Raw genomic sequence first — 71789 nt, forward strand, 5'->3', positions numbered from 1 at the left:
TGGTTATGTACCGTACCTGTCAAAATAAAAGCCTCCTGTGGCCTGGTAGGTGTCAGATTTGAGTTGTTTCATCGTGTATTTTTCCTATTCTGTAGATAATTAGTCAAATACACAATGTAACATTATCTCAAGGTTTCCAGAACAGCTAAAACTAAGTTTGATAGCACAAAAATCTGATATCTTACACATGTTATAGTGCCCCGTGATTAAGGTTTTAACACCAAAGAAATAGCATAAATATTGGAGAGGCAGAGAAAACAATTTCACCATCAGCATCTTTAACCATTCTTAATACCATGCACAGTACCAGTCAAAGGTTTGAACACACCTAATCATTCAAGGGCTTTCTACACTGTAGAACAACACTGAAGACATCAAAACTATGAAATAACATTTACGGAATTATATAGTAAACAGGATAAGCTGGTTGAGAGAATGCAGACTGTGCAAAGCTTTCATCAAGGCAAACAGTGGTTACGCTGAGGAATCTAAAATATGAAACATATGTTGGTTTGTTTAACACTTTTTTGTTTACTATGTAATTCCATATGTTATTTCGTGGCTTTGATGTCTGTATTGATCTACAATGTAGAAGAGAGTAAAAATGTAGAAAATCCCTTGAATGAGTAGCTTTTTCCAAACTTTTGACTGTTACTGTCACTTTAACATAAGTATGTTGCATGTTGAAAATTGGTGTGAATCACTCTTTTTTTCACTGAAAAAACCCTCACTCATGTTTTCCAATAAAACTGCTGATAATAAGGATGCTGGAAAATTAAAACTCTTTAGGAAAGCTGTTTTGAAGAGTAAAAAAAAATGGGCCACTCTCTACTTAGAATCAATTAATCAAACCTGTGGGGAATAAATCATAAATTATGCCAAGGTAATGTTCAGAGACAGAATGGAATTTGATAAAACACGTCATGCAAAAATGCAGCTCATAGCACTTTTCACAAAAAAACAGGAAGCAAATATCTGTCCGACAAGTCTTCATCTGAAATATTCCTGACCTTTGACAGTTTTTTGACCTTTGACAGTTTTCTTTGTTTTGCTGATATGTGTCTGATGTATAAATTAATTCATTATCTTGCAACACCACCACTTAAACAATGTGTCATTCTGCAGGAACAATGCTAGGGAGACCAGGGCATCAGGTGACTGATCAGAGGTGACTACTCAGCTAAATTTCGGAGAACTGCTTTTGGACAATCAGCATTTTCAGTCAGAGCAGCAGATAAGTGGAACTCAATTTCCTCCCATATCAGAGAATGCACAAGCTTCCATATTTTTAAAACAACACTTAAAAATTGGCTCAAGACGAACCAATCATGTGATCACTGATAAAAACCCTTGTATGGAACCAACTGTTTTCCAACATGGTGTGTATGTAAGGTATATTTTGTATGATGTTGTTTTATGTGTGATGTACTATTTGTGCATTTTGCTAATTGTATTGTTTTTAATTGTTGGTATAATTCTTTATATCTTTATATCAATATTTGTCCAGGGAGCACAGATGTAAATTAGCTATATAGCTAACTCTGGCCCAACAGTTGTGTTGTACATGGCCCCTGTTAAATAAACTAATAAACTAAACTAAACACAGATCAAGTTTTTTATAGCTAATCATTCATCCAGAAAAAAATCACCAGAAATTAAGGACATTTTACTAAATAGTGTAGCCCTTAAATCATCATATAATGAACTTTGTCTTCAGTCTCTCCAAAATCACACAGCAAACAGTCTTTTCTCCTCTGGGAAACATTAAAATTGCCTGTTTCTATAGCCAATGATAATATACCTTAACGTAACTGAGCACATAGAGATCTTTGACTTTTAGATAAGTTCTGCTTCACATAAGGCACAACACTGAAATTCACTGACCACCATATCATACCACTTTTGTTCCAAACCTACAGTCTTACATCAAGGACACTGCCCAAGTCTTAAACAGAAATAATGAAATAAAAAACATCAGGGATGCATACATGATTGCAATGGATGTGATCATGAATAAGGTTTACTACAACTGAGAGATGAGCCAGTTCCCCCAAGAGGTTTGATTGTTGAATTCACAGGATGGACATTTTTATTTATCTTATAGAAACAGCTGTACAGATAGTCATGGGGCACAGCAATGGGCATGAACTATCCACCCTCCTATGCCAACCTGTTTCTAGGAGCGCAGGAGTAGAAATTCATTTGAAGTTCATTCAACCCCTACTTGGACAAAATAAAATGGTTTGGACGCTACATGGACTATCTAATATTCTTTATGCAATGTGAATGACATGTAGTACTTGAATTTAATAAATATTGGAACAACACCAGTGAGAGCCTGAAACTATCTTTGGAATACAGCAAAAAGGAAATCAATTTCCCAGATGTGAAAATCACAAAAGCAGATGATGGAGATTTACATACTACTATCCATCAAAAAGCCACTGATCAAAATGCAATCTAAGGGCCGATAGTTTCCATCCAAAGACTATTACAGACAGCATTCCATTTGGCCAGTTCCAACGACGAAGACGAGTATGTGACACAGAAGAGGAGTTTGATGACAAGGTGGTGAACTGCTTCACTGAACAAGGATACAAAAGAAATACAGTGGATAAAATACTTTAAAGAGCCATGTCCTTGAATAGAAAACAGTTACTCCAAGCCAAAAAGAAACCACACCAGTTTCCAACAACATATTTTGTGACGCAATACAACAAACAAGCATCTCAAATCAGAAACATCATTAAATATAATTGGAGAATTCTTCAGAGCAACGTATCTCTCCAACCACTGTTCACAGAACCAGTGTTCCCATTCAGACGTGCACCGACCCTGAGAGGCAAGGTGGTACAGAGTCATCTTCCCCCTCCCACACCAAAAACCTTAGTTTAAAAAACCTAGTCATTTTCAAGATCAAATTAGACACTTTGCCAATTGCAAAAACACACATTGTTGATAGACTGGAGTGCCCCTGTGGTTGTTTCTGCGTAGGATAATCAAAAAGAAGACTAAAAGATCCAGTTATAGAACAAAAAAATGCCATCCACACAAACAATGTTGATTATGGTATGGCATCACATGTGTGAACAGAACATGGCAACCATAATACACTGAAAGTTATTTAGTGCACTGCCTGTTGGCATCTGCATCCTATCGGACTCTATCTTAAGCTTTATGGCACATACTGGTGTTGTTGTCTCCTGACTAGATCCCTGCTTGTGTTGTATCAGTTTCAGATGTACGTCGCTTTGGATAAAAGCGTCTGCTAAATGCAAAATATAAATGTCTTTTTTTTTTTTAATTGGTGATACAGTTAACGAGACATAGTGGAAAGAGAGAAAAAAACAACAAATAAATAAAAAACCAATCAAGCAAATAAACAAACAAACACAAATAATCACAAACAACAACAATGACAACATCATATTACAATGAAAAAGACAATAAACGTAAAGAGCAACTAAGCAATATGGATTGATTATGGGTGATAGGGAGAAGGGAAGGGGGGGAGTGAATGAAAGTGAGAAAGGGAGAGAGAGATAGAGAGAGAGGGGGAGAGAGGGTGAAAGGGAGGGGGGGTGAGAAAGAACAGCAACCCCCCAGCAACACAGCCACAGCCCAGGAACCAGACCAGCTGAGACCAGCTAAGGGGTATTCCTCCTATATTGTTTGTTGGTGGTTTGTTTTCCTTCTTTCCCCCTTCTCTGTCTTTTTTTCTTCTTCTTCTTTTGTTTGTTTGTTTTAGACATTGTCCAAATTAGGTCTACTCCGTAGTTGGACCTCTCTCAGACCATTTTGTAGAAAGTCTGTCCCGTGGGAAGTGACTATTTTTGTTGCCCAAATTTAGTCTACTTCCATAGTTGGACCACTCTCAGACCATTGTGGAGAGAGTCTGTCCAGTGGGAAGTGACCAAATTATTATTATTATTATTTTTTTCTATAAGAGAGGTAGGGGTGGAGGTATTTGCCCTCACCAGAGACCGCGGCCACACCACAAAATGTAAATGTCTGCTAAATGAAATGAAAAATGAAAAGGACATTAGAGGAGGTGACCGTCTAAAAAGACTACTCCAATACCCCAGTCTCAATGACGAAATAGAATGTTCTCCTTTTCTGTGAAATATGACTTCAGATATAACGAAAAGATTGTATTGATCATGTGTACATATGGAAAGGATCAGGTCCACCTTGACTTGGTAGCCACATTATCTATCTTTTTAACATTTAAGTTCACCCCTTCCCTCCCCTTTCTCTTCCCTCCCCCCTCCCTCTCCCTTCTATTGATGATGCATCACTTCCTTGTTTTGGACCAACAGGCTTGCTCATTGGAGGAGAATCATCCTCTCCCTCAACTCATTAGTGTGAAATATCGGTGTTTAAGCTACTGCTGAGCTCCTGTGTTTGACATTTTAAATACATATTTCAATGTAAAATAAAGGCATTTTAATTATGTACAAACCTTTGGATCGTTTTTTAAGGAGACTTGTATTTTACATTTTTTGACTGAAACCATATTCCATCTATGCAATGAGCCCTTCACAAGATGGCGTAAAATATTGTTTCGTAACATGGATGTGTTTTAAGAGCTCTTGAAATATATCCATGTTTCGTAATCATTAAAATATGTGGCACGGGCGTAACTACAGAAAATAAAAGATAAAACTACGCTGCCGGAAAGGCCTGAGGGACAATCGTGTGTGCGGAAGTGCGACTGGAAAAAGGCGAAAGGAGAAATAGGCGATAAACATTTCCTGACACAACTGTAAAGTGGCCAGTTGGGAGTAAACAGAGTTTAACAGGGTTTAACAGAGACAGTGTAACTACGATACAGGCAGTAAATACACACGTTGTACTTTAGGGTGTAAACTTTGCTGTCAATACTTCAGAATGCCGAGTGCGACGGATGGGGTCGTTGTAAGTGAAAGTTTGTCAGAAGACATGGTTCATGCAGAACCTCCGTCTGTGAGATTTGGAGAGAGGCTCATGTCAGCAGAGAGACCCGGTGGGAATGGAAGGCGGCCGTTAACCCACCGGAACGGCCCCAGACCCTGGCCCGCGGTCGCGCTGTCAATCCTGATGTCCTCCGCTGCTGTGGCCGCGGTCGGTAGTTTCTCTGCCCTCCTCTACCCGATCCTCACAGGTACCTCCATACACATCCATGACAGCGAGAGCGGGGTCAGGGGTGTGTCATGCATGCAGTGCTGTTGACAATGACATGGAACTATTTTCTAAACACATATCTGGTTTCAAGTTTTTTTTCAATTTGGTTCACTACATTTCAGAGGGAAATACTGTACTTTCTACTCCACTACATTTATTTGACAGCTTTAGTTACTTTTCAGATGAAGATTTGACACAATGGATAATATAACAAGCTTTTAAAATACAACACATTGTTAAAGATGAAACCAGTGGTTTCCAACCTTTTTGGCTTTTGACGTCTTACAAAAAACAGTGTGTAGTCGGGGTCACATTTCACATGTCTATGAGTTGTTAACAGCTCCACCAAATAGTGATTTTTCCCTCTAAACTTCTCACATGCTTTCATTTCAATAAATGTTCAAATGATCCAATATTTCACCAAAAATCAAAGATTAGAGAAAAAGTCCAAAAACTGAAAACAGATTTGTGTATCAGAACTTTGTTTTTTCTTCTTTCCTCTCCCATTAATCATCTCACCACCCCTCAGATTTATCTGCTGACCCTTTGGAGGGGCCCGACCCCTAGGTTGGGAACCACTGGATTAAACTAGCTAACTGTATATAAAGTAGTGTAAACTAGCTCCACCTCCAGCAGCTACAACAGTAACATGCTGCTCTAACACTGATGCTTCACTATTAATAATCTAATGATGTCATATATAATAATATATCAGTCAGAGGGACCAAACCACTACTTTTACTGCAATACTTTAACTACATCAAGCTCATAATACTTATGTACTTTTACTGCAATACTTTAACTACATCAAGCTCATAATACCTATGTACTTACGGAGTATTTTTTATAGTACTTATTTTTATTTTGCCTCATTAAGTAAAAGGATGTGAATACTTGTTCCACCACTGGCTGCTACACACTGTACTGGAACCAAATTCCACCAGTTTAGCTGTGTGGTCATTAAAGTGAATTGAACTGAATGGAACACTGATATTCATTGATAGTGATTGTTTCAGAGCTGCGGGCAGAGAGAGTGAGGGGAGAGGATGGGACTGAAGAGAGGATGTTGGGTGAGTATCATTATGCGTGTAAAACATGTAATTGTTCATCATCTTCATGTAAAGTGTTGACTTAACATTAACAATTGTAGAGGTACCGTATTAAATATTACCTCCCATAGCCCTGCTCTACTTTAAGGCTGGCTTGTGTGTCACTACACTTGACTTTGCGCCATAATTTGATTCAGTGACACAAATATTGAGTTTAGCAGTGCTAATGGCAGCTTTAGTTATTGAAAACTTACAAAAGAAATAATGTGTGTGTGTATGTGTTTGTGTGCAGGTTTCTGGAGTATCCTGGTGCTGTCAGTATTAGTAGGATGTATCTGCTGTATCGTCTCATGGACTCTGACCTACCTGGACTCCTACCAACCTGGCATGATGTTCCCAACACCGCTGACACTGTCATACTTAAGGTAACACACCGCCTTTACTACTTTCCTGCATCTATGAGACATCAACAAGTCAATGTGGTCAACCACACGAACCCTTAACATGACTAACATGCAGCAGCTGTGTGTTGACATTAGCATGATAACAGAAATCAAAACCTCTGTCTGTCTGTGTGTTTTCTCTAGAGATTCATCGGCCCATGGTTACCACATGGGTTATGGTATTGCTGTCCTGAATGGCATCATGGCCATGCTCACTGTCATCTGGAGCCTCACCTGACCCTCCACACACACACACATATATATATATAAACATGTACACACTCCCAGCAGAAATGCTCAGGTAAACTGGTGTCTGATACTGATTTCTTCAATATTAAAATACAAGTTTGAAAGGAAAGTTTAATTATTATGTGTATATAAGACCAGCTGGCAGAGCATAAATATAAAATTTCTCCAAAACATTTGTTCAGTACTCAAAAGGACAGAATTAGCAGCATCAAGCTACCTCACAAACATGTTTGATACACAGTATTTACATGCTTTGTTAATGTGATGATGGACTGGCCATAAATCAGTGGTGTCAATTTTTATGTTCAAGTACTGATCTAAGAAGACAGAAATAAAACATGCAATGTCAGGATCAGGTGAATCTTTTTTTTTTCCAGAAACTTTGAGTCATTGAACACTGACTACACTGTTGTGTATTCCAGACTGTATGTGATGTCAAAAGGAAATGTTTGATAAACTGTTATGTATTGGAAAAGTCTTTAATACTCTTCAGTTATGTTTAAATGATCATTAATTAACATCCTGCTAGTTGTTGGGAGATATCTGTCATTAAAAGGGAACATTTGTAATTGTTAAAGGTACTTTTTTTTTGTGGATCTAAAGTCATATTACTATATGTCTATATTGATTATGTGCTCTGTCTCTTGATGTCAAGTGTCATTTAAGTCCTCTTCCACTCAAATATATGTTTTTCTTCTTGTTTCTTCTTCTTCTTCTTTCTTCTTGTTCCTACAGTTGGATGTTTGAGCTTCACTGTGCAGAATGATGTATGTGCAGAGTTTGTTTTCACATTCATCTGCTGAAAGTGGAAAGTTTCTCTTTGCTCATTGAAAATCTGTTTTTTTTAAGGGGCAGGGCTTATGATGCATGATCTGTGACATCACAACTAGTTTGGAGCCTATTCTGGTCCAATATTCAACAAGTGTGATGTGGAAACTTGAAGCCTCCAGTGCACAAACACTGAGAATGGACTTTACAGTGAAGTAGGAGACATCTTGTGTGCATATCAGACACACATTATTGTTCCAAGTAGAGTATTTATATATAGCTTAATACATGTCTGGGGGGGTCTTTAACTGTAACAATTCAGCAAAATGGTGCTCAGTACTGCAGTGATAACAGCTTTTATTCAGCTGTACTGTCTGCATCTGTATATGTGCCATAGAACAACAAGAATTAAATATAGCAAATCCTATACTTACTTTACACATTTAAATGGCACTACCTAAGAACCTACAAAATGCTAAAACATGAAGTTGTGTTCAATGGGGAAATAAGTTTTAAAGTTTTAGCATTTGTTGACAATTCATCTCATCTCTCATCTGCTACAGTTCATTATACAGTAAGGTATTTCTCTTAAATTGAAGCTTTAAAATTCAGTTGGTTGCTATAGGACCACCATCAGGAAATGCTTTTCCACAATTTAGTTTGCATAATTTTTTATTGAAGACTGCATTCACACATGGAAAGGCCTTTCCCCCCCCAAAAAAAACATAAGTGGAAGGAAAAAAAAGCCAGGTGGTCATATCAGTAAATATTGAATCTGTGAAATGAAATTATTGCAAAATTCTAAATATCATGATAAATGGATAGATGTGTTCACAAGTCATGTCCTCTGAAATCAATTTCAAATAGAGACCTTTTACAGACTCAACATGTCACTAGTCTTCAAACCACATAGCAGGATTTTGTGTTCAGGTCTAAAAATGAAAATATGTGTATGATGGTCTTTCCACCAGGCTGCCTGAATGAACGATCAACTCAGCTGGCTGACTTTCAAGCTGCAGCTACAGTATGTGTAGTTGGTGTATTTGATGATACTGCACATTGTTGGATGAAGTTGTAACAACTCATAGACATGTGAAATGTGACCCCGACTACACACTGCTTTTTGTAAGACGTTGGAAACCACTGGTTGCATCTTTAACAATGTGTTGTATTTTAAAAGCTTGTTATATTATCCATTGTGTCAAATCTTCATCTAAAAAGTAACTAAAGCTGTCAAATAAATGTAGCGGAGTAGAAAGTACAATATTTCCCTCTGAAATGTAGTGGATTGGAAGTATAACGTAGCATCAAATGGAGCAGAATGGAGTACCTCTAAACTGCATAAGTAAAGTACTTGAGTAAATGTACTTAGTTACTTTCCACCACTGTTTTTTTCAAAAAACTAAATAAATAAATGACTTGTATACATCAGTATGCAGCTGTTATTCTCCTGTGATGGCAGGAAAAAGCATGACAAGACATTTTACCCTTATCTTTACCTTCAGAGAGCATGACTCAGAATGAGGAACATGATCAGAATCTCTGAATGCTGGAATGCACTTTCAGAACAACAGTAGCAGCATAGACGATATTGAGTAGCCTAAGATTTGTAAGATTAATATCAGGTGTTTCTGAACTCAAAAAACAATCCATATAGTTAGCATACATGAGATATTAATAAAAAAAACAAACAAACCTGGAAATCGAGAAGTTGCACCTGCATCAAGGTATGGTGGATTCATGATGGGTAACTCAAACCTGGACCAGATTAACACAGAGACTGTAAAATTATTTAGAACCAAGATGCAGACAGATACTGTAGTTCACTGACCTGAGAAAAACAGCTTTTTGTGTTTTTTGTTTTCCAAGTGTAAGCATCAAATTATATTTAACTATTAAGTATATGATTGAATAGATAAGAGTGCAGTGAATTTCAAGCATATTGTAGTTTGACCTTCAGACTGACCTTGGCAGTTTTACAGCTAATACTGTACTTTGCCCTTGTTTTACTGCAGTATAATTATATGGCCAAACAGTGATAAGCTGCTGTAAGTAAGAATTGTCTTTTAATGTCTTTTAATGTTATGAACAAACTCTTACAGTTACAGGCCTGTATGTTTGGGTATGTGAACAACAATTACTATGAACTGAACAATTAACTGATATCAATTCATCAATTAATTATACTGAATGCTTTGACGGGAGATAGGCCTACACATGTAATTCTGTAACAGTTTCATCGGCCAGGGAATCCTCAACAGCCGTCTCAGAGACTTTCAATTCCTGCCAGAAGCGTCTGCTGGTCTCTGGCATAAGAGGGATGAGCTTGTTGATGATGTCTGTCTTCTTGCTGAGAGGTACTCCTCTGTTCTCCTCACAGAGGTGACGTGGTGGCCCTGACTGCTTCCTCTACAAATTCTTCTTCATGAAGTCGAGCTCCCAGTGTTCTTCCTGGTTATGAGCGGTCTTGTAGAAGAGATTCTTGGAGCTTTTCCTTGCCCGAATCTCTATCATGCTAGCCAGCTTCACCCCAGTCTTCTTGAGCTTTGCCAGACTTCCAAGCCAGGACATCCTTGTTGTTGAGTTGGATGACTTCAATGTTGGGACTGGAACTGCTGACGACGTCGACAAAGTCATCAAAGTCGTACAGTTTTCCACCAGGGTGCTTCTTCATTGCCAGCTCCACACCATGGTGGATAGAATCTGCACTCATGAAACTGTGCCCAGGTTCGAAAAATTTGAGTGTAATGTCCTCCACTGCTGTCTGGTCAATACACGGGAAAGTGCCATCTTTAAGAATTTCTTCCTTCTGTCAAAGATTTCACATTTCACTTTGTTCAGGATGTCACCTATAAAGAAGCAGTAACTATCAGCCTCATTTTCAAAGTTGGTCCTAAAACAAAGATAAACTGCAGTATGTGACATTCTTCATGGTGAAATCAAGTTAAACTGCAGTAAGTACAGTTACTGCACTCTGTCTTGGCTTCACAGTACATTTTTGCAGATACTGCAAAACTAATAAAAAAAACAATATCTCTGGGAAATGAAACAGTAGAACAATGGAACTCTAACAGATTGAAGAACAGATACTGCACTTAAGATTGGTGCAAAAAAATGAATTACACAAAAAGTGCAGATACTGCACTTTGCCTTTGTAGGGCAGTTTAGATAGAGATCTGATACCTTACCAAAGGACACTGAGAGAAAGTTGCCTCTTCTGGCCAGAAGATGGCAGCATTCTCTCATGTTCAGCCTGCAGAGTCCTCAGCCTGCTAACACTGCAGCAGACTGAACAAGGAGTGTGTAAAAAGGATCCCACTTTCTTCACAACTGTTATTGATACATTTTTAGTGACTTCATTTATTACATATTTCTTTCTCAGTTACCCTAATGGGTCAGTGTGATCTTCATGGTTTATGATCACATACAGAAGCGCAATTGCATTCAAAAAAGAAAAAACTAATGGATAGCCTACCTTATCTCATTATTATCACTTCAGTGTCATAATTATGTCTTACTATCTTATAATTACGAGACAAAATCGCATAATTATGAAAAAATGTATTCTGTGACTTATCCATTTTGTTACCTCAATGTTTTTTTATTATACTTTATTGCATACTTTATTATGATAGCTGTTACCACACTGTACCATAGTATTTAGGTAGGGTCACAAATTTTGATGGCTTGGATGCATTTCAGTTTCATGACTTTGTATTCATTTTGCATCTTGTACGCTCTGCTCCTGAACAAACTGACCTCCAGTCATGGATAAGAACTTTTCATTCAGCAGATGGAATATTATTTCATCCAGGTTAGAAGCGTCTTTGGGGATTCAGAACAACTTAAGTGTTTTTAAACGACCCTCTGAGTTTTCAATCATCGCCAGTTAATAATCTTTTAGATAAAACTTTGAGTTACTTAATGTAGTCCTCGGTTCTTTGATAACAGAATGAGGTGTTTCACAATGGGAATCACCTTGGCATGATCAACGACAGAAGCTCCAATGACACCACGTCTGTCAGTAACAGAGAATGGTTGAACCATGCTCAGGGCCCCGCTGACCTACCACATTATTCTAGACCAGTTTCTTTCCGTGTCTATGCAAGGTGAAACACCTCACTCTGTTATTAAAGAACCGGGGATAATATTAAGTAACCCAAAGTTCTAAACTCAGATAAAACTGAAGTTATTGTGCTTGGCCCTAAACACCTTAGAAACACATTATCTGATGATATAGCTACTCTGGATGGCATTACCCTGGCCTCCAGCACCACCGTAAGGAATCTGGGAGTTATCTTTGATCAGGATATGTCCTTTAACTGACTGCCTTTTTTCACTTAAGTAATATCGCAAAAATCAGGCACATCCTGTCCCAAAAAGATGCAGAAAAACTAGTCCACGCATTTGTTACTTCTAGGTTTGATTAATGCAATTCCTTTTTATCAGGCTGCCCTAACAAGTCTCTAAAGACTCTCCAGCTGGTCCAGAATGCAGACACCCTCTCTATGTTTAAGAGTAGACTTAAAACTTTCCTTTTTGATAAAGCTTATAGTTAGGGCCGACCAGGCTCTCCGTCTGTATGCATTCATGTAACATCAATGCATGTCAATAACTTTGCTTCTTCTCAAGAGTTTTTTGTGCTTTCTCATCTCGCAGGAAACCCTGAGTTGCAGGCCGAGCCTTCACGGTCCCTCGCAGTCCTGTTGGCATCCTTCCCTGGCTATTGCTGCTTATTCAATCAATCAATCAATCAATCAATCAATTTTTATTTATATAGCGCCAAATCACAACAAGTCATCTCAGGGCACTTTTCACATAGAGCAGGTCAAGACCGTACTCTTTGATTTACAGAGACCCAACAATTCCCCCATGAGCAGGCACTTGGTGACAGCGGTAAGGAAAAACTCCCCTTTATTGTTATTGTTATGATTGTCGTTATTCTGCCCCCCCCCCCCCCCCCCCCCCCCCCCTTTCCCTCTTTCTTTCTCTTTCTCAACCCAACCGGTCAAAGCAGATGGCCGCCCACTAAGACCTTGGTTCTGCTTGAGGTTTCTACCCGTTAAAGGGGAGTTTTTCCTTACCGCTGTCGCTCATGGGGGAATTGTTGGGTCTCTGTAAATCAAAGAGTACGGTCTTGACCTGCTCTATGTGAAAAGTGCCCTGAGATGACTTTTGTTGTGATTTGGCGCTATATAAATAAAAATTGATTGATTGATTAATTGATTGAGCTCTTTTTCTAACTTTGTTTGGTGTTTCACTATGGGAGATATAGACCACTCCTGGATTGCATAAATTCTCCCAAAACCTTAAACCACACTGAGTAGAGTAAGGATTGTCACACAGACCCTGGCATGTCTGCCTCTAGTACTGCTTGTGCCAAGGATGGCCCTGAGACATCCAGCCTGTAAAACGGCAGTAAATTCTTTAAGTCATTTGGGTTGAGAGAGAAGGGGGCAGTTTTTTCCCAGAAAGAACTCCAGGGAATATGAGGGAGGCTGGGTGGACGTGGTGTTTTGGAGCTTCCATAGTCATTAGTCATGCCAAGATGATTCCCATAGTGAAACACAGAATGAAGTTAGAAAAAGAACCGATTGTTACCTTTGTGACCCAAGTGTATGCTAATACATGAGGAGGCATAAGCTGGTGCTATGTTGAGCCTAACCCTCCATGTGTTGGTGTCGAGGAGAGTCTTCAGATGATCAGCAGGCTGATGGGCAGCAGGACTGATCAAAAGCAGCAGCTTACAAAGAAGCTGTTTGATGGAGGGTAGGTGGACTTGTGAGAGTTTAGTGCTGGTGCAGGTGGGGCCGGTTGCACAAAACACTTTAAGATTTTCCTTTAAGTCTAAGTTAAGCTTTCCTTAAAATAAAATTGGTTGTACACAACACCCTTAAGTATTCTTAAGGTTTTCTCCTTATCTTGGTCTTATACTTAAGGAATCCCTTAGAGTTCGTTAAACCGTTAGTGTTCAAAATCAACACACATAACAGAATCAGAAATGAAAAGTCCAGCTGTCAATCCATGGAACAAATGTAAACAAAAGGGCTTATTTTCTGATAAAAGAAAAAAAAACACTGGATAGTAAATGTTTCTTTAAGAAAAAGTTTATTTAAAGAAATATAGTATGGTTATAAAATAACAATTAACAATTAAGTAACAATTCACAACACAAAAAAACATGATTATCAGGCAGAAATATTTATTTTTTTTGATAGTCATTGCATAGACGGCAGCTTTTTCATTTCAAGTGCTAAACAAGTTTGTGGGGGGAACACTTACATGATTATTTATTTAAACCATGTGATTAAAGTATCAGCACAACACACCTTCAGTATTAGCAAGTAACAAACTGCACACACAGGCTTTCATGTATGACCAAGTCTTAGAAGAGTGCAAATAATTCAACTGAAATCCACAGAATAAACACATTCACATACATCCTGCAAAGCAAAAGCCTAGTTCTCATACAACACACTATATGAATTAAGTGTCAGGTGGTTTCCTGAGGTAGCCCATCTCTGCTAAATAGATGACAACTTTCATAAATGTCACATGAAATGAATACACTTTGTTGTAATACAACCATAGAAACCCTCTGGGAGAGGAGGAGAGGCACCGTTTCACACAGTGAAGGACAAATGTAAAAAAAAAAAAAAAAAGTCTTAATAGCAGTGCAAATGCATGTTTCATGATCCACAAAACATGATTTAAAGATATGCGACAATCCATCCAACTTGAATAACTGTAAAATTATTTTACAAATAACTGCAACCCATCTGCAAAATGCTTTTGTGGGCTGAAGGAGACACACATACACACACACACACACACACACACACACACACACACACACACACACACACACACACACACACACACACACACACACACACACACACACACACACCAGGTGATCCATGCACACAGATTCAACAATCTATTCATGAACTTTATGTTGGAATTCTCTATGTAGAATACTGACCTTTATTCAAGTTAGTTTGTAAGATTGTTTTACATGTATTCAGGCTGGGTGGTAAAAATGGAAAATGCTTACTTTATTCACCTTCTGTAAACTTCCATCAAACTTTTTTTTTTTAAATAAAAAGGCTGAGATTGTATGTATTTCATCTCATGTTTGCACAGCAGAACAAATACAGTCTTATTTATATAAGAACTACATTTACAACACTTGATAATCCAACACTGTCATCAGTGGTTTGAGACATACACTTATGTTTATGACACTAATAAAAAAGAGAGGGCTGGCACAGTGCCTAACTGCCTACACAAACTATATCTATTGATCGGAATGGTCTAGGTAGTTTTCAAATTAAAATATACTGTAACATATCAGTCTATTTGGCCAGTGGAAAAAAAAACAGGCATTATTTGAAGTCTTCCATACTTTTCCACACACACCATTATACTCAACAAAAACAAAAGTTACAATTACATAACATATCTTGTATGAAAAGTTTTCCATTGCATGGTATTTTATATTTCAGCCGTATTTTTGCACTTCATTCAAAATGAATTTGGTTGATTTAAGTCAATAATTTGGTTATCTCTTTCACACTTAAAGGATAAGTCTGGACATATTCTATATTTGTCAACAAACTCCATGAGATCCTTCCAACAAGTACTGTCTGTGTGTCCACAGCCTGATATATCTTATTCCTCTGTGCTGTAGAGCTCCATGTTCAAGTACTCACTACAGCACCAAATGTGTATTAATCCACCACTTCAAAAAGTCAAATACACAATATTTCCTCCTATTTGACAAAAAGTACAGTGACCAGCTGTTTTGGGAGTTAATTGAGCTTTTTAAAAATGAATTTATGAAGATGAACATCTTCAGTGGGAACCAATGTGTCTGGAGCTGAGAGCTACGGACAGAGTTGAGAAGTCAGAAAGCATTAAGACAGACTTGCACATTGTTAGTTTTGGTCTTTTCATTAGATTTGTTGACAAGAAAAAAAATATGTAACATTCAGCAGTAATGAACATGAGAGTATATGATTATCAATATTAAAATGAATGCAGGTCAACAATGTAACAGCTTTAACGGCACTGTGTTCATTAAGAATAGATACTGATAATGATACTCACCCATGTTATTAAGGTTTTTGATGGTACAATACACAATCTATGCAGTTACAGGAAGAAATAATACATAGAAAAATATAAACATATCTTTTTGGCTGGTGGCATATGTAACACAAAAGGTACTTATGCTAATAATGCACCCATCCCTAGTGTTTTACACATCAAGTCTAAGGCATCAACTCCAATAAGCTAGGAAACGTACACAAATTGTTGTGCATCGAGAAAAAGTTGTGCGACGTACATGTTAGATGAAGCCATCTATCTGTGATCAGTAGTGTGGTCTTTTAATGCTGCATTTATCAAATCATTTTTATTTACACTGAAACACTTATTTATGTGAAAGGGGTCGCACATACCTGCGAGGAATTGTGAGCCAACTCTGCAGCTCTGTGGAGCTTTTTCGGCCTTGTTCACATTATTGTTTGGGATTTACTGTGCGTTTAAAAAAGTTTCAGCAGCAGGCAGCTGATAAGTGCTGATAAACCCACTGTACACTACCTGAGCAGCAACAGTAATTACATGCCAGTGCACATTACTAGCATTTAGTCTTTGCTACACCTCTGCATTGTCATGTTGGCCATAACAATGATATAACGATATGTGTACATGGCTGTGTGTTTGTTGGCTTGCTCTGGAGTTCTTTTGCCACCCACTGGGGAAAATTGATTAATGCAGCTTGGAGTGCTTTACTAAGCAAAAGGCAAAGACACAGTGACCTACAGTCATTATATAGATAGTAGTTTTTGCCTCTACCTTCTACTTTGACACAATGAAGAAACTCCATGGCTTAACGGACTACAGAAGCTCACCTTGTGGAGTCACTGTGCTCAATGAGCTTTAGTGTGTGAGATGCTAACAGCTGTCATGACGTGCTATCTGCAAGAGCTTGTGTCACTAATCGGAGGAGAGTCTGACTCTGTCTCTGCTGGGCTGTTGGCCTTCTGCTCAGAACGCCTCCTGGAGACCACTTTGCAAAGCCCAGCGATGAGGAAGACCACAGAGATGACAGCGAAGTAGCCGCCATAGATGAGGAACTGAGAGAGGAAAGAAGACAAGACGACATATTTTCAGATCTACGCTGCAGGAGGAGGTGCCACCACGGATGCTGTGTATGTATAATACATTGACAGGATTGGACATTTTCTCACCTGAGTGAAAACATCGAGGCCGAGGCCGGCCGAGTCCACCACCACCACAGTGAGCAGAGTCTGCAGCAGCAGAGCCATGAAGGTGTTCACTCCAAACACCAAGGCATAGCGCTGCATGTTGAGACTGGCTGCGATCTGATATCTGACGGTCAAAGGGCAGAAATCATGATCAACATGAGGAAAGTTCACATCAGAAGCACACCATCTCTCTTTCATTTATTCAGCTGCTTGGTGACAGACAGTGATAAAGTATAGTGAATAATATAGTACATTTAAAGGTAAACTTGTGGTATGTTGGTTAAGCAATCTGACAAACAAATCCACCCTCCCTCTCTCCTGCTGAGGAGAATAAACACAGGATTGAGAGGAAAGAATCACAGAGGGAGGAATGAATAATCCGTCTTGCTGCACCAACCCTGGTATTTGTCTGAGCTCATGTTTGCTTTTAGTTGAAGCGGTGAACCAGAGTTCTCAAACTTCTCAAACGATCAGTTTCCAGGACATATTCACATGAATGTGCTTCTTTCTGTGTTCCTCTCATTTATAACAGTTAGTTCAGTCTACATAGTGACAGACCAGCCCCTCGGTGTTTAGACATGACAGTTACAAATACTTGTTGCAATCTGGACTATAGTTACACAAGTTTTCCCTTTCTATCTTCCCTTTACTCTTTGAAGCGCTACAGCAACATTTAAACTAATGTTTCAAATACAAATATTGATGAACAAAAACCAGAAAAAAAACAGACAATTGTGGCAGTTTCCCAACATCTTCTCTGATCCATATTCTTCATATATGTTTGTAATTATATAATATCGTAGTAATTCCACTAGTACAATTACAGTATCTCTGTACTGCTACTTGTGTCTACTCATTATATAACACTGTTTCAAAGCTGCCAGCAAAACAGTCAACTACTCATTTAAGTCCAGCTGACTACTTTATTATATTCATTTATAGTTTTGATTGACAAGTTGCAATTTGAATGCCTGTACATTTAACACATTCAACCTCTAGCCTCCACTTCAAACAATACAAGCATGATGATGGAGAGATGGGCTACTTCGGAAAACACCGGTGGCGGCAACTTGACGACTGCACAGTAAGTATTAAAAAGTCCAATGAAAACGCTGCTTTTGCCATTTATGCAACACACATTAATGGGTTTAATGAATAAACCAATCAATTATTTTTATTTACATTGTGCTTTTTACAGCAGAGCCATCTCTAAGACGCAGTGCAAACACGTGTAAAACAGACGTTGTCGTCAAAGTAACAGGCCGAAAATGTAGGCTGTGACTCAGCCTCACACTCAGGATGATAGTGAAGATGACTACAAGTTGAGTTGATTCAGTAGATTGACATGATTTGAGTCAAGTGATTCACATGTTTTGTTATTTTAAAGTTATGTTTGGCATAGGTTTATTTTATAAATAATTTAATTTATAGCCAATACATATAGGCCAGATAAGACATTAAAAATTAAAAACATGTTCCCCTTTAAAATAACCTTATTTATTTTTGTTGAATAAGAAGATTTAGATTCAGAATCATCATTTCTTACCGATGAGGACTAGAAAAAAAGCACAGACATGGAAAGCTCCAATTCATCATGCTGTCTAAGGAGCAGTATACAGCCAACACACAGTCACAAAAGAACACAACTATTCTATACGTAGGTGAATCACAAAGCTGGCACGTAAATCTTAACCATGTCACCTCGCAGTCTGACCTGGCTAATCTAATTCTACATGCAAAGCAGCAAGCACTCCAGTATTTTTAAGTTACTTCTATAGTAAATTTTATTTTTAAACAGTAACCATGTAACCATTTTTCCCAAAATATGAACCATGTGACAGTTTCACATGGGGATTGCATTTTTCTGTTATCACTGTTTGTGGCCACTAACGTTACAAAGTGACTGCTACAACTGATTTTACCTTTGAGTTTGTTTTATTTAGCGGAAACATAGCTAACACTAACTTAGATAAAACCAGGTTTATTTCTTTTATGTTACTAATAGTAACTGCATTTCCATATGCATCCTAATTGTTTTCATTTATTTATCAGCCCTCTGCTGAATTACAGTTGCTCGTCAATATGTAACTTAGCTTGTTATCAACAGAGATAAGTTACATGCTAGCACCCATCAGACTTTATTTTCTGCAATGTGTGAAGATGATGTGGATCATAACATCAGTGGGACATATTACATGCTGGGTAACTTACTAACTGCCTGTTGCCACAGATACAGTTGTCACCCCTGTTGAGGCAAGACCCTTACATATTGCTAGTCAGTCAGTCAGTCTAATGCTAACTGTTAGCAACTACATTTTAGCACACAATTGCTGCTCAGCAACAGTTACATAGTCTTTCTTTAATCTTCAAACAGTCTCAGGGGAGATTCATCATCTCTCACCATTCTGGAGCCACTCGTTGGATTTCTCTTAAGTTCTTTACCTCTGATGTGACATTTTCAGGACAACTTTGCTCCAAAGGACATGTTGAGCAACCTTCTAAGTTTCCAGATTCAGTCTCCCAGTTCAAATTCAGATTCACTCCCACAGAAGTGTTTCAGATTATCGAGATGATTGTTTCTCTCTTCATGTGAGGGTCGACATGATGAAAATAAGAAACAAGCGGTAAAAAAAACATCTTACTCAATACTATCAATACAGTACATCTATTTTTCTAGCCATCCTACTGGGCCAACACTGCCAAAAGAAACACTGTTTTTGGACTGTAAGACTGCACTTTCAAATTCCCATCTGACATGATTCTTAATAAATTTGCAGTGGCTGACTGATAAGCGAGAGAACCAAAACTTAACAGCTCCTCTTTGTACTTACGTGGCGACAGTGATGAGCAGCATGTATATGGCTCTGAAGAGGATATATGAGCTGTAACACAGCCAGATGTTCCTCAGTGTGTCCATGACAAATACACACACAGCCATCAGCAGGGAGAGGAGAAACAGAACCAGTTCCCCCCAAAGAGACCAGCTGACTGGCAGGTAGCCCACCAGCAGAGCTGTCACAGCCCCTGTAACACCAACCAACACACAGCAGCAATGTTAGCTCACACGGTATATATATATATCTGCACATATAGAGCGCTGCAGGCTCGTCTCAACTGGGCAAACTCCATCCATTAACGAAGACTGAGATGTGGTTTAAAGCTCTGGAGAAAACTAGTGAGTGGAACTTGAGTTTAGATTGTTTTGTCAAACTACCACATCTAAGATTAAGGATTAAGCTTCACGAAAACTATGTACTTTATAAAATCATTTTGAATTCTGACATCGTGGCAGTCTGAGGAACAGAACTCTCACCTAACAGAGTAGACAGTGTCTCCACATAGCCGTTGTAGATTTCATATTCCTGGGAAGGACGAATGTTCTCCCAGAGTACTTGAGCATAGTTGAGGACCTGGAAGTATCCACAGGTGGCCAGCGCCCACCACAGTGACCAAGCCAGCAGGGGGCGACATCTGTAGCAATGCAGGAAGTCTGTAAACAACATTAGCAGCACCTCCAAAAGACCACCGTTACCACTCCCTGCCTCAGAGGACCTGGACACCTACATGAAAAGAAACATGGCCAATGAATGAATTATACACATTTTAATTGATGACTATCTACAATTACCCACATTTCACCTGAACACAGCAGCATGTGACTCACCGTTGAGATGTCCTGTTTTTTTAGAGGCTCTTTGCTCTCCAAGTCCTCCGCCTTCTCCATCAGGGATTTGCTTTTCCTCTGCAGCCTTTCTTCCGCCACTCCCGTACTCTTGTGGAAAAACAAGCTCCTCTTGGGCATGGGTAGAAACCAGGGGGCAACGAAGGCCACAGCAGCTGATGCTAGAGTGATGATGACCAGGTGGAGCAGCTGGACTTTGGCCACAGAGAGGAGGAGCTGACCAATCAGAGAGCCAGCGGCTGATCCAAACAGAGTGATACTGCGGCAGTAGCTTGTCACTCTTTGGTAGTGTGTGGGCTCCACCACACTGTAGATGTAGGAGTAGTAGGCCACCTCTGAGGCTGTAGCCAGCCCAAAGAAGAACTCCAGGAGCTGCATGGCCAGCATGCCCTGGGTCTTCAGGAGCATCACATAGGTAACTACTAAGCTAGTCGCCTGCAAGACCAAGACAGGCTTATAACAGAGGTAGTCCGTGGCCAGGAAGATGGGGAACAGCAACACTAGGTAGGAGTATGTCCATACTGGGTAGATTTCATTGACAACCTGCAGATAACAGATGAAGAATATTTACAGTAATAAGCTTGCTTTATTACACTGGTATAATCCAGTCAGTAGGAAGTTAATACTGGCAGGCAGAGTCCTGGGTACATATATTAAACAATAAAACATTAAGCCAATGAAAAAGAGCTGAGATTTTAGTTTCCATCTGAAAGCCTGCAGACCAGTTTGTTCCTGAGCAGAACTGATTCCAGATAGTAGCACCGCAGCTCTCGATCCCACCTCCCCAAAGCCTCTGCTGCTGAACTTGTGCGGTCATCAGGGGCCGGTGGGGAAGCCCACCTGAACAGTTCTGTCAGGGATGGAGCGGGCAATGTGACACACGGGTTTAAAGACCACTATCAGTACAGTTACTTCAATTCTGTCGTCTATGCTGTCGATACTAGCCATCTGAAGAAGTCTGACAATCATTATATGATCCTTCAGAGTCAGCTCTGTTGATTATTTGCTGAATCTGGTCTAAGCCGTTTTCAGACCTGCTCTTTGTAGTCCGGTTAAATCAGACTCTAGTTTGTTTCCCCTTGGTCTGATTCATTTGAACACAGCAATCAACCAAAATCCAACCTCAATCCGACCTGCCTTACTAACTAACTATTCTTCAAGTTTGAGTTAACCAGCTGCCGTAGCCAGGCAGGGCAAGTTTTAGCCTACTATACTAGAGTGGGCTGGTAGAAATAATAGGTGGGCAACTTGGGCATTGCAGTAGGTAACCCAGAGGTTAAAGAAGCGGAGTAGTAGTCTGAAGGTTTCTGGTTCGAATCCCTGGCCAGATAGCACAAAAATCTGGAAAAATGACAGCTAGCAACCGTATGTATTACATATATATATATACACACATTACGGCAGGACCCAAGGAAGTGCAGTGTTGAGTGTGACGTTATTTGGACACGTGATACGTTTAATAAACTTTGAATAAACACACTAACAGCGAGCTGCTCAGGTCTGTGTCTGAGTGCAGCGGGGGGTTATAGAAACACCTTCACATCATAGCAGGGTGGGGCTTCTGGGCTGTGACCTGCTGAGCGGGACAAAGGCACGCATCCTGCTCAGTTAAACTGTCCAAGAGGGAAGAACGAGCGCACATAGGAGAAAAAAAAAACAGAGGCAGAGGCAGCAAAACAAGCCAATAGGAGCACAGACACATTTAACTGGCAGCAGGATCAACCAATGGACGGCCATAAACCGCTTCTACGGTTAAACCTCAGTTTAGTCTCACTGGTGAAGTTTCTGTCTGGATTAAAACTATTTCATTTATTAAATCCTTATCATTTTAATTGATATGATTGTCAGTTGATACATATATATGTGGTTCTCAAGAAATAATAAGGAACTGGCCCGTTTCAAACAGGCACGTTTTGAACGGGCACTGCAGTAGTATCAAGAATTAAAGGACTTATATCTCAGCAGGAACTCAAAATTCAACTCAACTTCAATTATACAGCTTAAGTTGATTCAGAGCACGAGTCCTCACTAAGAACAAGAAAGTGCATCATATCACTCCAGTTCTCAGATCTTTACTGGCTTCCTGTCTGTCAAAGACAATTGAATACAAAATACAAAATACATTTCAGATCTGCTGCCAAGTTACGAACCAAACAGACCTCTCAGGTCTGCCCTCTGTCCCCAGAGTCAAAACTAAAGATGGAGAAGCAGCGTTCAGTTTTGAATGCACCACATATCTGGAACAAACTCTCAGTTCTCTTAAATCAAGGCTGAAGACTTTTCTGTTTGCAGCTGCCTTTAATTCAATCAAATAACTATTCATTTCTCACACTGAACTGTAACTTTTATTCTTGTATTTTTACTGTTTGACTGTTTTCAAATTGTATTTAAATGTCCTTTTTATTGCCTTTCATGCCAATAAAGCCTATTGACTTGAATAGAGGGAGATAAATAGATAGATAGATAGATAGAGAGAGAGATAGAGCAGCAGTGGGCTAGAGAGTGAATAAAGGTGAATCAGAGAAATGAATGTTATATTCGGATTGTTTCACAGCGGTTATGTTGTAAGGCAAAAATAAACACGCCCACACCCCCACACACCTTCACACAACCCTGCAGGAAGTGCTGCAATGCCTGATTTGGTGTGAACACAACCACAGAGAACAGGCCTGCTTCAGAGCTCTGTGTGTGTTTGTGCGTGAACACGATGAGAAAAGGGGTGAACAGTGGGCAACTTTGGAGGCAGGCTGTAGGCTGCACACGCAATCGAAAGTTAGAAGCAGTACTGGTATTTTCTATGCTATTTTTTTCTCTGTGTGATAAGAAACCAAACCAAGAGGAAAAAGCAACACGCTTACTCACTCATCCATTGAGTTGGACCCTTTAAAGTGAACTGTAGTGCAGTTTGTTTGTTGTGATTTTAGCATGAATTCAAAAGCTAAACGACTATGAGATCCATCTTCTGGCTGTAAACTGTGAAAGGAGTGATTTTATAAGCCACATATATATTTTATTATATATACACATACATATTTGGCATTTGGTAACCATGGTAACATGTATGCCCTTTTTAGCAGGGTATTTTAGCAGTTTCCTAATCAAAAGTGAAGTGAGTGAAATGTAACAATATCATCATACAAAATGTCTTTTTTGTCTGTTCGTCACCTTTTATGATATGAGGTCCAGCTGCAATATCAACTAATAATGCTCATAATTATTTATTTCTTGGTGAGCTCTTTGTTAAACAGAAACACATCAGTCCAATAAAGCAAAGCACGATCTGCTGTCAGTGTCCAGGATTTAGTTTTGTGGGTCTATGTAGCTCTGTCTGTCAGTCCACATTACTTTGTGTTTACTCCTCTACTCTAGGTTCATTTGTAAACAGCAAATGTGAACACAAACCAGAGTAGAACTAAAAGGCAACAACTTATCTTTTGTCCCTTGGTCTGGACCAAATGAAGTGACCTATAGGCTTGAATCACCCTGGAGAAGGGCATTGTACATAGTAATGAGGAAGCTCCTGTTTTGAGATACTCTTTTTACCTCAACCTTATGCAGTTTAACAGTAGGCAAGGATCTTGTGTCACACCTACGTCCCCAAACGAGAAGACCTGCTCCTACATATTAACCCCATCACTAATTATCAAGGAGTTTCTGGTGTATCTGAGTTATTGAGAAAGCCCAAAGAGCATAGGACAGAGTTAAACTCTAAACCACAAACCAGCTAATTTCCACATCTGTTAGAGCCCGTTGATATTCTTCTGTCATTTTCACTGAATAGTAAAGAACTGTATCATCTGCATACATATGAATTATACACATAGTCAGCTCAGCTGTGTTAGAAGTCCATTCATATATATGCAGAACAATGGCCCTCCATAAAGTGAAACTAACATACTGACTTTTTCTTTGTAGAGAGATTCAAACCAAGCTTTTGTAGTGTCCCAAGCTAAAGCATCAGAGGTTTCATGGAATAACACAGCATTGACTTTCTGTCTATTTGAGGCTTATTTCATAACTCCAACCACCTTACGCACTGCAGGAACTGGACTATGCATTTCCTGAAACAGCTTTGACTGACAGTGAGGATAAAACCTGCTTGTGAACCAGTTTCCCAAGACAATAGATGTCATGTTAGCATGGTCCAACTGTTGCAATGTGTGCTTTATCACTGCTTCTCTTTCTGAAAGAGCTCATAACTTGATAGAGGTAATTATTTTAGGATTAACCAGAAATTCCAAAAGAATCTGACCATTTTCCGAGAAGGATTATTCTGTCCAAAGCCGCTGTTGAGGCTAGGGTGACAAAGCAGAAAAAACAAATGGACTAGGGTATTAGAACATATCCAGACCCGTTATTATACAGCGATCCTCAACACATGAACAGTGTTTCCTATGAGAGTGGCAGGTATAATGGTATAAACAGTACATCTAAAAATATGGAGCCTAATATGGATTTGAGTATGTAATTTGTTCAAGTGTAAAATGGGTTTTAACTGTCACATCACAACAAGCACATCTGTGAGCCTCTGCACTGTATGTTAGCCAGTGACCATAGGCTTCCCTTTAATGTTAAAGCAAACACACACACCTGCATGCTAAGAAATGAGAGAGCAGTGCAGAGGCAGAACCACATGATGAGGAAACATGTATAGTATGAGGAATATGTGTGAATGTGCTCCAGCTCTGACACATGCAGCTCTAGCGGAACAAACACAATGCAAACATTACTGCTTTAGTCTGTGTCCCAAAGATACGAAAAGCCTGTGATGGAGTGGACTGGAAGAACAACACACATATAATACTTGTGCATGTGTGAAAAGATATGATGTTGCCCATCCACAGTGATGAGAGTCCAAATTACAAAACCTGTAGTTTCTTAATTACAGCGCCTATGTGTCAATGCAGATAGCAGTGGTGGAAAGTAACTAAGTACATTTACTCAAGTACAGACCTTAAGTACAGTTTTGAGGTACTTGTACTTTGCTTGAGTATTTCCATTTGATGATACTTTATACTTCCAATCCACTACATTTCAGAGGGAAATATTGTACTTTCTACTCCACTACATTTATTTGACAGTTTTGTTACTTTTCAGATGAAGATTTGACACAATGGATAATATAACAAGCTTTTAAAATACAACACATTGTTAAAGATGAAACCAGTGGTTTCCAACCTTTTTGGCTTTTGACGTCTTACAAAAAGCAGTGTGTAGTCGGGGTCACATTTCACATGTCTATGAGTTGTTAACAGCTCCACCAAATAGTGATTTTTCCCTCTAAACTTCTCACATGCTTTCATTTCAATAAATGTTCAAATGATCCAATATTTCAGCAAAAATCAAAGATTAGAGAAAAAGTCCAGAAACTGAAAACAGATTTGTGTATCAGAACTTTGTTTTTTCTTCTTTCCTCTCCCATTAATCATCTCACCACCCCTCAGATTTATCTGGTGACCCTTTGGAGGGGCCCGACCCCTAGGTTGGGAACCACTGGACTAAACTAGCTAACTGTATATAAAGTAGTTGAAACTAGCTCCACCTCCAGCAGCTACAACAGTAACATGCTGCTTACATACTGCAATACTTTAACTACATCATGCTGATGATACTTATGTACTTTTACTGTCGTAGGATTTTTCATGCAGGACTTTTATTTGTAATGGAGTATTCATACATTGCTGTATTGACACTTTTACTTAATTAAAGGGTCTGAATACTTCTTCCACCACTGCCAGATAGTTTGGTTTTATTTTCCCAGGTTTTGAGATATCGGTCTACAACCGATACAATGAAGGTGAATGGAAATTAGTTAGTGGTGCTCACATCATTGAAAACGCATTTAAAACATTCAGCAGCAACATCCTTTCCAGAAATAGAGTCCCTGTACAGAACACACTGTCAACACTTTTCATGGGGACTATTTTTTTGGTAGTCTGTGAGGGAAAGGACACACATGAGATACATCAGTGGACTCTACAGAGTTTAATGGATTAAGTCCCGTTTTTATGACTTCACTAGAACAGGACATAAATATGAACTCTCCTGGACTGTTGTTGAGAAGTTAACCTCTCCGGTGAGTTCATCGTGTAAGCTTTTGTACCATATGGAACTTAATGAGCATTACATTCATGAAACAGGTGCTGCTCTCTGACAGCCACTCACAACCGTGAAACCTAACTAGTTAGTGTGACAGCTCCTACATCACAGCTTAGCAACAATGTTACATTTTTCTTAATATTTGACTATTTAGGACATGTCGTATTTTTAAAAGCCAGACGAATACTAATTTATTTTGAGACATAACTCTGTGACCTCAATATGTGCGTCAGTGAAAGCGTAGCTAATATTAAATAGTGATGTAAACTAGAAGCACAAACTGAGGATAATTCTGCTGCTGGGGAAATTGGTACAGGAGAAATAAAAATACAAATTTAATTTAAATATTTAACTAGAACATCAAAAGTTCAAATGTGACGCAAGATTTTGTAACCAACGTAGTGCTAACAGCTCAGTAGCGTTTAGCCTGGAAAGCTAACTCACCTGAGTCTCTGTCAGGTTCTTGTCTGGTCCCAGCAGGTAGGCGGTGAGAAAAGGCTCTGACGGTCGCAGACTGGAAAAGAAGCCGTACACACAGAGCAGCAGAGTCGGGTAGAACACAGACATGTTGGACTCTCAGCGTGCCCTCTACACCACACAGCACTCACCGCTACTGACCGCTTCCTTCTCTGGTGCTGGTTGTGACTGATGGCACATGGCCAGTACCGCCCCCTGCTGGTCTGAGTGTGGACCTGCAGTATTGGCAGAGGGGAAGAAACGACTAAACCAGGGGTCAGAAATTGTTTTAGCATTTGTCATTGGGGAAGAATGAAATTGATTTATACCATTGTTTAGGATTCTATCTGAAGGTAGATTTTTAAATTTTATTTTATGATTTATTTTATGATATTTTAATTTTAAGTGAGGGCTAACAGCTTATTTTAATATTCATTTGGCTAAAAAGTTACTCATACATGAATATATGTTCTGTGTTGCACTTGGAGACTGAAGACACACTTTATTGGCTATCCACACAACAAACAGCGGCCTGCTTCATTTATAGTTGATTAAATGTACTTATGTTGCCTTAGAAAAAAATGACATAAATACACCATAAAAAACATTTGAATAACACACCATTTCTGTTAGACTACCTTAACACTAACCCTAAAAGCATCGAACATCAGCATCTTTCGCTGTTCAAAAAGAACAGCAATTGTGATAAAATGTTGTGTCAACTGTGAAAATCAAAACTTATGCTCTCAACAGGGCCACATTTTTTATCTGGAGGGCCAGATTTGGCCCACAGGCCACTAGTTTTCAAACTGTTGAACTAAACAATTATAACTAATAATACTAATAATCTAACTATTAGAGCAAGAGGGTTTTTTTCAGAAAGTAAAATATATTTCTTTTGCTTGATAATATTGTTTGGTTTCCCATAATGACATGACTTTTACAGCTTATACATTCTCAACTTGTGTTGACATTGTCAGAAAGGTGATGATTCTACTTTATGTTTATTATTGAGGTCGTAGTGGGTGGTGGTGGTGCACTGGAGTACATTATATTATAGACAATAATAGACAAAAGTAGAAAACTGTTTTCAATATTTGGGAAACTCTTTATTGATAAATGTACATCACTTTAAAATGTTCAAGTGTTACCACTGAGCAAGTTACATCAGGTGACTGGACCAACAGGCAGCACAGAGAATATTTTATCCAACCAACAGACAACACGGAAAGAAGAGTGAAGATTACTGAAGCAGTCACTATATTTAGTTGTGCAAGTACTGTCAGAAACATGTTACTACGATGAGCCGAATATAGTTTATAATCCACAATCATATGAACAAAAGAGCCCATAAATTCATCCAAGGATTTATTGAAGTACATCGAGAGGCTTGTGACAAAAGATTTTGTTCTGAAAACGCAGAGTCCTTACACACCGTAAGTAGTGATACATCACATTGAAAGAAGCCAGACTGACTGAGAAGAAAAGAAAGATCTTGTCTGTTAGCAAGGTGAAATGTAGTTCCAGTCCGAAACTGAAGCAAAACACAAAAAAGTAATGACCCAACCACAGACTGAATGGACCTGACCATCAACACATTCAGAGAATGAAGTATTAAGACAAACTGGTATAAAGAGCTGATTTAGAATAATGAGGCTCAGCCATGACTGCCGCAAATTGCATTCGCATGGAAACAGTAAATATCACTGAGTGAAGCATGGGGAGGATACTGTTAATATTTACGAATTAATACAAGAAGTTTATATCAATGCTGCTATCAGGTACGGATGCCCAAATCTACAGAGCTAAAGTATTTTCCTCTGAATGTTATTTGTAATTGTACAAGAAACTGATATGCATGAATAGCTGACACTGGGCAGATTCTGCAGTAACTGTACAGACCATTTTACATACAGTACAAGAGGCTTAAGTTTTTATTTACACCTACTTGTGCAGCATGAGGTGAGGTTAAATGGTTATATGCAATGTGAATCACTTGTTCCAATTCCATAGTTCCTTTTCAACTTTTTAGCTTCTTTTAGCCTGTTGTTGTGGTTTTACAGCCCACAGTGTATATTTTGGTTCAGCCTCAGTGCTTTCATCAACTGTGTTTTCAGTGAAAAATCTCACTGTACAACCCATCAGAAAGACAAAGTTAGCATGAACATAGTGGAGCATTTATCAGCTAAAGAGCCATGAGTTGGTGGAGAGGAGAGGGAATATGGACTTACATTCATCAGGTTGAAAAAACTTAAAATGAACAATAATGTTGCTCTGTGCCTGCTTGGTGTGAAAAAGCAACTGTTTTCTCACATGTTAGCCATGAAAAGTTTTGCAGTGTCATAATATATCAATGTTGTATGTACAGCTTGTTCCATTGACCCCCAGTGGGCAGAAAAAAAATCTGTGTTCTGTTCTTTAAGTTCTGTGTCACTGATACTGAAGGCATGAGCTAAAGATGACTTTTGGTGTTTTCAGTCTGTGGATTTGGAACAGTCTAGAACAGGTCTCTTTTAAAAACCTAGAAAAATCTAGTTCTTATAAAGTCAAGGGGCTAAAACTTTGCACGACCAGTTTTAATTTATTTTCTTACATTTGAAGCAGGGAAGCAGTGTGGAATGGGGTGAGTTTTAATAACAGCAGCAACAGTTCTTAACAAGAACTTTGTGACTGTGACACCATGTTTAACCTGTAGAGAAACTGTAGAGGTACAGTCCAACATTTGGAATGTAGGTCTTGTTTGCAGTGTTACTTAGAGTCAGATGAGAAGATGGGTACCCAATTCATTACTGTGTCTAGTATAGAGATATTTCCAGGATGTGGTTAGCCTAGCTTAGCATCAAACTGTTGTTGCTGTTATCTAGCTAACTAGTTAAAAATGTGTTGTTCTTACTTTTCTATTTTCCACAGGTTGAATAATTTTTTTTTAGATCCCAGCAGTTAGTTAAACACATCCATCTCTGTACTGGACGCACACAAAGTAAGATCTCTGAACTCTGAGTTCATGAAAAACAAACCTTTTTCCAATAAGTCAGACTGTTCCTTTAACAGACTGTTTTGTCACATACCTCAAACATTCTCAATGTCCTGCATCCATGCAAAAAGTCTCAGAGTAACACAAACATTCCACAAACCAGTTGTAATCAGATCAGGGCAGAGGCAGAACTGATCTTGCCCATGTACAGATGTTGTATTAGTAGAGGCAGATTTACGCTGATGAAGCTACATAGTGAAGTGTCTTGTGTAGTCGTATTCTATTGTGGGAATGACAGCCTGGACAAACTTGAGGAAAATCAGAAGATACCTGAATGCTTCAATTAAGGAAAACACTCAATCTTGGCAGGCAATTACAAATCTGAAGCTGGAAATGTAAATACAATAACACAGCAGACATGAATACATAAAAGCAGATATAATGATGACCTGGCTCACTTATACTCAAAACAATGACTTAAATACAAGTATGAGAAATGTTGTGAGCCTACTAGTACTAAGTGTGAGAAAAAAGGGAGACACCATACCCCAATTATAGTAACCAGGTTTCTTGTTAACATGACAGAGGATAAGGCTGGTGATTTGAAGTATTGTGTGTGTATCAAAAGCCTGATATATCTTATTACTCTGTACTGTAGACCTTAAAAACGATTAAAAACACATCAATGAGCCACCCTGCTGTATTGGGTAACATGTTCCTTGGTCCAGAAGAGTTTGGGCATGTTAGTTTGTTTTTGACTGACAACTACATTGTACATTGTGAATAAATAGTACAAAGTCAAAATGTTGTGATATGTACTAGAACAAGCTAGTAAGGCTCTGTAAACAGAACCGTGTTCTCATGCTGCCATAACATGGCTGTATACTCCTTCAGACATGCTCGTCAGATGGTCTGTAACAGGCTGTTTTAGCTCCTGTCTCTTTATGGCCCCCCTCCCAATGAGCCCACTCTGTTTTGATTGGCCAACTCCAGGAAGCTTCCTCCCAGCAGACTGCTCTAGAGGCTATGTCAACAGACGGTAGTAGTGGGATTTACTTTACTCGAAATGGAAACTTCTCAAATACATCCGTACATGTTCAAGCCCGACTCCAACCCAAAATATGAGTGGACAACGCAATCTGATGTCATTACAAGGGGGACTGACTTGACTTTGACCATGTTTAACATCTGACATCATAACAGTATAGAATTATCAGAAAAATCATAAAAAGCATTATATGTCTCCTTTAAAGAATCAGACATGTAACAGATTATTAATATGAAAGGATACATATGCACTCCAAGCTCTCCTCCTCCTTCTGCCACTGTCTCGATGATCTTTTTCATCACTTCAGCATGTCTGAAAAAGAAAGGTTAAACCAGCTGGAAGTTCATATCAAAGTGTCATTCATTCATATATTTCTGGATGTAAACCATTAAATGTAGGGTCACGAGACTAAAGATAAAGCAGTAAAGACAGGGATACAGGTAAGTAGGGATCGGCGATGGAAAGGTTTGGAAAATGTCATTAATATTATCATATTGATTTCAATACTCATTTTGCATGTTTGTGTATTCTTCTCTTTATGGCTTTTCTCACCTGCAGGGGTGGACAGAGCACATGGCAGGTGGAGGAAGGTGCGGGTGGTTCTCAATGGTGACCGTCTTCTTCACGTGGTCCTGGCTGATGTCCTCATACATCTGTTCTACAGTCAACGGTTGTCTGTCCTGGGAGACACCATAACAACCTGATAAGCTGATGTAAAATAGAGCTGCAAGTCTATGAGTTTGGGTTGGAGTCTCAAGTAATAATAAGTTGTCTTGCACCCAGGTACGTACCTCATCATATCCAAACAGCCAGAGTCGAGGGGTCTGGTAGTATTTATCATATGTAATGTACAGGTCATATGTTCTAGTCTGAAGGATGGCATCTTCACTCCCAGGCTCTGCTTTGGCTTTAGTTTCTACCATTTTACTGGTGTCCAGGGTTGCCTAGAGACAGGACAAAAATACCATGTGTAAGACGGTGGTTCCAGTAGCATCAGATCACACAATAAGTGATATGTTGTAGCGCTCTGAGCGGTTTACCTCATCTGTTTCCAACAGGCCACTTTCTTCGTATTCTGAAAGGACAACATGAGTTCAACTACAGTACAGGTAGGTTTCTGACTAACAAGGCACATAATGACTGTTGTCACTGCTAGTAAAGGTGTAAGAAGAAGCTCTTGTCAGGATATGAGTACCTTCCATATCTGCTGCTTCTCCATCTTCATCGTCATCGTCATCATCATCATCGCAACATGCTGCTGATGTAGCATTCATATTCTTGTCCTAGAGGAATCAGATGACCATTTCTGAAACATGGTGGTCACATGACAACTTCTTATAAAGTTTTACAAAGCACCTTATATGTCCATTTTATGAACCTGAGGCCTGAAATGAAAACCATTTAAACAACAAACATGTTCAGTTAATGTAGGATGTAGACCTGCATCCAACCAGGCGGAGGAGTTTCATATTCTGAGATGTGACTCAAACCTGAAATTATCTGCATGGTTAGATATTAGGGATGAGAGGGAAAATATGTTTCTAGTAATTTGGATGAACTGACCCTTTAGCAACAACAGTAAGTTTGTTGGATGATGAATACAGGATATCCACAAATAAACTGACCTATATTATCTACCATTTACATTTGGAAGTTTTGGATTTCATATTCTATTTAATGAATATAAAATACAAATGTAGCAAGATTACCTTATTGTTGTCCAGTGAAATTTCTCGTACAGCGTCTGTGACTCCTAACACAGCTGCTGAAAAACATCAGTCCAAATCAGTCAGTTTAGCTTTACAGACTCAATATATTACACCTTGACTGACACATATTTAGGCTTATTACAACTATCATTTTCCTTTCATATTTTACATCAAATTACTATATAGAAGTGATTTCCTTTTAAAGCAATACATGTTCTACATCAATATTTTATAGGGTTGCTTTGAATTGTACTAAATTCATTGTATAGGTGTAATATCTCCTTATCTTCCTATCCTTTAAAGTGGAAAACTAGATGCAGCCGTGCTCAAAATGTATGTTGTGTACTGTATGTTAAGAAATATTGTACAACCTGAGTTATGGTAAGTGTCCACCCAGCCCCCATCTCCATCATCCTCCTCTATGATGGCTTCCAGCTCATCTGAATACTCCATCTGTTTACAGCGCTTGTAACAGGGAACTGCAAGACCACAAACACAGAGTCAACACACACACAGAAGAGGAAAAAGAAAAATGGTAATTTATGTTCTCACTTAATCAATCTATCGCAGTGGATTTTTATCACCAGGTCTGCATCTCAGCCAGCAGATTTTGCTGCATTCAATAGCAGCACTTTATAAAGCTGTTAGGTGTTGAGGGAATTTCACTAGGGCTGAGAGCACACACAGGAAACTGAATACAAAGGAGGCCGGGGCCAATATTTATCAAGCTTCAGAATCAGTGGGAGGAATCGCATTGAAGTTAATTTAGGACTAAAAATTCTCCAACCTCAGAGTAGGACTTAAGGCCCATGTAGGTAGTCTAATTTGACTCTGCTGTGTGAAATCAGCCCCATTCAACCACATTTTTTTACAACTCCCATAATATTGCCATCTTACATATATTGCACAGGTACATGATACAAACTGTGCACTGTGGCATCTTCTCTTCCACTGTCTGTTCCCATTTAACCTAACCTCCTGTTAACTTATGTTTATATCTGTAATGTCACACATTGTTGGGAAATGCACCATGTGAACATAGTCTATCTAGTCTAGCCTAAAGAAGTCCTAAAAGTAGGACCAAAAATGCATCAGAGAGTTTTTAGCCAGTTACAGTGATTTCCTCCCCTGAGAAGCTTGATAAACACGGCCCCAGAGCAGGAAGAGGTTGCGTCTTACTTCCTAAATATTGTTTAGCCCTCCATTGCCAATAGGAATAAAAGATAGGTGACAAACTGAGAGATGTGATATCAAAATTCAATAAAAAGAGGAATAAAATGAGTTCTTACCATTGCGTGTCAGGAGAAACTGTTTATCTGGGGGCAAATATGGCTTCACCTTAACTTCTTCCCCAGAGGCCCTAAGGGAAGATGGAATCACAAATATAAGTCATACATTATTCTCATATCTGGTCATGTTTGGTGCTCATTACATTGTTATTAAGAAAAAAAATGACTTTAAACTTAAATCAATTAGTTTTGCCAAAAAAAAAATAAAAAAAATCAACATTTGGTTTTATAAACCATTGTTTTAGGTTTGCTTGAATTTTTCTTTTCAAAAATGTAGTGTACTTTATCCTGCTTAGGTGCCAGAGGAGCAAATGTTTAGCATTAACAGACAGTTAACAGACAAAAATCTGAGTGGCAGAAGGTTGAAACAATCACACACAAACAGGGCTGTGTATCATCAAAATGTTCCAATTACAAAGCCAAAACAACACCTGAGTTTGGTACAAAAAGCAAAATGATCTTTTCCAAATATTTGTTATGTGCCAAAAGGTGACATGGACACTAAATGGTGTGATGTGTGTGATGCTTCCTGTTAGGCAAGTTGGGTTTCTTCAAGTGGAATATTGCGCTATTCTGTGAAATTCAACAGTAACTACAGAGAGTGAGACTTGTAAAGGGCCATCATAACCCACACATGGCTACGTAATACTGTACAGCCTTTTCATCATTTTACACTAAGTCATTATTAATGGCATGAGGAATGTTATAGTACAGGTTGACATTATTACAACAGTAACCACACCACTAACATGACAACCAACAGTAACCACACCACTAACACGAATACCAACAGTAACCACACCACTAACACGACTACCAACAGTAACTACACCACTAACACAACTACCAACAGTAACCACACCACTAACACGACAACCTACAGTAACCACACCACTAACATAACTACCAACAGTAACCACACCACTAACATGACAACCAACAGTAACCACACCACTAACATGACAACCTACAGTAACCACACCACTAACATGACAACCAACAGTAACCACACCACTAACATGACAACCAACAGTAACCACACCACTAACATGACTACCAACAGTAACCACACCACTAACACGACTACCAACAGTAACCACACCACTAACATGACAACCAACAATAACCACACCACTAACATGACAACCAACAGTAACCACACCACTAACATGACAACCAACAGTAACCACAACAATTACATTACTACCAGCAGTAACCACACCACTAACATGACAACCAACAGTAACCACACCACTAACATGACAACCAACAGTAACCACACCACTAACATGACAACCAACAGTAACCACAACAATTACATTACTACCAGCAGTAACCACACCACTAACATGACTACCAACAGTAACCACACCACTAACATGACAACCAACAGTAACCACAGCAATTACATTACTACCAGCAGTAACCATGCTGACATACTTTGACATTAAATCCAAAATCAACAATTTAATTGTAATTGAATTTATTTCCATATTACAAAGCCTCCAGTAAAAAAAAGTAGACCTCACGTCTGTGGTGCTAAATATATTTAGTAAAGACAAACACTACAAGATGTACTTCTGACAGTGGTCAGTTTGAAAGTTGATCTGATCCCTCTTCATGTGACCACTCTTTCAAACATGAAACAAGCTTCAAAGAGATAATAATCATATTACACACATGCAAGGGGTATTTCACATGAATATATATATTTGTGATTCAGCTCAGATTAGACATTTACCATTTCCATGTGGGGCAGTGGTGAACTAAGTGATCTCCAGCTGCTACAAACTAAAATGCAAACAGAGAGGAAGATGGGTTATATGATTCAGAGTATTTACACAAGGAAAGATCATAAAAACACACCGTCCAACGTTTATAAATGGATCTTTAACACCTTATGTTCTCACCTCCTCTGGTGTGATGACTCCAGTCTCTTTGAATTTCGATTCCTGTGGTTAACAGAAACGAAATTGAATCTTAGGACACATATCTGGATTTTATAGCCTAGTATTAACCTCCAGTTGTGTAGGGAAGTGGTACTGCGCATTTCCCAGAAATGTACAAATGCATTCATGAATGGTCTCTTCAGTATTATCTTCTATGTCACTTAAACTTTAGATAACTCTTACTGTGACGCATATTCTCATACTCTGTTGGATAGCATTGATCATCTGCTCATGTGTTTCTGGCTTCTCATACTAGCCACCTCTCATCAACAAGCTAGCTCATATGAAGCAAGTTTACCTTCAGCACTGGGGTAAGAAACTCAGCCACTCCGAGAGCCGTGCCTTTCACTGTGTTTATGACGTTCTGCATCTTGTAGAGTTCCTGCCGAGTGAAACGCTCCTTCCAACAACCGTCCTGTCAAAATTATTATTATTTTGACACAGCAGCTCAAGCAAGCAGGGTGCCAGCAAGAGCAGATCACATGATACGTCTGAGCACTTCCCGGTTTCAGGCTCTCACGAGAAGTGCGGGAGGTTTGTTGCACGACGCTGAAGTTAGCTTCCAATTCGATGTTAAGGAGAAAGTTAATGGGAAAATAAATAACGTTAATGCTATTTATGTTTCAATTTAAAGTGTGATTAAACAGTGTTAAGGCTTTTTCTACGATGTCTAACATTTTTCCATAAGTGTAAATAGTGAAAAAACGCAGAGTCGGTTGTTAAATATCTTAGTTTCCCTTAACGTTCCCCTTATCTTCCAATCGGAAGCTAACTTCAGCGTCACATAGCGGACTGTTTGCAGTGGAGTAGCTAGGTCCAGCTAGCGCTGTGTGGAGTCACTATGTGGAGAAACATGGGGAGGTCGCTGTTATGGAAAGCCAAGGTCTTCAACGCTGTCATATTCAGGTCAAATGGATCCTGCTGCGGTGTTTCTGCGAAGAAATGGACGCGACCCAGCGGGTTTGACACTGGTTTAAAGACTTTTAACAGCCTGACCAAACAGAAAGAGCCCCTCATTCTGGCAAGAGAGGGAGTAGCTACCTGGTAAGGAATAACGTTAGTTAAATGGTTAATAACGTTACACAGTCTTCATAATTGCATAATAACCTTACACAGGTGTCCTGTACGTGTCTCAGGTACAGCTGTGGACCCACCGTGTACGACCATGCCCACCTGGGTCATGCATGGTAATGATATCAACACTGTTCCATGTTCAAGCCGAAGTCTGTTCAATGAGTCTCAGCTGATTGATCTGCTCTCTGTCACAGTTCATACGTCAGGTTTGATATCCTGCAGAGGATTTTGTCCAGACTGTTTGGAATCACCGTCATCCATGCTATGGTCATAACTGACATCGATGACAAAATTATCAAAAGAGGTTGGGAGGTAAGATGAATTGTTGTGATTGTTGTATTTATTGGCTTCATTAACAGTATGTTCATTCAGAAAATGTCTCTCTCTTGTTTTATAGGAAAATGTCTCTCCCACCATCATTGCTAGACTGTATGAAGATGAATTCAAGAAGGATATGCTGTCATTAAAGGTGTGTGATGACGTCATGTATTAGTTCATCAAAGTGTTGATTTACCGTAAGCTCATACTGACTCTTTACAGAGCCCATCAGTTCAGCCTCTGTCTGAAACTAATACGAGGCACAAACTGACTGATGCTACAGTGAAGTGTGTGTATCTATAAACATGTCTTCTTATTTGTCATTGTTTTTGAGGTGATTCCTCCTGCAGTGTATTTAAGAGTCACTGAGAATGTGCATCAAATTGTCACATTTATCGAGCAGATCATCAAAAATGGACACGCGTATGCCACACCGGAAGGTGAATATGTTGGAATTACTGATTATTGTATATCTGATCAAATATCAGCTATAACCCAACAACACTTTGTCCCCTGTCATCATTTCTGTGCTGCTTTGGTTGCAGGTGATGTGTATTTTGACATTCAGTCCATCGGTGATCGTTATGGCAAGTTTGTGGGATCTGTGGATTCTCAGGGAGAAGCTGGTAAGTGTTTGTGTCACTGCAGAGTGCAGTTATCTTCTCCAGACTTCTACAGAGCCCCTAAAGTCCCTAAAGGTGCTATTTTTTTATCTTGTGCGCACAAGTTTTTATCTTGTTATAAAATTTATAGCATTTATAGCTTTTGATAGCTTGTTGATTTCTCAAGTATGTTAGAAACATGGCAGCGTTCATTGCTTTATTTGAATAGTCCGTTTCCTATCTTATTTATGGAGCCCCTTAAGTCTCAAAAGGTGGTCTTTTTTATCTTGTGTGCACAAGTTCATTATCTTGTATGCACAAGATAAAAAAAAAAAACACCTTTTGGGACTTAAGGGGCTCTGTAGACTTCAGAGACCTTGCTGACAATAATCTCCTCATCAGTGTAAGCCCATGCCTGTATCTGTCAATATTAACACTATTTCTCCTTAAGGAAACTTCAGATTTGTGGAACCTGATTGGTTCAGTGTTGGTAGCAAATGGTGACAGAGAGAGGACAGCCTGTTTAGTTCCTCTCTTAATGGGGAAAGTCTTGTCTTTACTCCCTAAGTGTGTTTTCATACTTTAATTACAAATAAATAAATTAAATTTTCTTTAATATCAATCAAAATGCTGTCTAATTTTCACCACACAGTGCTGTTATAAGGTTTGACTTTATGAGACCCATGCACACTGTGATTTCTGGCATCACTTGCTCTGTGTTAAACCATATTTGAGCTTTACTACAGGATAACAAACATGGTTTGTATGCATGGTTTTCCAGGCAGCTCAAATAAAAAAGACTTAAGGGATTTTGCCTTGTGGAAGCCATCTAAACCTCAGGAACCATACTGGGAATCCCCCTGGGGCAGAGGAAGACCTGGCTGGCATATTGAATGCTCTACCATGGCAAGGTTTGGATTTACAACAACCTGTCTGCTTCCTTTAGTGTTCTACTGTGTTTCAGTCTATCCTTGGGCCTTTCTAAGAAAAAAAGAACGTTATTACAAACTTCCTTTTTTTAAATGAGAAGGCTGAGAAAATGTGGCCCTGAACAAACAGGAAACATATGAAATTCATTTGACTGATATTACTAAAATAAGCTACCTGCTACTTATTCAAAGCCCAGTTGTTGCACTGCAAACTTACACAGCTTCCAGTTTATCAGGCCCAGCCAACTAAAACTATTGCAGTCTAATCCAGCAGCTCTGCAGTAAATCCTACCTTCATGAAGGTTTTGTTGAAACTATGTAATCATTTGATTGAGGAGAAATTAATAACAGTTTTAATAAATTATAATTATACAAACTGAGATCTTTAGAGTCTCCTGGTACTTGTGACTGGTAGTTTACAGACATTGTTACTCTGTATAGTGTTGTTGACTGTGTGGTGTTTTCAGCTCTGTGTTTGGGAGTCAGCTGGATATCCACTCTGGAGGCATTGATCTGGCCTTTCCTCACCATGAGAATGAGGTCGCTCAGAGTGAAGCCTATCACCAGTGTGGACAGTGGGCAAATTACTTCTTGCACTCAGGTAAATCCACGACCCCAGCCTGCCGGATGACTAGTACATAGTGTAACTATGAAGAAGTTCTGTGTTGCGTTTGCAGGCAAATGTACCATTGTCCCTTCAACCAACCTCCCTGAACACTGAACACTGTTGCTTATTGTTACTGTTTTTGAATATGTTCACATAATAGATTGTTATGTTTTTAGGGCATTTACATCTCAAAGGCAGTGCGGAGAAAATGTCCAAATCTCTAAAGAACTTTATCACCATCAAGGTAAAGTAGTCATGGATTGTAAGAGCTGTTAGATTCAGTACCTGTACCTGTGTACCTTCTGTGTTCATCATTCTCCTCTTTTTCTTCCTCACATCAGGATTTTCTGCAGTCGTACTCTGCCAATGAATTCCGGATGTTTTGTCTTTTGACAAAATACAGATCAGGTATGAAAATTAATGAAGAGTATTTTTTTTATGAATGTCTTACTGCCACTTAATTCATAATTTAAAGAATACATACATACATATATATATAGTAGAGAAAGTGACTCTCTGGTGTGTCCACAGCTATAGACTACAGTGACAGCAGCATGTTGGAGGCTCAGACCTCTCTGGGAACTATTTCTACCTTCTTCCATGATGCTCAGGCCTACATGAAGGGCCAGCTGCAGTGTTCACCTGTACAGGAAGCTGTTCTCTGGGAGAGGTAGCTCATCTGATTATCTCATCTCATTTCTTTTCTTCATCATATTTGTTTGTTTCTTTTACACTTTTTGTTTTATACTGGTTATCTTTCTTATTTCATGCTCAGCAACCATTGCTGTTGTAATGCATTTAAAAGGTCAGAATTTGTTATTTTCCCCTTTCACCATAGAACAGTGAAGTGTATAGTTTTGACACAGTTGACAGTATATGGATTACAGTCAGTGGCAGAAAAACAACTGATTCTATAGTAGGATGAGTCTGTTATCAGACGATTTCAAACAGCCCCTGCAGCATCATTTTGAGAACCAGGTTTTGTTTTTGTTTGCTTGAATTTTACATTATATTTTAACAATTGTCTCTTTATGGAAGATCCCATTGTTTCAGGTGTCTTTGATATGGAGAACATGTGTTGTGATGTGTTGCATCCTCAGGTTGGCTGAGACTAAAGCCAGTGTAGTCACAGCTCTGGCAGATGACTTTGACACTCCGAGAGCCATCAATGCTGTAATGAATCTGGTTTATCATGGAAACTGCCAGCTACAGCCTGTTTCAAAGGTCAGTATCTGTGTCTGACTGCAACTCTGACTCTCCTGGGAGAACATAAACCAGACTAACAGCTAAAATGATTCCCAACCAGGGGTCCATTTACTCTCACTAAATATATACACTGTGTATATACAACTAAAACTAATTGTGGTTGAAATAGATGGCTAAATGAACAGAGATGCAGTTGAAATAGTGAGCTACAAGTGAATGATAAATAGTTGAAATAGCTAAATGTATGGGGTGTATGGTTTGCTATTGCTAGTAAGTATTAAACTGTTAAAGTAGTTAGCAGGATAAATGGTTGAAATGTGCAGCTTCTGTAGTAGTACAGTAGTAGAACAAATGCAGACTTGACCAAACCAAACTAAACTTTAGTTGCTTTACTCATAAAGTCAATTCAAATGAACACATTTGGAACATGATGGGTGGTGTTGATGAAGGGGAACCACCGTCCTAGAGGCTGCAGTTTTCATTAATAAGAACAGAACAAACAACATTCTGATGATTCTACTATTTGAATCATTAAATGAAAGAGGTTCTTCCCTTTCATGGAACTGTAGTCTGCTCATTAGATGATGAGATATGGTTTGTGTAGCTGACATTACAGTTCATCTTCTGCACCTCCACAACAAACCTGACAGAATTCTGAGCAGGTTTGAGATATTGTTGCTGGGGAACAAACTGTTGGATGATAAGACAATGTGATTATCATAACCATTACCATTGTTGGTGTTGTGTTTCTGTTCAGTCTGACGGAGGGGCTCGAAGTCCAGCAGTGTTTGGAGCGATGACCGGTTACATCAGAGACGTCCTGGACATGTTTGGGATGGATGTGCTGCACACTAAGGTCAGGACTCATGTGTAACATGTACAGATGACTGGATGTGTAGAATTCAGTTAGATTCTCTGACTAGAGTTCAGTATGATGCATGCTTTATTTATAACTCCACATTTTTTCTGCTATACCTGAGACTTTCTTGGAAGAGATCTTGATCTCAGTAATAATTCCTGATAAAATAAATGTTCAAATAATAGGGGTTTTTTGTTTTGTTGGTCATCGTAGTTTTTAGTGAATATTACTCATGACAGAGGAAACTGCATTTGTTGGGGACTATTTTTAGTGGTGGATTAATCCACATTTGGTGTTCTAGTGATCATTTCTGGCACGGTGTGTGTGGGACTGAGTCACAATAAACTACAATGTGTGTGAAAAATATAGAATATCAGCAGACCTGTACTTTAAAGAAAAACATTTGAAACTTCTTGGAAATTTCTGTGGTCAGGTGCAGGAGGCTGATGTGATGAGTAGTTCTGGAAGTCTGGAAGCTGTTGTCGAGCAGCTGACTAATTTCAGAAGTGAAGTTCGAGCATTTGCGCTCGACCGTTCCAAGACGTCTGGACTCTACCCAGAGAGAATCCCACTCCTCAAAGCCTGTGACAACCTGAGAAATGACCTGGCACCACTGGGTGTGCTGATAAAGGTACGCTGGGTTGACTCACATCCACATTCAAACTGGGTATTTTTACATTTTGAATACATACAACATGCGACATGTACTGTCATTAACAGTAAGAATTTGCAGGGGGTTTGAACTGACATGTTTTTCTTGTGGTTTCAGGATAGAGGAGCCACATCAACGTGGGAGATAACTCAGGGTCAGAGAGGACAGAAAGTCCAGGACCAAGGCCAAGACCCTGAGACATCCAGCTGAAATCCACTTCTGAGACTGATTCTTTGTTTAGTCTTAATGGACTCAATTAAACATCATCATGAAAGACTTTGATAAATAATAGACCAAACTATGCTGATTTCATAACAGGAGAAAAGCCTGATGTGCCTGTCATCAGTGTATGAACTCTCATATTCCTTGTCTAATAAGTTAGAAGGGAGACTGTAAGTTATTTTTCTATTTAAAAAAAAAAGCAGAGTTAAACTGTCCTCTCTGGTTCAGTCTGTTTGACCTCTGAGCACAACCAGCAGACACCAAACAGTGATGTCACGGCGTCCTGGAGTACACCTGTACATCACTGCAGCCAGATGAGAAGTGAAACCACTGGAAGTCAGCAAAAACGAGATTTTCAATATGTTAAGTTGCTTTTTAAGCAGTGAAATCATTTTTATGTTGTTATGTTAATTAGTTGTGTTGGATGGTTTGATGCAGATTTTGGTATGTATGATGAAAACTGATTTGAACATAGAAGTGTTTCTATACCTCGTCTCTGTCTTTTATAGCTGTCAGAAGGAGACCCACTGCTATCATACCACACCACAGTGATATTAATAAGAGACCCAGAATCACTGTGCTGGTCCTGTAGTAAACCTGTTGGAGGGGCTATAATGCTACCAGAGCTTGAATAATATCTAATCAGATGAATATTAAAGGACCACTCTGACATGTTGGAAAATACAGCACCAGTCAAAAGCTCTCATTCACTGGTTTTTCTTTATTTGTATTATTTTCTACATTGTAGAACAATACTGAAGACATCATACTTTGAAATAACATGTATGGAATCATGTAGTAAGCAAAAAAAAAAGTGTAAACAATGCAAAATATCTTTCATATTTTAGATTCCTCAAAGTAGCCACTGTTTGCCTTGATTACATCTTTGCACACCATTGGCAGTATCTCATCCAGCTTCATGAGGTCATCACCTGGAAGTCTTTTCCAACAGTCTTGATGGAGTTCCAACATATGCTGAGTACTTGCTGGCTGCTTTTCCTTCACTCTGTGGTCCAGCTCATCCCAAACCATCTCAGCTGGGTTTAGGTTGAAAGGGTGGAATTTTCCAGATTGACTGAACTTCATGTCTCAAAGTAATTATGGTCTATCATTTCTCTTTACTTAGTTGAGTGGTTCTTATCATAATATGGATCACTACAGTGGTGCAATAGAACAATACTTCAACACAACTGATGGTCTCAAATGCATTAAGAAGGCAAGAAATTCCACCAATGAATGTTGGAACACCTGTTAACTGAAAACCATTCCAAGTGATGACCTCATGAAGCTGGTTAAGACATTGCCAACAGTGTGCAAAGCTGTCAAAGCAAACAGTGACTACTTTGAGGAATCTAAAATATGAAAGATATTTTGGGTTGCTTAACACTATATTGTTTACTACGTAGTTCCATGTGTTATTTTATAGTTTTGATGACTTCAGTATTGTTCTACAATGTACAAAATAGTAAAAATAAAGAAAAAACCTTGAATGAGTATCCGTGTCTGGAGTCAGTTTGGTCCATCTTCACAAGAGAGTTTGCTTCCATTAAAAGTGAAACAATGTGGCTCAATGCAGTTCTCACACATGGTATTATGCTTGCTGGCAAGCAATACATCAACCTATCCAGAAATCACTTGGATTTTATCCAGAATTAGGACAGAACACTGTTGGTGGTCAAGGGGTTGACCCACACTCACCTGCCTTTCTGCAAAGACCAGCAATTAAAACTGGCCTTTGGAAAGAAGCAAATCTTCAGTTGTGTCACAGAAATATTTGCATTTTAAAGGGGCGTATCAAGTTTCCATTTATGGGTATTGATTAAAAATTCAAATTCAAAGTTCAATAAGTGTACAGACAGTTGGATGGTAATCAGGCATTTAAGGGTTGTTGTTTTTTTTAAAGGGTTCTTTACAGATGAGTAGACTGATATTAATGTGTTACTACTAACAGATGAGATTCCTGACAGGATGCTCAGTGGTAGTAATGTTGAATTGTATGATTTGTTTGCTGCTTAAAACTGAATCTGGATCTGAGATGCATTTGAAGGCGGTCTCAGTTGGTGTAAATATGCCATCACTCTAACATAACTACAGCAGTAACCAAAGGTCTTCCAGTGTAAGCAATATATTACCTTCACTAATCCACAGACAGGCGCTTTTATTAACAGTGTTTAATCTCGGCTACTCAAAGTGATGTAAATAATAATGTTGCACTGCAAGGTTGTTGTGGTCAGATGCTGAGATTTATCTGGAGCAACTCTGCACAAATATTGTACATCTTGTATTAACTACCAACATGGATTCTTCTTCAGAAAAAAAAAAAAATACTTATAAGGGTAAAGACTGGCATTGGTTATCTCCATGGCAACAGGGGAAGTTTGACATCCTTGTGCATTTTAACTTCTCTCAGCTGCTGTCCTTTCAGATATGACACAATGACCAAGTTATCTTCAGTCATGTAACAATTAACAAGAACAAACTAAAAAAAAAAAAAAAAAAAAAAAAAAAACACCAGACAAAAAAAATGATCTCAAACTGTATTTTTTGAAATTTTTTACATTTTTTCTTCAAAACGCTGAGTCACAGTCTTTTGTGCTGACAGGTTTGTTAATTTAATGTCGGTAACCAAACCTAACCCCAAATATGGATGAAGCCTGACACCTGCAGGGGAATGAAGAGTACTGAGACATGACGTCACTATAAAGCACAGAATGATGATGACATCACCTGGCACCACAGACCAGCCAATAGCAGTTTGTACATTTCACCAACAGGCTTCTTCACCCACATTAGCGTAAATGGTTTGAGTTACTTCAGCAGTGTCCATGCAGACCGTGGTCCAGCTGTCCATCAGGCGGTGCTGCGGCTGTCAGGCGTCAGGTTGATCAGAGAGCTGCTGGCCTGGGCCAGCTCTGTGATGGAGATTCTTCCTCTCTGTCTGATGAACTGAGCCACAGAGTTCAGTTCTTCTGGAGTGATGGAGATAAACTTGCCTCTGTCATCAATCACTCCTGCAGGAACAACGGGCAAAATACAGCATATTCATAAATTCATACTCTTCAGAAATCTACAGTAGATTACAATGCAAACAGAAGGCTCATGTAAATCCCAATAAACATGACCTCTTAACACTTTATAAACATACAAGATGCACAACACAGATACATAACATAATTAGTTCTCTCTGAGCAGAACAGATTTGTGGATAAGATATCAATGACATTTACAGTCTTGACCCTATCTGTATGATAGATATTAAATATGGATTATATTGGACGACATATAGAGAGTGTGGAAATAAATAAACCATACAAATATTTGGCTACTTTTTTCAATGATCAGTTTAAATTTGATGTGAAAACAGAAGCTAATGTGAAGTGGGAGCAGAGGAGAATTCACCTCCACAAACTCAATTCTTTTTGTCAGTTCTGTCATCCTCTGTTGTTTTTATTACTCTTTTATGATCTGCTGCTTTCACAGCCTGACAGTAAAAGACAGACACAGCCTTATTAAAATCTGTTCAAAGATCACTGGAGAGAAACAAAGAGATTTGAATTCTTTTTGCAACCGACAAATCCTCCAGGAAGCAGCAAGTATTTTTTGGCTTCTTCTGGGTATGTTCTATAAATATCTATGTTCATTCTCTGCCTCTGTACATGTACACAGCCCTCTGTTTGCCCTTCCCGTTGTAGGTTTCACTCTCCATTTCTCAAATTATTAATTATTAAGAGCTGAGATCAAGTTTAAACACTTAAAAACTCTCTTGCATGCCGTTCATTGTTCATTCTTAAGCGCACTGACCTGTGAGGGAGCCCTCCGCTAAGAGATCCTGCAGTCTGGCGATCGCATCCTGCGTCCTCATTCCAAAATGAGAAGCCAAGTCCTCCAGTAGAACCACTTTAGAGCTCTGCAGGACAGAGGAGACGGTGTTTAATACACTGTGTTCAGATGCTTCAGTAAAAGCTGGAGTGTGTGTAGAGTGTGTTAGTCTCACCTCGATGTACTGGATGAATTCTTGCAGAAGGTTGCGGGACTGGAAGTAAACAATACAAACATTTATAATATTTAAAAGACAGAGAAGGGGACTTCAAAAAGATTAGTTTAAGTTGAAAAATGTGCTGATGATCTGACCTGGTCTTCAGTGAGCTGCTCTTCCTCTCCCTGGTCTTCTATGGTGAAGGACGCTTTGAGCCTCAAGTACTCCTCCTCCTCTCGTCTCTCCTGCTCTTCTTTAGCCCGCCTCTCATCCTCCTCCTGAACAAACACCAGCACACAGTCATGTCATGTCCTCATGTGAACAGACAGGGGAGGAAGAAGCCGGTCAGAGGATAGAGTGTGTGTGACCTGTTTCTGTTCCAGCAGTCGTTCTCTCTCGTCCTCCTGCCGTCTCTCCTGCTCTCTGAGCTCCTGCATCCTCTTCCTCTCCTCTCTCTCCTCCATCTCTGCCTGGAAATACAAAAACCACTCAATACAGGACCAGACAGCACACAGTCTCAACTATTTAATTCAGCACGGCTCACAGAAGAGTTTCAAACCCTCAACAGCAAGCTAGAAGGAAAGTTTAGGACTGAGCATCTTGAAGCCATTTTGATATTTGAAACCAAACACACATCACTCAGTGTTTTGACGTTGTCGTATTAAGCACATATTTACTGTGTTCATCAATCATTTAACAGCCTAAGTTGAACATGAACACTCTTGCTTGTGCTTTTATTACCCTCTGTGGTAACACTTTATTGTATCCCCTCAATTAGACATTTATAAGCAGTGTACTTGAAGAGGTTCATCTTAAGGAGGCTTCAGCGTTTATGTTGCAGACTAGTTTTTTAGTGGAAGCAATAAATCATCATTTTTAAATCAATAACATTTTTGAATCAATATTTTGTGCCAAATTATTGATTTCTTTATTAAATAGCCGTGTAATAATTGGGATAATATCACCCTGAAAGCACGATTAGGGCTGCAACTAACGATTATTTTCATTATCAATTTATCTGTCGATTATTTTCTCGATTAATTGATTAGTCGTCCATAAAATGTCACAAAATGATAAAACGTTTTCATAACCATTTCCCAAAGCCCGAGAAGACGTCCATCAAACCAAAGATATTCAAAGAAATCAGAAAGTATTCACACTTGAGAAGCTGGAATCAGAGAATTTTAGCATTTTTTTTTTTTACAATTATCAAATTAGCTGGAGATTAATTGAACAGTTGGCAACTAATCAGTTAGTCAACACATTGTTGCAGCACTTGGCGAGATCTGCAGTTATGAGGAGTGTCTTGTTTTCAATTGATTTCAAGTTAACATCAGAGATATTTATAGCCCCAAAAAGTGGAAGTCACTCTGAATGTAACAAGATACGTATCTGTACTCTGAGGAGAATGTCTTTATATCTGCTTATGAGTACATGACTGGAGGTTATAAACTAAATGTTTATATACTGCGTACATATGCTTAGTTGGGGTTTAAGTAAAGTGTTACTGGGTTTTTGTTTCCTGGATTGCGGCTGGCAGAGGCTCAGCTTGTGTTTCCCACCTCTCTCTGAGCTTTCTTGGCCTGTTTCTCCTCCAGCTTCTTCTGCTTCTTGGCTCCAACTTTTGCTGTTGGCTGGAAGTTCTGCTGCTGCTCCACATCCTCCTCCTCCTCCTCCCCCCCCTCTACACGCTCCTCTTCTGAGATCAAAAACACGCTTGTTAACATTTTATATCACAAAACTGCATTCAATTTTTTGTTATTTGTCCCACTTGTAAAGATCAATGTGATGATGTGCAGTATCTCAGTGCTTAGCGTTGACAGCTACACACCACACAGTAATAACTGACCATATTCCACAGGCTCTCTCTGTGGTCGTCTGTTAGCCACCACCGTGGCGAGGTTCCTCCTCCTGCGAGGCATGCCGGCCCCTCGCTCCTCTGCTGCCCGCTGAGGGGGACCCGCTGCCCGGACAACATCCCGCTGCTGCTCTGCATCAGCTGAGACCAGAGAGGGCACACAACATGTCACACCACTGTCTATGCAGCACATACTTCATTTGTAAAGACTAAATTAGTTGATTAATTGATCGACAGAAAATTAATCTGCAACCATTTTGATTATCAAAGGTTTGGAGTAATTTTTTAAAAGAAAAAAATGCCCAAATTCTCTGATTTCAGCTTCCTAAATGTGAATATGTTCTTATTTGTTTAGTCCTCTGAACTGAATATCTCTGGGTTGTGGACAAGACAAGACATTCATGGACGTCATCTTGGTATTTGGGAAACAGTGATCTACATTTTTCACCATTTTCTGACATTTTATGGACCAAAGAACTAATTGATTAATTGATGAAATAAACAACAGATTAATTGATACTGAAAATGACGTTAGTTGCAGCCCTAATCAGTTTGGCACATCCAAACAAGTGTATAAGAAAAAGTGAGAATGGTGTGTACATATTATTAGCACAATTCCATTATATCCATTCATGTTGTCAGGAGTCAGGAAAAAAAGCTTTAGACACAAAAACACAAAATGTGAAAACATGGGCCTAGTTCTAATTAATCAAATACAGATTAGCTGTTAGTATTTTAATACTGAGCATCTACCTATTCTCTATCAAATATGCACATATTCCTAACAATCTCTGCTTCCAGCTTGTCAAACGTGAGGATTTGATGCTTCTACTTGCCACAAATGATAGTAAATTGAATGTCTTCAGGTTGTAGGTTGTTGGTCAGACAAAACAAGCTTAACACCTACAACTTCCCGTGGGAAAACTCCATAAAATGTACATTTGTTAACTCTTAGCTGTCTAAATGAAGGAATCGCCTTTAATCAACAGGTGAAGAAAGAATACAGTAGTTCAGATAGCACACTACGGCCTCCGTAGTTTGTGACAGATGTTGGCAGCTGTGAGCTGACGTAGCCTTTACAGTAGAAAGGTTTAACATCTTTAATCACCATTGTCTCCTTCCATAACAAAATATTACTATTATGTATAAATGACGACACGTCGCTGAGTCTTTATATGAAAGCAGCTTGACTGACTCAATACTAACAGTTAGCTTACAGCTAATATCTGACGCTAGCTTCGCTCTGAAGGCTGCTTACCTTCCTGTGTTCGCCCCCGTAACTTCAACGCAAACAATATCAGAACAATGAGGATAGCAGCAGCTATCAGATACAGTGCGACATCCATAACTGCTCTGAAAATACACTTTGTCTACGTAGAAATTCGCGTCTGGTTCTGTCGCCTGCTCATTTCCACGGTGAAGCCCAGCACTCTTCTTCTGGGGATTTATTGGCGGTTGGATGCAGTTCTGGGCGCATTAGCTCCCCCTGCTGGACTGTACTGTGGACGGGTAGACTGTCGGGAAAAAACAGGAAAAAAAACTCTCTCCTGCCAGCATCCTAAAGTCCTGAAAGGTGATACTTTTTATCTTGTGGGAGCAAGTATATTTTGTGCACAAGATCATTTACTACAAATTCATATTTGTCTCTAAAAATACAGCCCGCCAGCTTCAGATACAAACAGCCACCATATGATGCAGAGAACTCAGTTAATCAAGTTTGATTTTCACCTCAGAATGTCATACAAGGAAATTCTTGCTGCTTTTGCACGTAGAAGAAGAAAGAAAGAGCTGCAGGGCATCCATTTATTAACAATTATAACTGCAGATTTAATTGTTTTCATTAATGACTTATTAAATATAACTGCAGACCTGATGACTTAGAACATGTGAAACACTAACCCTTTATTAATGACTTATAATCAAGTGCAGACCTGGTGACTTACCAGAAAGTGTGAAACATTTAACTTTTTATTATGATTCATAATCATCAAAGTTTTGGAATGGTCAGCCTGGATGAGCTGTACATATCCTGATGGTCTACTTATTGTTTGTTCAGGGACATACACAAATGCAGTGTGAATGCAGACTCAGCATGTTGTTGTGGTAATACTAGACCGGTACTATTACAGATGATTTACTTTATTCTACTGAAACATTCAATGTGCTATTTTGCCTTTTTGTCTTCTAGCTTCACCCAAAAGAAGATTGAGTAATAAGTTCTCAGGTGTTGTAAATAGTAAATAACTGCTTAATATTCACGGTCACTGTGTCTAAGTCATCAGTCCTGCAGTTATAAATTATTACGAATCATTAATAAAGGGTTAAATATTTCACACATATAGTAAATCATCTTGTGCGCACAATATAATAACTTGTTCACACAAGATTAAAAAGTATCACCTTTCAGGACTTTAGGGGCTCTGTACTCTCCTGATCTAAATTGTTATATTTTCTATGATGGCTTTACGAGGAGACTTTATGACTACTCTGAGGAAATGTTATGTTCTCTCAAAAATCATTATACTGTCAGAGCACTCTGACAGAATGTTTTCAAATGCATCCACTGGATGCAAAATGTATGCAAAATATACAGTAGCACATTTTGGTCCTTTACAAAAAATGTTCAAAAGACCAAAATAGTGCCATCTTTGCAGATGTAATGAGTTCATGCTGACTTGGCAGTCAGCAAGTAAAGCATTGTGTCCTGCTTCCAGGTTACATGCAGTGCAGTTTGACACTCACTAGGGGGCAGACACATTACCTCTGCAGGCATCGCTTCAACTGCTGACACACTGAAAAACATCCTCTTGCTCACACACACACACACACAAACTTACTGAACCTCATCCATCAAGTCAGAATGGAGGTCACATTCACAGAGAGTGAATCAGACCTGAAAGCCTCATCCAATATTCTATGGTGATAATACTAAAACTGTAGCCATGAAAACCAAAAGCCATCTTTCTCTGGTCAAACCCAGAATCTTAGAGATTTGGTGGCATTGGGCAGATCAAGCATGGAGCCCTATAAATCTGACCCCTGAGCTGTTTCAATCTGACCATTCTCTACATAATGAAGAGAAGGGCTGTCTGAAAAACATTAACCTTAAAACCTTTCAAGTGAGCAGACTGCACTAGAAGCCAAGTGAGGACACATTCAGATTAACCTGCTAGTTCTTTGGGGCAAAGATGAGCTGCTGGGCCTGTATTCCTCCTGTTCTCTGTACAGTGTACACAGGGTTACTGTGCTAGAATAGGCTACTTCCTCGCTCCAGGTTTGCCGTGTGGTAACACACATGTAAGCACAAAACTGAAACAGACCCACCTTAATGGCCTCGTATCAGTGGACATGGTGCGTTTGTGCTGTAGTTTCCTACACAACATTTTCAGTTAGGTTACACTAATGCAAACCAGTTGACCTGGACCAACTGGTTTGGAAGCTTCAATCCCTGGAGTTTTGGGCCCTGGGGGCCCTGGGGATCTTGTGGATCTTAAAGTCAGACATGTCTGGTTAAGTTCTTACAGGACACCCTGCCTCAGGCCATGTCCTAGTTAATCAGTTTTAAGTAGTTTTACACCACACACTCAATATCTACAATACAATACACACTAATATTTACTCCAAAATCCAGCATACAGATATTTCTCTAATTTACACAGTTCATATATGAGTGCAGGCGGTGAAGATGTGCCGCTGAGGTGACTGGAGAAGGCAGAGTGTGTGTGTGTGCAGCCACTGCAGAGTCTCCAGTGACAGTCATGTGTTCACTGCAGCGATTTTACACACAAAAACTATATAAAAACTATTAAAATCATACTTGGTGATATATGCACAGTATTAGAAGGTATTAAAGGTATGAAGGTATTTAAAATCTATCAACACACTGTCCTGCAATTCTTTAATGTTATTTGATGTCATCTTGGATTTCTACAGCTGATGATGATTAGTTAACGTGGCTGAGGTGAAAAGGAATCAGTACATTCACGCTTAATATCGGGAAATGGCAAGCCAGACTTTCCTGAATCCTGTCACATCCTGACATCATCCTGACATCATCCTGACATCATTCTTTTCACATCCCAACAACTGACCCTCCCCTCTGCGCTCTGGGTGAGACAGCGCTGATGAAATTTTGAGCAGACTTTGATCTGAGATCTAAGTTGGATTATATTTTTTGAAATTGAAAGGTGCTTATGGAATAGTTATGACTCACTAGCACAAGTACAGATAACACTGCTGGCTTGAATGTTTATGATAAAGTGGATCTATAATTAACATGTGATATGAAGTGAAATGAAATGTGTGAGAGGAAATCTGGCTTCAATTCACCACCTCACCACCTACGTCTCCAGTTTCCCGTCTCCAGAATGTTCGTACATGGGTCAGAGTTTATGTACAGGTGCGCACTTCTCCCATCAAGTTTGTTATTGTGGATTACAACTCTTCAAGCCCCGTTTTGTGCGTACACAACGGTTATAAATGAGACCCTAGAGGTCTCTTCCAGGTGGGAAATATGCTGTCAAGTTGCATTGTGGGAAATGTAGGATTCAATATTTTGAAGCTTGACCAGGATATCTCAACCTCTGCTGCTTCAGTCTTCACTGTTCTTATTTATATCTGTATTGTGACCCCCAGCTTTACATAACAATACAAAAGTATTGCTGAAGAAGTCCTTTAATGACAGCTTTCTGTACAAAACCATGGAGTCACCTATGTTTTGTAAAACACATCGAACACATCAGGCTCTAAGTAAATGGTGCAATGAGTTCATTATGACACATGTCTGAATGTGGGATACAGTGCCGTGAACTCATTCTCTGCTCATGCAGCAGGAGCTGAAAGAATGTCCCAATCAGCATTTTTCACAGTCAGAGAACAGCAGCAGAACATAAGAACAGGAGAGAAGAGAGCAAATGAAAGTGAGGATGGGCTAATCGTTTAATCCCCTCTCCCACAGAAGGATGTGAGGCTCCGCTGGGTGTGACGGTACTTTTCCGTCACTGGTGACATCTGGAGGACATAGCCTCCTTCTGGAGCACCCACTGCAATCTGATACCCTCTCTTTTTTTCTGTGTGTGTGCCCACATTCTGTCTTGTACATGGAAATGTTTTGTTGCTGCTAATAACATTTTTCATGCTGGTAAAAAAAGCAGTGTTTGTGTGTGTGTGTGTGTGTGTGTGTGTGTGTGTGTGTGTGAGCCTGCAGGATCTTTATTCCAGTGACTATAATTACAGTGCGGCGTGTCCTCAGTTACTGTCTGAGAAGCCGAAGAGAGATGTGAAAAAGATGAATTTCCTTTGTCTATTTCTGTCTTTTCAAACCATCTGTCCAAACAAGACAACACACCTCTGCTGTGTCTAATAAACGCTGTAATGTCTCCCTATTTACAGATAAGGCTCTTTGTATCTAACAATGAAGAGATTCTCATTAAAGTCTACCTGTCAGGTGCTATCTTATGGTATGCAAAGAATGTATGCACGGCTGAGACAGTCCTAAGTTGAAGGTGAGCACTTGAAGGACACTACACTTGCCGCAGTCCTTATTTCCTGGTTCAGCGCTCAGGTGATCTATGGGGGGCGGGGATTACTGCAGCTCCTCTCATGGGACGGCCTTGCAGAGGAAAACTGCAATATACTGTAGAGAAGTTGTGGGAACATGACTGATGTCCCCTGCTTCTATGTCAAACCTCCAGAGGTCAGTGTGGCCTGTCAGCCTCCGTCTCACGTAAATGGGGCAGAGCCAGGATCAGTTGAACCAGTCAGCAGGCAGTGCAGGTGTAGTAGTGAGGATGTAGTCATGCAGATATATAGAGGAAGTAGTAGTGAGGAGGGGGCTGGACACAGAGACAGGAAGAGGAAGACAGGAAGAGCTGCAAAGCTCTCCAGGGACAAGGTGATTCATCTGCAGGACAGGTCTGTTAATGAGTGAAACCTAAAGTGTTCACCACTGAACAAAGTCCACACTCAGCTGCAGTGTCAGGGGGAATATTTGTATCATACATGCATACACACTACTATGCACCAATATGAAAACGTTTATAAGTAGAAGAGGGAGCCATTTCTTATCAATACAAAAGTGGTCAGATGAACCACTGAATAAGTAGATTATCTGTAATTTGTTACATATTTTACCACTGGAATTTCATACTTCAAGACGTGATTGGCTGGTAGGCATTCTAATGAGTGGCAGAAACTCAATACCTTTATATGTATCACTCTGCTTGATTTATTGTACATGACATTAAGTGTCAACAATGTCAACACTAAGGTATTAAATGTGATAATTAAACATGTAATTCCAAAACCATGAGCAAAACTGGAAAATATGAAGAAAAGCGTTTTTTGTCTGACCAATGATTTTGACCAAGAATTATCTAGAAAATGGCAATATTACCACTATGGAGGGAGAAAGGTTCTTTTCTTGCAGACCTGCCAACCCTCCAGTTTTTCCTGGGTTTCTCTAGGCTATATTTCACGGCCATCTCCCAGCACTGGTTTTGTTGTTTCTCCCTGGAAACTCCTGTAATTTGCATGGCCCTCAAACTTTGAATAATTGTCATACACGGATCCCTAAGTTTTATATGTTTGTCTGATGTTACCCAAGTTGCCAGATATGAAACACAATCTACACACACAATCCATACAATACATAAAATTTCAACCCATCTGTCAACCTGGCAACCCACAACCCAGTTCAAGGGGTGTGTGCGCAGCTGCCCGTTGCGCATGCTGGTGGGCCAGCTAACTTAGCTGTTGTCAAAATGTCAGGGCAGGACGGAGTTCCACCTAAAAGATCCAAATATACCACTGACAACAACAACACACATAAACTCAGAAGCAAATGCATACATAGACACACTTATCAATTTTATGTTCATGGAGTGATAAAAGTTCATATAAATTGATAAAGTGATAAATTGAGGTTGATGTTTTGTCATAACATAAATAGAACCCAGAACCCAGTCTCTACAGTACAAACATTTACATCTGGACAAATATGAAGAAAACACATTTTTGTTGGACAATTTTAAAATACTAATAATAATACTAATACTAATCATTCAAAAATTGCTGCTTTTGTAGATTTTGAGCTGGATTTGATGAGAAAACACTATTCTCACCACTATTGAAGTTCAAAAGGTCATTTCAAATTTGGAATGATCTGCCACTGAAAATAGTCCCCAACAAATGCACTATTTCCTCCTGTTTGAGTAACGTTTGTTGAAAACTACAGAGATCAGCTTTTTTAGCAAATTACTGATTCTTTACACAAAAAAAAGAAAAAGTTTTTTGGTGAACTGCTTTTAAAGATTTATGTCTCCAGTAAGAACCAATGGGCTTGGAGCTGGTAGCTACAGACAGGGTAGGAGAAATCAGAAAGTATTGCGAGACGGACTAACATGTTGTTGTTTTTGATCTTTTCATGGTATTTATATAATATTGAACAAAAAACTAAGTAGTCGGGTGCACATCCACAAGATCTCAGTGGGGTAGATACTGAATACAAAAAACAATTCAACTAGATACAAGAAGTACCCGTACACTCAGTCTCTTCCTCAGGAAGTGGTATTTGCTTGAGAAAGACCTGTGTGACAAAACTTCTAAGAAAGACCTGTGGTTGGCCTGTAGCATCTCGAAATATCGCTGACAAATAAAGAAAAGGGAGCTCTGATTCAGTGTGCAAGTACTTCTTGTATCTAGTTTTATTTATGTAATATTGCATGGCTAGGTCGTGGTTAGCCTAGCTTAGCATAAAGACAGGAAGCGCGGGGGGAGGGAGGGGGGGGGGGGGGTGTATCTGGTTTGTTTAGTCCACACACAAACAGAAATTTAAAAATGACAGTTTGTGGTCGTCCTGTACGTGTTAGCATGTGTGCAGTGGCGTTGTTCACATGATACTTATGTGTACCTTTTTATATCTGTAACCTAGCAACCTAGCAATGACAGACAGATAGGTTATTGGTTTTTCTAGTGTGAAATTAACAATAATTCAGATCTATTGACTTTTTCAGTCTGCTGTTGGCTCTGTCAGGCAGCATATTCCACCCAAGAAATAATAACATTAATAACCAATGGAATTTAACATAAGCAACAAACTCTGAGTAAACAAACCAAAAAATACCACATGAAAAGGAACAGGAAGTTAACACTTATAAGTTCCTGCTCAATTCATACAACCTACATCTTCTCATGAATGCAAATAATCTTGCTTTTAGTTTGACAAGTTTACATTATCAATTTCTAGTTGACATTGTGGGTGTATGTGATGTGCTGTTGTGTGCAGCTTTGTATTTTGTATTATGTGTCCTGTGTGTTTTTTGCTTTGTCCTGTTTGTTATTGTTCTGCTATGTTTTAATTGTGACCTGATGAAGGGACTGCAGATGAAAATTAGCTATAAGCTAACTCTGGTGCAGTACATTTATGTTTAACACTGTACATGGTCCCAATAAATACATAAGACTCTTTAATATACTCAGTGTTTATCACACATCCGAATACATTTATCTGATGATCAAAAACAACAAAAATAACAATAACAGCATCGACCACAAGTGTCACAGTCATGAGAGAAGCAATGCCCCCTCCTCATTCCTGTACTTCTCCAAAACAATTTTTTGTACCTCTTTCTGAATTGATTCATCCTTCTGCTTTTGTTTATCCTCTATCCCATTCCACATATTCACCCCACAAAATCGAGCAATAATAAACAACAACCCAACAACAATAGTTTTGTATTGCTTGCATTTATAATCTCTTTTTTTCAATTTTTATTTCAAACATGTTAAAAGAAAAAAAAGAATATATATATATAAGTAACAAAACAAGACAAACAAACAAAATTGTCTGATATTGCTGATATTGAGCTGAAATAACATTGTAAAATTCTTGTAAAAACTCCACCTCTGCTGCTTTGAGGTGTCTTGGCCGAATCATTTAGTGTCACACAGGAAATCAGCACCACTATGACGCCATGTTTTCAGAAGATTACATTATGAGATTAATATAAACACTTGGGAAACAAGCCCATTGTCTGCCCCTGTGTGGTCTGGTTCGATGACATGTAAGGACCACATGACCTCCTTGAAGATAAAAGCTGAAGGTTTACTGTAATATGACGAAGAAATATTGTGGTTTGAAACCCTCACCACAAACATTCAGGCAGCAGATTAATCATAGCATTGTGGGAACATTTCTCTTCCCTCTCTGCATATTTAAAACTTGAATACACATACTGTACATGTATGTCAGATACCAGATAGTGTATTAAATAGCTTGTTTTTAATCAAAATACTACCAAAATGCCACCAGGAGTTTATCAGGATTCTTTGGCACTCATTTCATGTAATGAAATGTAAAAATAATAAACAGTATGAAATAGTTTTTCATATGCCTTACTTTTATCAATCTGTAGTTTTTGTCCATAAAGCACATTAACAAATACTAGTGCAGTGCCTGCTCAATATGTGCCTGTTCAGAACGGGCCGATTGCTTGGCTTCAGGTATTGCTGCTTCAACACATAGAAAAATGAATACTGTTGCTGTGAGGTGTGAATGAGTGCCAACATCAAAGAAACTAACATTCTATTATACACACATCTTTTGTACTGTAATAGTGAAGCTCTTCTCATTTCAAGCAAAATGAGAGCTGCATTTAAAAGTAAAATACATAGAGAGTTTTTGAAAAAATGTGCATCCTAAAATAAAGTGGATCGATCATATTAGGCTCTTAGATTTATTTTCTGTGGCTTCAGTTTGGATTATTTGAAGATTTGTGTTTATATGAGACATACTAGTTTTAAATTGCCTGTTGGAAGTAACCTAAAAGTCTGTCCATTCTTGCAGACTGTACAGCTCTGATTGCCAGCTGTGCTCATGCTTATGGTTTTATTATCATGGAGTACAAAAAATCAGAAACAAATGTTTTTTGGTGAAAACAACTCATGTAGGGACTTGAGGGTTTAATGAACACTCACACTCAACATTTTCAGTAATTTTTTCGTTATCTGACTATTACACATGTCATTTAGCCATATCCAGTTAGGCCCTATGCAATTTCCAAATCATCAAATTTTATCCTGAGTAAGAATATCCACTCACACTCCCGTTTCAGAGAAATGCTTCTCTCCAGAAATGGATGACGGTCACCACTTCAACACCCTGTTCATGGACGGCATATTCCACACTCAGACACAGAGCTGAGCGGCTTGCTGTTCACTTGTTTATTCAAAGTTTATCAATATTAAACTTGTTGCGTGTCCAAGCACGCCATGTGGAAATACTTTTCTCTGATTCACTGTACAGCTCTGAGCTTCAACTTTGCTCATGACATGCAGTCACAGAGCCCTGAAGCCCTGCCTTGCTGCTGCAGAGCAGAGCAGCTCGCTGATCACTTGTTTATTCAAAGTTTATTAATATTAAATATGTCAAGTGTCCAAATTACACCAAATTACACACTGCACTTCCTTGGGTCCCCAGCCATACAGCCACCAAGTGTGAAGTAGACTGGATGAACGGTTGTTGAGATATGCGAAGGACACACATACAAATAGACAGAGATTCCTTCCGTTATAGTTAGATTTCAGCCATTGTTCAGTCAGTCAAAAGAGCCATATGAGGGACACAGTGGTGACAATTTAAGGCAATTCAAATACCTCAACTCCATACCGATTTCATACCGGTGTTCTTTTTTCCTAAATTTTATCTGTGTACCTCACTGTGTGAAACGTCACTGGGATCAGATTTATGTGAGGTAAAAAAAAAAAAAAACTTAAGCTGGTGGCCTGCTGTGACTGAATGGTGAAAACACAGAATAATGACATTGACAAAGAAATTGTATTCAATGTTGATTGGTCAGATCTGACATCTGATCTCCTTAAAGGGAACATATCATGTTTTTTGCAGTTTTCTGTTAGTTATATACTGTTCTGATAACAGATGTTAAACTTATGCTGTTGTCGGCTCGTTGTACATGCCCATAAATGGCCTTCCGTAGCCTTGTTTGCTAAGGTTGTCGCTAAGGTTTTTCCATGTGTTGTTTGTGTTGTCCACACTCATATTTCAGATCTGATTCCAGCTTGAACATGTATGGATGGATTTGAGAAGTTGACATTTCAACATTTTGGGCTCCTTGGGAGAAGGGCCTCAAAGAGACAGGCGTTAAAAGGGCCTGTTTCAGACAAAGGCTGAACTGAGGGGCTGCATAAAGGGTCAGTATAAGATAAATAAGGAGTTTTTTGAACTGTAAATCATGCAAAGATATTCCAGTAGAGCCCCAGATTAAAAATATAGATCTGGAAATGTGCAGAATATGTCTCCTTTAATAAGGTGACTATTGGCACTGACGCTGATCGGGTGTATGGGATTAATGCACCCCTCACTTACGAATACTATATTGTTCACAATGCTATATTGTACACCATATGTATTAATGTTGACAGTTTACTGTTTGGCAGTTCATTTACAAGAAATAAAAGGGGTGCACCAATTTGTACTAATAAGGTCATCAGCTTTGACTCTTAAACACACTGTTCCATTTTCAAATTTGAAAATTCCACAAACAAAAACCAGTTTCCACTTCTTAAACCATTCCTGAGCTTTCTCTGGTCTTTCTTAGTGAATGGAGTGGGCTCAGGTGTCAGTACAACACATGACTGAAGTTTTACGCTTAAGTCATGTGATGACACCTGAAAAGCTAGTAAGTGAACCTTAAGTGATTTTGTTACACATACTGTTGAGAAGAATGGACCTCGACACATTGTTTGTTTTTCAACAGGAAGGTGACCCAAAACACACCACCAAGCTCTGTACAGGCTATTTGACCAAGAAGCAGAGTGATGGAGTGCTGCGTCAGATGACCTGGCCTCCATAATCACCCAACCTAAACCCAACTGAGATGGTTTGGGATGAGTTAACAAGTGCTCAAAATATGTGGGAATTCCTTCAACACTGTTGGAAAAGCATTCTAGGTGATGACCTCATGAAGCTGGATGAGAAATTGCCAATAGTGTGCAAAGCTGTCATCAAGGCAAACAGTGGTCACTTTGTTTACACTTGTTTTGTTTGCCGTGATTCCATATGTTATTTCATAGTTTTGATGTCTTCAGTATTGTTCTACAATGAAGAATATTGTAAAAAACAGAAATACTCTTGAATGAGAAGGTGTGTCCAAACTTTTGACTGGTACTGTATGTTGTCCATTTTTCCAGTATTTTACATATAGTAGTCATAACACAAAGATCAGATGCAGTTTGCAGTTTATTTCATTGACAATTGCAGTCCAGTTCTTTGCCTGCAGCCATTTCTGTGTAATGGATTTCATGTTAGCAGCCAAAAGTATTTTAAAGACATAATGTGCCAGATGTTGTCTGGCACATCAAAGCAATCAACTTCTATTCCAGATATTTCCATTATCACTTAGCAGTCTCTTGCCAATATTATGAAAGATTTTTTTTTTTCACCTCCAGCTTTGGCTTTATTCCTGACAACCTCTTTGTATAAATTTAAACATTAGAGTCACAAAATATTGGATTATGTTGTTGCAACAGCACTCTTGACAAGGCTAATGGTGGGATTGAATGGATATTAAGTCAGTTTGTCATGAGTATCATGTCATGACACTTGTATGTCATGAGTGTCATGTCATGACACTCATGACATACAAGTGTCATGACATGACAGATCCACATAAATTGCAATGAACATGAACCATTTAATCACATATCAGTATATCAGAAATTTCCTGTGCTCCTATCTGCGTGTCAGATGACCCTACAGAAGTCATGACCCCAAGACTCCTCAGCAGTCAGTACTCCCTTCTGTCTCATTAAAGGAGCACTCCACACACTTAACACATGAAGATCAGTTGACTCATCATGTTTAGGACTTCTCAGTCTGTGAAAAGTATTACAGTGTCCTGTGTGGCTGTGGAGGAGCTTTGTTGTCTGAGAAAATAACCCTGGTGATGTCACAGTGATGTCATATTGGCTTGGAGTTTAGGCTTGAAGACTTCAAATTTATGACAGACAGCCTGCATTATTAACTTTACGCATGCTATTGAGTTGCATTACGGAAATGTAGGATTCAATGATTTAGGAGTGTGACCCAAACTACGGACTAAAGGAGCAGTCAAGATATCTTGTCCTTGACTGCTTCAGTGTCAAGCACAATGCAATATCACCAGAATACCCCTTTAAATGCACATAAGTGATGACTGCCATGCAGGACAGTAGACAAGTGAGAGTATACGGGTGAAGGGCAGGTGGAAGGGGATTGTCCTTCTCTAAAAACAGACTTTGTTGACACTATGTGCAACTGAGCTGTGATCCATATCGATGGGTCTGTTGTCGTCACAATAGAAGCTGATGACGTCCACTCTGCCACTGTGATTCATCTACAACTTTCTGAATGTTGGTTAAACAGATAAAGCTCAGATATGTTTCATCATCACAGTCTGATTTCATCACTTGAAATCTGGTGCAGGAACTATTTCAGGGTGATTTCATGACACATTTGTATCAATTAAGCATGCTTTTCTTTGTAATAAACAGTATGTTGTTATATGGGTACTAGAGGAGTGTGAGTTAGCAGAATAACTACTCTCTGATTTACAGCATAATATCCCCTTATCAAGCTAACCAAGTCTGTTAATGGTTGTGTGTTTTATATTGCTGCAGGACAGAGTAGCTGTGTCAAGGTGTGTTATGCTACTTTCACCTTGTGCTTCAAGGACATCATGGCTCCAGTGTCTCCTTTGTCTCTCAAGTTTGGCCAAACACTCTGTTCTACCTTTCAACAGGTGTTAATATGAGGTCATACTGCTCCTCCATGAGACTTTAGGTCAGCTACAGGCGGACTGAATTACTCTGCTTTACCAGCATGAGACAGAGAGGAAGCACTCCAAACAAAGTCATAAAGTCAATAACCCTTTAATATGAAGTTGTAATACGAAATTATTTTTCTTTTTTGAATCATTATTACCAGTATCAGCAGTATCACCACCTGATTTTACTAAAAAATGTTTTTGCAACACTACCTTTACCATTAAAGGGCATCTCTACTGATGACCTTTTTTATTATTGCAAAGTTATCAGACTCTTTAGAGGTTATTCACTTTCATCATTCCGTTCAATAAGCTCTCCGAAACTAAATTAGATTTCCTATGAAAATTCCATAGACATGCCTCATTCCAACAGATTCTTTCTCACGAACATCTGCACGAAGGTCTGGACTTGAAAACCACACCTCACCCTGAGGATTAATTGGGACCTAAATGTACTTCAAATGACTTCCATAAATGGCTCAACCAGGTTAAGCTAAGCACAATAAAATTTCACCAAGATATCAACCAAACCAGAGAGAAAACCATTGAAGGGATCAGGTAAAACTGAGCCTCAGAGTACGGACAGGGCTCAGGACTTTTGGGACGCTGCATGGACTAACTACTGCTAAAACCACAATCATCTGACTCTGAGTAAGACTGCAAACCAGCAGATTTCCCAAAATGCTGTGTGCTTTAAGTGTTTCCTTAAAGAAAAAGTTTCCTCTTTGCACCAGTATTTGAGCTTTCTTTCAACTGAGCTGTGGTCTGGGCATTTAACTCTAAGTATCATAACTTCTCTTGTGTGTAGTGTTATATTGTCCCCAGTTCAAAGAGCTGGAGTCTAATGCTGTAGATCAGGTTGTCTATCTGGATCAAATATTAACCATCACATGAATTATTGGAAGGAATGAGTAGTAAACTTTGTACTGGGGTAAGTGGCAGCTAAATATAAGTGAGATGTGGATTAATTTGTAACCAGTGCAACGTTTCGCAAGAGCATATATTTCACCACAGCATCAGGAGAGTGGCCAGTCATGATGTGTGATCTGCATCTAACAGGTTTGGAGCATGGTAGCAGCTCAGACAAGAGGGAAAAACTATGAAAGTTTAATAGGGAGGGTGTTTGTTACACACTGGACACCAGCAGCTGCTTTAGACTGTATTGGCACAAGCTGAAGCTACTGGCAGAAGATAACTAGCTTAAAACTTTTTAACATATAAGACAAAAAAAATCTTTGCTTCAGATAGACTGTTGTTGTGGTATTTATTATATAGGCAAAATTACTTACACTGCCCCTTCACACACACTTTATTCCCACTGTTACATGAATTTCCCTGCAATTATTCCTCTATATCCCATTTGTTTCCAAAGTGAAAATAAGCATATTGATGACCACAAAGGAGTTGATGAAATCTAAGCAGCCCTATCTAGTTCCCACCTTCACTCTGACGTGACATCATGTTCTGCCTTCAGGGGATTGGGTAACAGAGTCCTACAAAGAAAAACATTTACCTGACTGAGTGTAACAGCAACAGAGCGACACAAATGCAGGATAATCAGTAATATGGAGTGTTTTATTGAACAAGTTCACACATTTGAAATAGCTCACATTTGGTTTTTGGTGTCAGATTCAGCTCTGTGTATGTTTTATAATATTCCTATGTTAATCTCCAAGAATGGAAAATGTATTGATTCATCTATAAGTACTTTCTGTACTGAATAACATTTTACTATTCTGTCATATGGCTAACCCCTTGCCCACTCTGTTATTTCACTCTGTCAATACTGTTCAGACAGAAGGAAAAGAACACACACATAAGTCTGGTGTTATTCTATATATTTAGTAAATTCGTTTAAAAAAAAAAAAAGAATCAGTAATTTCCTAAAAACAGTTTCCTAAAACAGTGCATTTGTTGGGGACTATTTTCAGTGGTGGATGAATCCACATTTGGTGATTGAGTGAGTATTTCTGGCAGCAGGACGGTGTGTGTGGGATTGAGGCAAAATAAACAACAGTGTGTGTGTTCATGATAATGAAGGGACATGTCTCCCAGTGCACCAGTGTGACTCAATAATCTGTTTTTAATAGTTTTTGGACAACAGTGGAGCTCTATGGCACAGAGGAATAGGATATATCAGGCTTTGATACACACACAACATAGCAGTAATCCAATTCTTTCATGGGATTTATTATCAATCAAGAAAATATAGCATACCACCAGACATATGCAAGCCAGATTCAGGATTTACAAAAGTGCTTTTTTTTTTTGTCACCCTTCTAGCAGCAGGCGTCAGATCAGCCCGGCCATCCAACACATTGGTCACAGCAAGTAAAGATTTGGTATATTCATGGTCACCACAACTCTTATTGTGGTTGGAGACACTTTTCATACTGTGCTATTGAGTAATATTGTGTTTGATGATGCTAATGATGTCTAACTAAATCAGTATAGTAAATAATAAATTCATGTTCACACTAGGTCAGTCAATGTCATCTGACTAAATACCAACAAGATAATGAGATAACTTCACAAAAATGCTAGATGTTCTGTGATTTTGTTGTAGTTTGAATGTCCAGAAAGTTCATTGTTGTAAAAGTGCAACAGATTTTTTTTTCATTGTTTGCTTCACTTATGATTTGTGAGGTTCTAGTAGTTGGGAGCCTGGTTGAACAAGTCAAATGTAACCACACATTCTTTTCACAACTCTACACATTAACCAGTGTCTTTGAGAGAGGACATTTAAACTTTCCATAATGATCCTCTGTCAATTATTGACCTCTGGGGCATTATGGTGTGGCCTTGGCTTGTAACTGACAAAAGGACTTCAGACAATCAGACAGGGAAATTTAAAGAGAAGCACAGAGTGGGTGGCAACAGCTTTACTGTCAACATGTTCAACTGTATATCTTCAACAAAGTGTAGTAGGAACAATATTACTACTGTTTAAGTGCTCTGCTCATGTGTGCCCTTTACCCTCAGTCTGAACTCACACAAATCTACTTCTCATTGACTGAAATTTGACCTCACTGGTCAAACCTTTACAATCCCTCCCCCTCTGGTCCATGAACACATTGGAACTTTGCACTAAGGAACAGAGGTGGGGGTAAGTAATTGTTTTACAAGGTGCGAGTAAGTGCCACTGCAAGCCCAAGTCCTTTAACAAGACAAGAGTCCTCAGCCACACTAGCAAGGACTAACTAGGTTATGTTTACCATCTTCTTAGTTTAGTGTGTTAGCGCTAACCAACACTGACATTTGTAAATTAGCACGAGGAACAGCTGAGGCTGATGGGAATGTCATTAGGTTTTCAGGTATTTGATCATTAACCAAAGTATTGGTGAGACTTAAAGTTTGACCTGATGATGGTGCTAGTTGAAAAGTCAGGGGAAGTCATTGGGATTCATCCTCTGGGGACAATAAGTGTCTGTATAAAACTCCATGGCAATCCATCCTGTATTTTTCTTTAAAAAAAAAAAAAAAATCTAGCACAAAGGTCCACTTACTAGGATCAGAGCTTTCAACCGTATCTCACGGTCTTCATTTAGCGAATAAAGCATGTGATATTTGACGTGTTTGACGATGTGTCATGTGACCTTATTTGGTCACGTGACAACAAGTGGTTGTAAATGGGAGGTAAGTTGTAACCTCCATCTCTGTTGATGGCAGACCGCTGGCATCTGATGTCCACAGTCTCCTGGTTGATGATCTTGACTCCTTCCCAGATGATCGTGTGGCCGGCCTTGGACTGGTGTTCCTTGACCACAGATTGTTCTTGCTTCTGGTATTCTTCCAGTCTCTTCCCCAGGGCTTGTGCTGTCTCCCCTATGTAATGTTCTCCACAGCTGCTGTACTCATCATACACCACTCCTGTCCTCTTCTCAGGGACTGTCTTGTCCTTCGTATGAACCAGCAGGCACCTTAAGATGTTGTAAGGTTTGTGGTAAGTGCTGAGTCCATGTGTCTTAAAGATTCTGGTGAGATGTCCAGAGGGTCCTGACGCATACAGTAGGCCCACTGGGGTGGATCTGTGGATCTGTCAGACCCTGCAGTGTTTGTTTTTGTCCCTTGTAGTGTTGCTTTGGGTTGGGGTCCTAAAAATCCATCTCTTGTAACCATTGGTTAGGAAGGTGTTGTAAACATGCTGCACTTCTTTGTCTTTATCTTCCTCTTTGGGGTGAGGGTTCTCACCACTGATCTTTTGTGCTGTAGATGATAGTTGGAGTTGAAGTTGAGACACTGGTCAGTGTGAGTTGACTTCCTGTACATGGTGGTTTTGGTACTGTTGTCTCTATCTACAGCACATGTACAAAAGTGTCCAGGAATGGTAATTTTCCATTGTCTTCCTGTTCCTTAGGAAACTTGTTGTGTGAGTAGATGCTGTTGATGCATCGAATATTGTTTCCCAATGTCAAGAATGAACATAGTCACATCCTATGTTTATCAACACATTTCGGTCTGGACCAAAGTCGTAGGCTGACTGGTAGCCACTTTTTAAATGAGTATCTTTAGCATTCTGAATCTGAGCACTGATTGGATATTGGTTATTGCTTGTAAATTCTCCATCCTGTCCGGATATGTCACTGGACATGTTCCCTGTAATCAGCCAACAAGGTTCATAGCTAGATCAAGTTTTTCAACACATATATGATGATAGGATGAATTAGATTCCAAGTGATTCGGGTGAGATAAAGACAACACACAGAGTGTTAAAATATTATAATGCTTTTAGAGGGTGTCAACCTATAACTTAAAAAACAATATGCAGGCAAGTCAATAAAGTCTTCCCTTCAGAGTAAATCGTGTTGTCTAACATGTCTCTATCATGAAGCTTATAATGTTCATTTCTTGGTGACACTGTCTGAGACATGTTGAATCAACTCCATGATGTTTAGGAGGCTTTAGTTAAGAGTGGTGTTGGAACTGGTCAGTTTTGGAATATATTTTTAATATTTTGCTACTATTTACGTAAATTACTACTATTTATGTAAATTAGGGTAAAGTAGTTATTAAAATGTAAATTATTTTATTTTTTCAATTCATGTTTTTATATTTGCTATTTTTTCTTACTTTGAGGTGAGGTCCACTGTATACACCTACACCTTCTTCACCTCTACTGTCATATCTGTTTCACTCCTGTTATTGTTTTTAATTGTTTTTTAAGCTGTTTTAAGACACGAAATAAAATTAAGTAAAATCCGATCTCAAATCACGTCTCACATTAATATGAATATATTTTATGTTTTTTCTACAAATTCCATGTTAAGACATTAACCAAAAATTAATTCATCCCACTCAATATTGTGTGTGCATCCAAAGCCTGAGATATATGTAGGGTGGCAGCTCAGACAGTTTGCTTGATCTTTATGGTCGACATGCAGCTCAGAACGCAATTGACACATGAGGATTTAAAGATTTATGAAGTACAATACATTTCATGGAGCAGAGGCTTACAGGTTTTACTTTATGTTTTTTCTGAAGTTAAAATTTACTGCTGGATCAGATGATAACAGCCCAGCCCAGAAAAGATGTCTACACAAAGATGTCTGTTGGATCTCCTGGACAAATTTCTTGGCAAAAGCTCCCAAAAAGTGAAATCCCTTTACATACAGTGTTATACATGGGTTTACGAGTGAGGGGCAGTGCCACCCCATTAATGGCAGCATGTATACTGCTGCCTAACTCTTGTCTATAGTGTGTGTATCCAAAGCTTTATATAGTTTATTCCCCTGTGTCATAGAGCTCCATTGTTGTCCATAAAGACATGTTCCTTCATTACCATGAACGTGCACACTGTAGTTTATTTTGACTCAATCCCACATATTCAGACCTGCAGCCAGAAATACTGACTAATGGGTTAGGGTTAATGATAATAATAAAACTACATATTTGTGAGCAATTTTTAAAGATTATATAATGAAAAAGTAAAGCACACTAAAGGTTGTAGTGAGGTGCTGATCACTAGAAGTAGACTTGAGAGTAGGAAAAAAGTGTCACACACTCTAGCTCCATATGCATTTACTTTTATCCAGATGACGTTCCAGCCCTCAGGCCTTCTTCATGATTGTTGATCTTGAAGAAGGCCTAAGGGTCAGTCATTTGAATAAAAGAAAAATGCAGATGGAGTCAGAGTGTGCGACACTTTTTTCCTACTCTCAGCTTTTAAAGATTAACATCTTCATTAGAAACCAATGTTCTTGGGGCTGAGAGCCACACACAAGCTAGGGAAGTCAGAAAGTACTGAGACAAACTAACACATTGTTGGTTTTAGTCTTTTCATGGGATGGGTTGACAATAAGAAAAATATGGACTAACATCAAACTGACCCTGTACTTTCTAAAAGAAAGGTGTACTGTAATCTACAACATATTAAAATGGCATCTATCCCACTCTTTCTTTAGCTCATGTTTGCTGGAAACAAACCACTGCCCGTGTATCCAGTTCTGTCCCTGAACTGTACACCAATTCTGTATTGCCATGCACCGATATCCTGCAGCATAATGTACTATGGCATTCCACTCCATGTTTCACCTATAAACAGCTGCACAGTACACTCTGCCATCAGAGTACACAGTATGGTCAAGGTCAAGAGCTTTGTCTGCGGACAGTGATACAGGTGGAAATGACTGGCGGAAAGCCTGAAACATGATTTCACACTATTCTGTATATATTCTATTCTAGTGTATATTTAGTGCTGTATATGTTTGTAAAATTAAAGATATGACATAAAGATGTAACAACAGTTTTATTAGCATTCAACAGCTTGATTGGCAGTGCAGTTGTTCAATGCAAATACAATCATCAACTGTGTGACTCAAGCACTGTACCCTGCCATGAAAATACAAGTTACCAGCCTAGGTGAAACCATAATGTTGACAACCTCTCTTGTTAACTGCATTTAGGTGTTACAAAATTGCAGGTCAAATATCACAGAGCTTGAGCTCTGGCAGATGGAGACGCATACATTATGTAACCGTCCTTAAGACACATTTTACATGTTGTTAAATGATAAAATCAACATATTGGGAAATAATTTAATTTGCTTTCTTTGAGGGAGATGATAAGATAGATATTAATCTGTGCTTAATGTGCAGAGCTAATATAGCTTAGCATTAAGACTGGAAGCAGCTACCTACCAACTCCTCTAAAGTATCTTGGTTATAAAATCTGTGTTCAAACAGAAAAGTAAACTTTTATTTTAGGTTTGTGGTTTTTGGGAGAGTTACCAACTGGACTTTTTCTTGACCAAGAAGTATCCATCCACCATGTACTTCTATGTAGCATCTCTGGCACTGGTGCAGGCTGTCAAATACCATTTGTGAGCTCAGGTTGTAGTTTTGTTCTCTGTAGAGGCACAATGACACCAAACCTGGCAATCTCACTGGGATGACAACACTTTTGCAAAGCTGCACACAGTCACTGCTGCTCACAAGAAATAATTCCAGCACCTAACCCCCTTAATTAGTGAGCTTTAGGTGTTTGGCTTTTGAACTTTGGACAGAGCCAGGCTAGCTGTTTCCTCTTGATTCCAGTGTTTATGCTAAGCTAGGCTAACCACAGTCTGACTCCAGCTCTGTACATGCTGCCTTCATGTCATATGCTGGATGGTAAAAGTGGGGAAGACTCCCATATTTACAACTCAAGACCAACCGATATTTATAAAGCTGTGTTGGTCACGTGAGGGTTAAAAATACTGTACATTGACAATATAATACAATATGCTTTAAATTCATGTTTCAAGTGCCTTGAATGATGGATATATTGCAGCTTTTAGAAAAATTTGATATTCTCACTTGAATGATTTAGTTGATGTGTCGGAAACTGGTAATTATGGTAATATGACAAGGAACACAGCAAGACATGAGATTGTTATAATTTTTATCAACTAGTGTCTGAACAATTGAACAATTTAAAGAAATTTAAAATATAAAACTAATAGAGTGGCATCCTGGGATGCTACTGAAGCTGCATCAGTAATGTGTTGTGGAAGCGACAGCAATCAGGGTGCACAGACAATGGTTATCTCCTTCAGTTGCCTGTGAAACTAATGGGAAGACTACAGGAAATAAAATGTTATAATCCTCTTGAATTAATTACTAATTACCCTCTTTGACCCTGCCAGATCCAGCAGTAATTCAGTTTTTAGGGATGGTAATATTGGTCCGTTGGCCGTTCCAACACTTTAGTCCAGACTGAAATATCTCAACAACTACTGGATGGAATTTATTATAGACATGCAGGGTCCCCAGAGGGTGAATCCTACTGACATGGCGATACCATGACCTTTCATCTAGTGCCACTGCAAGGTCGACATTTGTGGTTTTGAGTGAAATGTCTCCAACAACTATTGGATGGATTGCCATAAAATCTGGTTCATACTCCCCTTAAGGATGAATGGTTATGTTTTTGGTGATCTCCTGGACTTTAATCTTGCACCATCACCTGGTCTGTAGAATCTTTGGTGTTTTGTCCCTGCATTTGATTAGAAATTGTTGCAAAGTGTTGCCTAAAAGGACAATACTAGTGCTTTTACCATATTTCACCCATTTAACACTACTCACGTCAGCAATACATCACTGCTAACCATTTTGTTGAACATATATCATAGTGTCTTATTTTTCGCTGTTTTCCATGTGCATGAACCTTTTTATATCAGCTTTTATTATTAGCAAACATTACTGTTGACACATGATTGCCATTGCAGTGAAATGAATGCATACAAAGTGTCATCCAAACATATCTAAAGCCAAAAGTATTTTTTCCTCTCTAATCTGGAGAGATTTTAGAGTGTATAAACAATATAATACATGCATCCTTTGTGCTGATTTACAGTTATTTGACTTCAATACCTGATCAAACTTAAAGATACCCACCAGACATGTTTTAAAATGTATATAAAATAATAATTTGTGTCTTATAAGTTTTGTCCACAAAAATGGTTCAGTTATCTTGTTAAAATCCTTAAAACTACATCTACTGCTTCCCCCTCATTAAAAATTCCAATATCTATAAATATGCAAAAATATTTAATCACAAAGGTTTAAATGCTGGACACAAGACGTCTCCTACTTCACTATAAAGTCTATTCAGTGTTTGTACACTGGAGGTGTCAAGCTTCCACATCACACTTGTGTAAGTTAAATATTGAACCAGGAATGGCTTCCAAACTAGTTGTGATGTCACAAATCGTGCTCATAGGCCTACCTCTTAAAATTGGATTTTTTCCACTTTCAGCAGATGAATGTGAAAACAAACTCTGCACATACATCATTCTGTACAGTGAAGCTCAAACATCCAAGAGTAGGAACAAGAAGAAAAACACATTTTTGAGTGGAGGGGAACTTCAAAGACTTTTGTGAGGACAATACATGGATGGCTGCACAGAAAATAATAATTTGGGCATGGTGTATGAGTCAGAGAGTGTGTAATGAAAGACCCTATTGAGTTGCATTATGGGGAATGTAGGATCAGTGTTCACTGAAGTACCCTTTTAAGAAAACGGATACAATGACT

The 71789-nt window shown here is 39.0% G+C and overlaps 5 protein-coding genes across 7 annotated transcripts; 2 read left to right on the forward strand and 3 right to left on the reverse strand.

Moving 5' to 3' along the window:
* Positions 1-4263: 4263 nt before the first annotated feature.
* On the forward strand, positions 4264-7644 carry arl6ip6 (ADP-ribosylation factor-like 6 interacting protein 6). The gene is made up of 4 exons (XM_042405086.1): positions 4264-5143; positions 6180-6233; positions 6505-6637; positions 6800-7644. Exons 1-4 carry the CDS (start codon positions 4891-4893, stop codon positions 6891-6893), a joined length of 534 nt encoding a protein of 177 aa, XP_042261020.1. The 5' UTR covers positions 4264-4890; the 3' UTR covers positions 6894-7644.
* A 6167-nt stretch (positions 7645-13811) lies between these two features.
* slc19a2 (solute carrier family 19 member 2) lies at positions 13812-27429 on the reverse strand. Of its 2 annotated transcripts, XM_042405236.1 has the most exons (6): positions 27173-27425; positions 20612-21172; positions 20261-20507; positions 19779-19971; positions 16930-17071; positions 13812-16815 (listed from the first exon to the last, which is right to left on the reverse strand). In XM_042405236.1, exons 1-6 carry the CDS (start codon positions 27293-27295, stop codon positions 16654-16656), a joined length of 1428 nt encoding a protein of 475 aa, XP_042261170.1. In that variant the 5' UTR covers positions 27296-27425; the 3' UTR covers positions 13812-16653. The 2 variants fall into 2 exon arrangements, with proteins under 2 accessions (XP_042261170.1, XP_042261171.1); XM_042405237.1 differs by lacking the exons at positions 13812-16815; positions 16930-17071 and adding an exon at positions 18778-19530 and having other exon boundaries at positions 27173-27429.
* A 1106-nt stretch (positions 27430-28535) lies between these two features.
* On the reverse strand, positions 28536-36646 carry atg3 (autophagy related 3). Of its 2 annotated transcripts, none has more exons than XM_042404789.1 (12): positions 36452-36646; positions 36115-36156; positions 35946-35995; positions 34205-34275; positions 33287-33394; positions 32916-32971; positions 32402-32489; positions 32247-32281; positions 31998-32150; positions 31759-31886; positions 31450-31518; positions 28536-30488 (listed from the first exon to the last, which is right to left on the reverse strand). In XM_042404789.1, the coding sequence occupies exons 1-12, from the start codon at positions 36521-36523 to the stop codon at positions 30407-30409; spliced, it is 954 nt and encodes a 317-aa protein (XP_042260723.1). In that variant the 5' UTR covers positions 36524-36646; the 3' UTR covers positions 28536-30406. The 2 variants fall into 2 exon arrangements, with proteins under 2 accessions (XP_042260723.1, XP_042260724.1); XM_042404790.1 differs by having other exon boundaries at positions 32916-32968; positions 36452-36645.
* Positions 36647-36867: 221 nt separating this feature from the next.
* On the forward strand, positions 36868-45076 carry cars2 (cysteinyl-tRNA synthetase 2, mitochondrial). The gene is made up of 15 exons (XM_042404788.1): positions 36868-37197; positions 37290-37340; positions 37422-37539; positions 37625-37696; positions 37880-37985; positions 38091-38171; positions 38929-39058; positions 39544-39677; positions 39860-39927; positions 40025-40091; positions 40215-40353; positions 40784-40907; positions 41647-41745; positions 42182-42379; positions 42518-45076. The coding sequence occupies exons 1-15, from the start codon at positions 36995-36997 to the stop codon at positions 42608-42610; spliced, it is 1683 nt and encodes a 560-aa protein (XP_042260722.1). The 5' UTR covers positions 36868-36994; the 3' UTR covers positions 42611-45076.
* A 69-nt stretch (positions 45077-45145) lies between these two features.
* LOC121892028 (DDRGK domain-containing protein 1-like) lies at positions 45146-49891 on the reverse strand. Its single transcript, XM_042404791.1, has 8 exons — positions 49715-49891; positions 48448-48597; positions 48161-48297; positions 46967-47068; positions 46754-46876; positions 46617-46655; positions 46424-46529; positions 45146-45633 (listed from the first exon to the last, which is right to left on the reverse strand). Exons 1-8 carry the CDS (start codon positions 49800-49802, stop codon positions 45473-45475), a joined length of 906 nt encoding a protein of 301 aa, XP_042260725.1. The 5' UTR covers positions 49803-49891; the 3' UTR covers positions 45146-45472.
* Between the last annotated feature and the right edge of the window lie 21898 nt (positions 49892-71789).

This window comes from Thunnus maccoyii, chromosome 24 (genome assembly GCF_910596095.1).
Source record: "Thunnus maccoyii chromosome 24, fThuMac1.1, whole genome shotgun sequence".
Taxonomy (NCBI): domain Eukaryota; kingdom Metazoa; phylum Chordata; class Actinopteri; order Scombriformes; family Scombridae; genus Thunnus; species Thunnus maccoyii.

Excerpts from the sequence above, each read along its gene's own strand:
- arl6ip6 (XM_042405086.1), top strand. The coding sequence starts at position 4,891 with ATGCCGAGTGCGACGGATGGGGTCGTTGTAAGTGAAAGTTTGTCAGAA. Across the intron at positions 5,144-6,179 it reads CCTCTACCCGATCCTCACAG|AGCTGCGGGCAGAGAGAGTG; the intron begins GTACCTCCATAC and ends TGATTGTTTCAG. Across the intron at positions 6,638-6,799 it reads CTGACACTGTCATACTTAAG|AGATTCATCGGCCCATGGTT; the intron begins GTAACACACCGC and ends TGTTTTCTCTAG.
- slc19a2 (XM_042405236.1), bottom strand. The coding sequence starts at position 27,295 with ATGTCTGTGTTCTACCCGACTCTGCTGCTCTGTGTGTACGGCTTCTTT. Across the intron at positions 20,508-20,611 it reads AAAAACAGGACATCTCAACG|GTGTCCAGGTCCTCTGAGGC; the intron begins GTGAGTCACATG and ends CTTTTCATGTAG. Across the intron at positions 19,972-20,260 it reads GACACTGTCTACTCTGTTAG|GGGCTGTGACAGCTCTGCTG; the intron begins GTGAGAGTTCTG and ends TTGGTGTTACAG.
- atg3 (XM_042404789.1), bottom strand. The coding sequence starts at position 36,523 with ATGCAGAACGTCATAAACACAGTGAAAGGCACGGCTCTCGGAGTGGCT. Across the intron at positions 32,490-32,915 it reads TTTCACTGGACAACAATAAG|GACAAGAATATGAATGCTAC; the intron begins GTAATCTTGCTA and ends TGATTCCTCTAG. Across the intron at positions 32,282-32,401 it reads AGAAGCAGCAGATATGGAAG|AATACGAAGAAAGTGGCCTG; the intron begins GTACTCATATCC and ends TTGTCCTTTCAG.
- cars2 (XM_042404788.1), top strand. The coding sequence starts at position 36,995 with ATGTGGAGAAACATGGGGAGGTCGCTGTTATGGAAAGCCAAGGTCTTC. Across the intron at positions 39,059-39,543 it reads GAATGCTCTACCATGGCAAG|CTCTGTGTTTGGGAGTCAGC; the intron begins GTTTGGATTTAC and ends TGGTGTTTTCAG. Across the intron at positions 39,678-39,859 it reads AAATTACTTCTTGCACTCAG|GGCATTTACATCTCAAAGGC; the intron begins GTAAATCCACGA and ends TTATGTTTTTAG.
- LOC121892028 (XM_042404791.1), bottom strand. The coding sequence starts at position 49,802 with ATGGATGTCGCACTGTATCTGATAGCTGCTGCTATCCTCATTGTTCTG. Across the intron at positions 48,598-49,714 it reads ACGGGGGCGAACACAGGAAG|CTGATGCAGAGCAGCAGCGG; the intron begins GTAAGCAGCCTT and ends CTCTGGTCTCAG. Across the intron at positions 47,069-48,160 it reads CCAAGAAAGCTCAGAGAGAG|GCAGAGATGGAGGAGAGAGA; the intron begins GTGGGAAACACA and ends TTGTATTTCCAG.